Below are 72,089 nucleotides of genomic sequence, written 5' to 3'. Positions count from 1 at the left end.
TCCATCCTGTTGTCAACAGATGCCTCCTTGGTTGACCTCTAAAGATATGCTTAAACCGCCACTCAGTTCCGTGTAGATCGTAGGCTGATAACTCTTGTGTAGGCGTAACTTGAGTCATGTCCTAAACATGAAAACTTAATAAGATTACAACATTAAAAAGATAACATAATTTAATAACAAGATTTACGAGTTACGGATTTACCAAAGCAGGTAAGCACTCGTTCGCGTGTTTTCTGAGCACCGAAAACCCTCCATGAGTGCTCGTATCGGAAGCAGTCAACACTTTACAAAAGGAGTGCACGGTTGGACGGGCGGGCTCGGGTGGGCAGTCATCGGGACTTGTCGGGTCACTTTGCTGCAGGGTTTTACACAACATTAATTAAAAATGAAAACTTTTCATTATTTTATAATTTAATAAAAAAAAATCATCAAGAAATCCTTACATCTGCCTCGGGGAGTAAAGTGATCTGTGCATACACCTCATCTGTGTCTTGTTCAGCCTACAAATCCATAAGAATTAGTCACAAATTTCAAAAATTCAAAACCTTTACAACCGAAATTGATCAAAAAACAATTACATACCATTAGTTGAGTATGAACGACCCGGCAAAGAATCTTTGACTTAAGATTAAAGTGCGGGATCCGTTGATTTAATTCCTGATTCGTAGATGCTTCCAACTAAACAAAGCCAATAAATTTCATAATTAAATAACATCAAAAACCCTAAAAATAAAATAATAATAAAATAAAGAAAAAACTTAAATAACACAGATCTGAAATTTGCAAGCCAAGAATAATAAACTTTTTCACTCACTTGTTCCATATGACCCTGTGGAAAGTAGAAAACCTGTTCTCCGTCTCTCGGAACCTCGACTAGCGGGCCCGCACACGCCTTCCATAACTCCTTGTACAGTGGATCTGCACAAAATTAACATCATTATTAACAAACTTGAACAAGAAGACACTAAAACAGTTAAATCAACAACCAATTGTATTAAAAAGAACAAGTAATTGTACAACTGTTAGGTTAAATTAGCAGATGACAGAAACCCTAGAACAAAAATCAAATTAATTTGGGGAAACAGTAATTATATCATAAATACAAAAATCAACAACCAATTGTATCAAAATAAACTGCTAGTTGTGCCATTATTAAGTTAAATTAACAGATTAACAAAAACCCAGATCAAAAATCAAATTAATTTGGGGAAAAACAGTAAATTTAGCATAAATACTAAAATCAACAACCAATTGTAGCATAAATTAACAAATTAACAAAAACCCAGATCAATAATCAAATTAATTTGGGGAAAACAGTAATTATAGCTTTAACACGTAATTAACCAGCTAATTGAACAATTATTAGGTTAAATTAACAGATAAACAAAAACCCAGATCAATAATCAAATTAATTTGGGGAAAACAGTAATTTTAGCATAAATACAAAATTAACAACGCCATGAACAAATTTAAACATACAGAAACTAAAATCAACATCCAATTGTAGCATAAATCAGTAAATTAACAAAAACCCAAATCAATAATCAAATCAATTTGGGGAAAAAAGTAAATCGAAGCAATTAAGCAAAAACCAACAACTAATTTCACCTTCAAGTGGTGGAAACGATGACCCTCGATTCAACATAGCAGAAACTGTACGAATCTCAAATCGCCGTGAAATTAAACCGCATTATACGGTCAAAGTTGATGAAACCCTAACCCTAGATCGGAGAACTGGAAACACAGTAAGGTGTTTGTTGTTGTTGTAATAATATTAATATTAATGATAATAATAATAATAATATTATTATTATTATTATTAATGTGTGTCTCACTAGAATGAAAATGAAAATGAATATGAATGAAAGAAATGTGGAAATGGAGTTAATATATGCCTTGATGATATCTTCTCTCTCTAGAAAAATATATCTTCTCTCTCTAGAATATTTAATGTGAATATATTTTTTACTTTTTTCTTTTTATTAATTTATTTGACTAATATTCTAAATTGGTTACCGGCTAAATTCATAATTTCGGGATTAGAGGTGCATAAGCCAGTTTAAAATTTAAAATCGGTTTGGTTTGAAACATGTTTGGTCTGGACAACAAAAGTCAAAAGCAGTTTAGGATCGGTTTCGGTTCGGGTTGAAACCGGTTTCTTGACCAGGTTACTATCGGTTACGGTTCGGGTTTTGATCGATTTCGGTTCGGGTTTTGACCGGTTTTGAACGGTTTCGGTTCAGTTAACCGGTTTGGAACCGGGTTTTGGGGAGAAAATTACAAACTGGTTCCAAACTTACAGTTTCAAGAGGTTCCAAACCGGTTTATACATAATCAATTTCAAACCGGTTCAATTTCAATTCAGTTTTCGGGTCGATTCGGTTAACCGGTTAATTTGCCCACCTCCAATCGGGATACATTTATCTTTCGATCCTATTAAAAACCCTCAAAATGTTAACGCCCGTGAACACTCGCCCGAATACACGATTGTGCGGTGAAATAACACATGTTCAGTTTAAGGATCCAACTAGTGAAAGTCACATACCCGCCTAGTCTCTCATCATTAATGTCTCTTATACTAAATATTAATATTAATTAATATAAATAATAATTAATATTAATATCAGTATTAATTAATTATAATAATAATCCTATGTTTGTCTCTTTGTTGGTGGTGTGTAGTGCGTGAAGCTAACTTCACTTAACTAACCATGGTTAGGTTTGTGAATATTTAAGTGTTTTATGTTGGGTGAAGTTGGTTTATTTATTATTATTTAACATAACTTTTTAGGTGGGTGTGATAAGATTTTTGTAATTTTATTGTACGATAAAAGAATTTTTTTTAATAAAAAAAGAGGGGAGAAGGTTGTAACGGATCATAGAGGATTGGTAGGATGAAACGAGAACTTCGGGGGACCCGATTTGAAGAAGGCGGTCATTGATATTAATTTATTGATCATTACGGATTGTGAACTTACGAATTTGGATGGGAACGTCCAATGTATCTTTGGAAATAGTTTTGCTCGCTATAGTTTTTTTGGAAGATAGAGTTCGCTTTTAGGGTTTTTAAATGTTTTATGGTGGGTGAAGTTGCTTTGTTTTGTTTTGTTTTGTTTGTTTGTTTAACAAAAGATAACTTTTTAAGTGGGTGTGATGTAAGAATTTTGATTAATTTTATGTGAAAATATTCCATATATAGTTAATAGGGGGTGTGTTTTTTTACGGTAAACGAGCATTCATTTCATTATAAACCGAGAGAAGCCTCTAACGCATCATGGAGGATAGGTAGGATGAACGTGAACTTCAGCCTCGGTGAAATTGGATTCAGGGCGACATGTTCATGCTCTTGAGATTCAAAGACCTTTTGGGTTTTTAAAGTGGACGATCGTTGAGATTACTTCATTGATCCTTACGGATTGTGAACTTGTCAATTTTGCCAGGAACGTCTTACCCATCTTTGGAAATTGTTTTAATAATCGCAGTTTTCTTGAAAGATAGAGTTTGCGGAACGACCTCAAAACTTTCGAATTAAATCTAACTATCCATTGAATTAACTTAATAATATACACGGGCGGTCAATCTTATTGTCAAGATAAGATACTTGTTTTGTGCCTAATTTTGCTAACCTCAATTTATATAAATAGAAAACGTACATATAACGTGTATAAGGTGGACTTTTGTTACATTTCTAGAAATATCATTATAGTTTACTCGTAAGGAGACGGAGTCGTGGCCATCAAGACAAATGATTTATTGTGACACTTAATTTCTATTATTTTTCAGTTTGGTGCCTCCCCGAGTTTAATTTGATATCATTGCATCGTACTAGGATGGATCATGATCCTAGTCCTAACGTTAATCAATTATTTAACCTTTTTTTTAATGTGTCGGACTTTAGTAGTTCCAACACATAAGATACATAACATGTATCTATGATAATCTAATTTCGTCTCGTAAGTTTTATGTATTGTATTTCGTTATCATTGTAAATTTTAATGTATTGTTGTCCAATAAAATAATAACTTTATAAAATAAATAACATATAGAAAGAAAAAAATTTTCACTTGAATCTTCCGTTAGGACCATTATAACTAAATTGTAATAGATTCTAACACAAGATGTTAGTTAGGGTGTAAGCGAGTCTATTACTCGACCCGAATAAAGCTAGCTTTCACTTATGCTCGACGTTAAACGAGCAAACTCAACTTCACTCAGATAAAATGCTCTTATAGTCTTATATGAATTAAATACAGTTCATTTATAAATCACTTCTAGGTGTTTTAGGGAAATGTAATCATGTAAATGATTAAAATGAATATTAAACTTTAGAAGGAAAAAGGTTTTAGTGACATCATTCTGACGGAAAAAGCAAACTGCTGGAGCCAGCTTTAACTTACGTTATGACGGATTGTTTTTGGTAATCAATATTAAAGATCAAAATAATCATGGGACCACATAAGATTGCTTTGAACAAATTAACTTTTGGGTGTTTTTAAAATGAGGCATTATGATATAATTAATCTACATAAACTTATATGTTCAAATTAATTGATTAACCTACGTACGTAATGTAATGTATAAATCAAAATGTAAAAGTCGTTAGGCGGATCTTAGACAGCTGACTGAAAAGTTGGGTGTACTTGGAAAGTATACGGTACTCGGACCTTGTAAATATAAATTTTATTAATTTTTGGATATTATATATATGTCAAATATTATAATATATAAATTTACTAATATTTATAACAAAATATGTGAATATCAATATAAATAAAAAAAATACATTTTTAAATACTAAATTATTCTAAAATTGTTAATCATGAATTAAGAAAAATATATTCGTTCTTTAAAATTATAAAAATACGAATTATGTTTTGTTTTTTAAGTCAAAATTGATTCAAGTTAACCGACTAGATCTGATTCTAACTAAGGTTAACCACCTTTGATCGATTCTTAGTAATTAGGCAGAGTTAAAGAAGTCGCTTCGCGTCATATCTTGTAGTGATTACTCGTAGAGTACTCAGCCTTCTATGTCTACTTTTACAACAATGGAATAAACCTACATGAGGTGTCTGGACACCAAGACACGGTCCGACAAATAAAGACGTCTCTCTAAAATCTCTTAACATTTATCCTTACAGATGTGCAATTATATCGGATCAGGCTTAACCTTTTGGTCTCATGTTAGTTTGGGTATGTTGTGCTTCTCCTCGCCTTCACTTTCAAGGTTCTGATTAACGATTCTAAACAAGCGAAACTATGACAAGAGTGTGGGGACCGGTATAACTTTCACGGTTGTTTATTCAGTCATCTAATGACCAAAAATCATGGGGACCATTGTAAGGCCCCGTTACCGGTAGCCCTACTTTCGTGTTGGATTTACTCATAAACGTAGTTCTAAATATCAGAGTTAATTAAAACATTCGCGGAATATAAAAGCTTTCATAAAACATTTCATAACAAAACACGTATTGTCTTAAAACATCATTTTGTCTTTCAAAATAAACGAAACATTAAACTTAAACGTCTTGAGTCTTCCGATGCCAGCCTCTTATTCAGTGCCACGTGTCTCCTCAAGCGAGCTGCCTCATCCTACTCACCTGCGTGCATACTAAAAGTCAGCTACGCTGAGTGAGTTCTAGTTAATCATACACTATACAATACACATAAACTTATATTCTTTCATTCATACTTTCATACTTTCTTTTGTATTAACTTACTTTCATATCTTACGTTATAAAGAGCATTACGCCCTACATTCCTCGAGTATTATTAGGGCTCGGTACCCTCCTTCCTCGAGTATTATTAGGGCTCGGTACCCTCCTTCCTCGAGTATTATTAGGACTCGGTACCCTCTTTCCTCGAATATTATTAGGGTTCGGTTCCCTAGTTCTCGAATATTAGTAGGGTTCGATTCCCTCTTCGTTACCATACAACCATACATCATACCTCGAGTATTATTAGGGCCCGGTACCCTCTTCGTAACCATACAACCATCCTTTCCTTCTTTTATTAACTTTATCACATTCATACACATAAGCATACATATCATACTTACCTTATACTTAGCGATACAACCTGACAGTACGTGCAATATCCGAAGATCGTTCACGTACCGTCAAGCCATCATTCATACATATCACATCATTCACATAAGGCATACACTTATCTATTCGGATAAGCGTATTAACAAACATATCGAGTAAGCACACAGCCCCGAAAACATAACACATAAATGGGGCTAGAAACTCACCTGAATCCTGTTACGCTCTCCGTTAATAGTTATCCTTTTCTTCAGTTGTGCACGGCTGACTGTATAACAAGTATACGTATCAATTAACTACTACTACTACTCATGTTGTATTTCTATCTTTATATGACCCACAACGAACGGGGGTCCGGGGGCAGCGCCCCTGGCAGCGGGGTCTAGGGGCGGCAGCCCCTAGCAGGGTCCAAGGGGCAGAGCCCCTGGCTGGGGTCGAGCTGCCAGGTCAGCTTGGAAAAATTTTATTTCATTAACTGTCTTAACACATTTTCCATTAGGTTTTTAATTTATTTTCTAAGCGAACTTAACTTTAGGCGAAGTTATCAGTTAGGCGAACTTGGCCTTAGGCGAAGTTATCAATTAGGCGAACTTGGCCGTAGGCGAAGTTATCAATTAGGCGAACTTGGCCTTAGGCGAAGTTACCAGTTAGACGAACTTGGCCGTAGGCGAAGTTATCACTTAGGCGAACTTGGCCTTAGGCGAAGTTACCAGTTAGGCGAACTTGGCCGTAGGCGAAGTTAAGCTTTGAAGGCGAAGTTAAGCTTTTGCAGGCGAAGTTGCCCAGTTCAGCTACGGGTTTGGTTTTTTTCAAGCATTTTGGCGACTTTAATACCCTTGTTATGGTTCTACATCACCCACTACGTTCCCTAACCGTTTTCGGTCGTATATATATCCCGTATATACTATAAAGCTTGGACCTTTAAGTAAAAACGTTCAATACTACGTAAACTTTAAAGGTCAAGAACATACCTTTAGCGCTCGTTCGATCTTGGTTAGCTTGTTTATGCACTCTAGATCTCGTGTAATAAGATCTAATACCAACTAACGTTTACTCTCTCTCGGGTCTTGCTCGTTTATGGTGTGTGTGTGTGTTTGGAGTGTGTAGAGATTATGATGGAAATGAAATGAGGGTTTAGGGTTTTAGGTTGGTTTAGGGGATATTTATATCCCTTAAAGCCCATGGACCTAAGACCCATTCTCATTTAACCCATCTCAATTAATCTAAGTTCATGATCCGTTCTTTACTCGATATTAATTAATTAATAACGCGAAATCACTAAACGTAACCTTCTTTATTCAAGATTATAAATTTTAGGATGTTACAACCATTCTATAAAGAAAAGAGGACTAAATTACATTTCAACATTTGGCTAATTTTTCAACCTCTCTTAAATTGTTATATGCAAATATTCAAGACACGTATTCAAAAAATGATAATTTTGAAAAGGAAATTAACAAAAATATGAGAGTAATCATGTTTTTTGTTTACTGATTCACAAAAGTTGTAGATATTATATCAACACAATATATTGATATCGTGAGCATTTTCATTTTCTTAATTATCCTCTAGAAAGCCATGTTTATTGATTAACTCAAAGTAATAAAGTCTAGCTACTCGGGGTTCAATGTTAAAAGACAATTCCGCATGGGCGGATCTAATGTGGGTTCACCGGGTTCACGGGAATCCACTGAGTTTCGGATTTTTCGTAGAATGTTTATATAAAAAGCCTAGAGTGAACCCATATATAAAATAAAGAGTGAACCCATAGACAAATTGGACAAATGCTCTAGTGGTTAAGACTATACTTTGTAATTGAAGAAACCCGGGTTCAATTCTCTCTTGTTGCGTGTTTTCTAATAATTGTATTATTCAAAACAGATTTAGGGTTTCTTTCTTTCACTCTTCATCACAACTGTAATTGTGCTAATGCTTTTTTTTAATATTTAGGACAAAATTTATGGTTTAATAATTTATTTATCGATGTATATGCTTCATATATATCTAGATGTATATGCTTCATATATATCTAGAATCTAGATATGGGATGAAAAGATGAAAATGTGACCTAAATAAACAAATAGGATTGTTCTAAGTGTAAAGGTGTATGCAATTGCAGTATTTGTATATATGTTTATGAAACTTTATTTGCTTAAGACTTGTGAAATAAAGAGGAAATTTAAGGGATTTAATTTAATTGTAGAAAAATACAAGGTAATCAGCCCACTCGTAAAGTTACACCAATGACAAAGGCATGTGAAGACGTTTCTTTTAATTACTGTATCGTATTTTTATTATGCGATTAACCTTACTTGACCCAAACTGTCGCATCGACCCGAAAATTTTTATGCCCAATCTTATGAAATCGAGCACCTAAAAACAGTGAACCCATTGAATTAAAGTCCTGGATCCGCCACTGCAATTCCGTACGTCTGGATTCAAACTTAATACATTACGACCTTCATCCTAAATTTTCATTTTCTTTTTAAGATCAGTTTAGATAAAGCTCATTAACATTTATATGATTGTTGATAATTCAATTTGATCGTTGCTAATTTTTATAAGTTACTTATCTAACCATTTCATTTTAGTTATTTTTCCTTTTTAAATAAATAAAACAAGTGTTGTTTATTAATAGAAAACTTGGATGAATTACTAAAAGTGGACGTCATGGGAACATGGGTGGTGGGTAGTGAGTGTTTCGTGAGCAGGTAACAAGCTGGCTAGGCTAAACCCGGCACATTATTGTTACTCCAGTCTTTCCATTTATTATTATTATTATTATTATTATTATTATTATTATTATTATTATTATTATTATTTCATTTTCACCTTCATTGCCACCCATAAACTACATTACTCTGCCACCCCCACACACCATCACATGCCCCCTTACTCTTTTTGTTATTTATTATCATTAGTTTTTTTTATTATTTAATTTGAACGATTTTAGTACAAGTGGTTGTTGGGAAACTACGAAAAACTATCACTTGTATACAACTCATGTTACACGAGTTTAAATCAGATAATAGTGATGTTCTCAACTATAAGTGACATACACTTCTTGTAATTATGAACGGGAAGGTCCAAATGGATTCTTAAAAAAAATATACACATGCGTGGTTCAAACTAATACATTCATTTGGTAAATATGATCTACTTTTATAATAATTAGCCTAACACGTTTATTTGTAATAGTTAATTGTACTCTTATAGATATGATCATATTCATGAACACGCCTCCTCCGTACGGATATCATCATATACAATTTCTTTTAACGGCTAATAAACATCCTATACATATTGATACCGTCATAACACATACTATACTCTTTGGCATATCACCACAATACATGAACAAACATATTAACTGCTAACACGTTTATAGTTTTGTTTCCCAACACCCGCAACGACATTTTAATTAATTTCATAAATAATACTCTTGTAGGAAAACTTATGGACCAACTTCCTTGTGTCCATTCACAATAAACGTTATTGCTCGTTATCTTTCATCAACATGTCCATTGACACTAACTTTTATGAAAGGTCTCTCCACTGCAAACATCCCATTTGCAAGCGACAGTCTAAGGGTGTGAGAGTTATGAAAGCTCTCTCCATTGCTAACATCTCATTTGCAGGCGAAAGTCTAACGGGTGAGAGGTAAGCACCAGTAGGTTTGGTTACTCGTTAAAATTAAACACGTAATCAATTATCGTTTATAGATTTTGATAACAATTCAGTTCAATTATAGACAAATTTGTTAATTCGTTCAATCATTGGTTAACTTTTGGCTTTTAATGTAAATTAAAGCTAATAATTCAATTAAGCTATTCAATCATATCTCTAGTCAAATAAAATTCTATCAAACCTCGTCAGTTGTCACTAAATTACGTTGGAGTTTCACTAAGGCAATAAGGCTATACGTAAATGATTAATATCCTTTAAAGAATATTTTTCGTCACGTCATCATTATTCTTTCTTTTTTTTTTAGCCAAAAGCATGTGTACTGGTTAATGTTTCTTCAATCATGGCCACTTCAAGTCACATATATTTTATTGCAGAAACGCTCATGCCTCCAAATATGTCCCATATTGCCCGGAAGACGGTTTACTAAACTTTTCCTCCCTTGTAAAGACTATAATGTAACTAAAGGGGTGTTTGGGATTCCTTATAAAAACTCTTTATAACTTTTTAATATGTTACAAAATAGTAACTTAATAACATCTCACTTTCACCTCAAAATCAATCGCAAAAGTCTTATTAATTTTCAAAATATTAATAAGTTATAAGCCGGTGAAAATAAAAAATCTCAAACATCGCCACATCGGTAACAACCTCTGTTAAGTTGTATATAAAATTAATAAAATGAAGTAATATGAAATAAATGGAGCCCACATTACACGTGGGAAGTGGTTGGTTGGTAAATACTGAGGAAACCTTTTTACCTATTTCAAGGTCCCCACTTCAGTACATGACCTATCCATTTCATACTCACTTGTTTTGTTTCTTTCATATGGGTCGACATGCACCACACATTTATGCATTCATCTACGATGTCGTTTCATTCAACAAATAAGCATCCAACATGTTACATATGACCACAACCGGGTACATATGACGACGCATGCCACATTGATCATTGTGTCCCGTGCTTTTTCTATCAGGTTTCTATTAATATGTTTAGACACACCCGAACATTTTATGTCATGTTACACCTAATAAGCTTTTAGATGTTTTGTAAAAAATGGGTGTAGTGGGAAAAGACCCCAAAACGGCTCTCTCTCCTCCCCCTCTCTACCTCTCTCTCAAAAAACCCTTGAAATTTGTGCCATATACGCGTTTTGTAGAAAACGCCAATCCAAATAGCCGGGGGGGGGGATGTCACCCCAAAACGCCACAACGGTGGCCGACTACGGATGGTCTAAGAGTGAAACCATATACCAAATGCATAACTTATTTTTCGGCTTGGTATCGATCGGTAAATCCCAAAAATACCAAAAATTAATGGTACTGATATGAAAAACATTAAAAACGAGTATTAGTGCAGATGCTCAATATCAGTATTAGTATTTGGGCTAAAAGAGTTATCCCTAGTCTTTCATTTTCTCTCTTCTCGTTTTCACGAGTCTCGCTATATCTCTCCTCCCCTCATAAACTTGTTCTTTGCAACCCTTGTATAAGAGGGGCTCCAACACATCGTTGCAACGGATTGGTACCTCACTCCATTTAGACCAGCATACTCCAAAAGCATGCGATGGAGATGGTCTAATCATTTAATGCATTAGATATTATAGAAAACTAGTAAAACACTTATATGTGGTATAATCTAACATCATGCTAAATGTTGCATTGTATTATTAACATTGATTAAGGTTTGAATGATTCATAGACGTGTTCAACTTGTCATAAGATGAGGACATGTAAACACGAACCACATATTCAACTTCATGTTAACAGGATACATACCATAGGAAAGGTATGATGTTGGATCAGACAATGTAAGTTGTGGCAAAATGTAGTATAATACAAAAGGAATAGAACACACTCTCATCCGAGACTAAAACATTTGTCATTTGTTGGGCGGCCACAACGTACAATATTTACGTTATTAAAAACGTTCGAAACCTAGTAAGGAAGATTGTTACGGAGTACATTGGTTTCTAATCGAGACACTGAGACATAATATTTTCTGAATCTTTGACGATATAATATACTAGCTTGAGTTGTATTTTTATCTAGAGTTTATTTATTTTCGAGGCTGTGGAATTTATTTTAAATGATAACGAAGTATTTTTTTTTAACTATAGTATATGATTTTTATAGAATGCTAATAACGCTAGTGAAACTCGAATTACTTTTATTTATTTATTTACTAGTTTTACCCCCCGTATTACGGGGATTGTTTTATATTATTTGTTTTTAATATTTAACTATTTTTTGATTTTTTATTTTTTTTATTGTATGAAAGTTAATAATTAACTTATAGTTTGATATTAAATTGTTTCACAAATAAATGAGATGTTATAACCCGGTTTAAAAGCTATATGAGTTTGATGAGATCCAAGACCCGTTTATTTTTTTTACTATAAAATTGGTTTTTTAATTATAAATAGTGTATATCTTTTTTAAATAAATTATATATTTATTTTTAATATATTCCTACTTTATAGGATTTTTGTATCAAATATTTGGTGAGATTATTTTTTAATTTAATGAGATGTTATAACCCGTTTAAGGAATATCTGGGTTTGGTAATACCCATACCCTGAATTCGGGTCAAATGCATGAGAAACCTTCATTTAAAAATCAAGCAAATCTGCTGATTCCAAAAAAAGAGAGAGCGACCATATCGCAACATATAAGATTTTTTTTTTGTCTTCGTTTATATATATTATAGATTTTTTGAACCGAGAACTCAAATACAATAGTAAGATTGTTTCCTCGGAGGAAAATAATAATGATATTATTATATTAAATTAAAAATATTATGATTGAGATTGTTTCCTCGGAAGAATACTCACCTAATACCTTAAATGCCTCAAACTTCGGAATCCACACCAACTATTGATTCACTTTGCAAAAAATTAAATTTAAGTAATATTTTTTATTTCCATAAATAACTTTTTTTAATGACCGATTTTTTTAAAAATAAACTAACAAGACGCTAGAACAGATATATGCCCAACATACAAAAGCAAATAGAAAAACTAGAGTTACATCTGTCACACCATTCTAGATTAACTAGTGTCGCTCCATTCCTCACTCAAAATAACCTAACTCTTTTAATGTCTTCGATAATCTGATTAATAGAAGCTTATTGAGAATTGTAAATTACCTCATTTTTTGCTTTCTATAAACACCAAGTCATAAGAATCACCGATTGAATAACCTATTTCTTAACACTACCATCCCTCAAATTGTCATGAAGTTCCAAGATATCATGAGCCTCAAATGCGAATGCCAAAGGGATACGACACCATGCGCTTATAAATTGCCATACACTGGTAACAAAAGATCAAAATATGTTTCGCCGTCTCCACCGTCATGACAGAACGGTCACATCATAGGGAAATCAGTTATTTTCTCACGGGATAACACGTATTCTTGTCAGGTAGAAATATTCTTGTCTCTTCGATGACATGCCCGATATTGTGGCGATATCAAGGATCAACTGAACATTTGTTCCTATATTGCAATATTGCCCAAGCGATGTAGAGCTTGGTGTAGGTAACCAATGTTTTATACGGTTTCCGAGATGGTTGAGCTGTAAGTACTTCTAGTTTCATATAGGGAAGACAAATATTTTTTATGCTATTTATTTGGTGCTCGTGGAAGACTAGAAAAGTGTTGGTGTTTAGAGTTGTCATGATTCAGTTAGTTAATTTGGTAGAATAAATTAAAGTGCTTTACTTTCTTTGATTTAGATATAGATTGGGGATCAGCACAAATTTCAGTTGTAATAGGGTGGGGGTGGCGTTTTCCTTTTTTGTTTTGGTGGTTGTAAGGGGGTGTGTCTAGCCTATTGCTAAAACGCTTATTAATAAATTTGTTTTGTTGGTCGTTCAAAAAAATAAAATCTGATAATTAACTACCTTTCATTTCTTGATTACCAAATCATTTAAATTGCCACCGACACTACCGCTTTAATTGATTTTTTTTAATTTATTTATTTTGAACCCATTTGTTGTAAACTTGTAATTTAAGGAAAGTTACGTTGTCTTTTATACCGACAAATTTTATTTTATAAATTGTTTAGCATGTGTCATGGGTAAAAATCTAACTTATTTGTTAAATTAAAATGTCCTGGAGTGGAGACTCTTTAGCTTGAAAAACAAACATATATTTAACCGGTTTACGTCAAAATCAACACACTTAATATTATACAAAAAATATTAAAATTGTTTAATTTAAGGCCTCATGACAAAAAGAAAAAGAAAAAAAGTTAAATTCACAAAAAGATGGTGGACAAGAGAAGAGACACAATTAGGTTGTGTGGGGTTTGTCTATTAGTGTAACTAATCACAATTACATTATAAAGTGATGGCTAAAATGATTTTTCTTGTGTTTTAATAAGAAAATATGACTCTATTTATGTTGTTTTTTTACAAATAATATTTATAAAACTAACAAAATTGATTACAAAAAACTAACAAAACAATCAAAACACAAAATTACATAAAAATCAGAGGGTTTTATAAAAGTCTCATATATGTAATAATATTATATAAAATTAGGATGTGAAATTTTACTCAAACAATTTATTTTATTTACTTGATTTTAATATACTTTACCACATAGGCGTTGCCTATATTCTTGATCACCATTCATGAATATATATGGGATTGACTACGAACGTTATCGTTGTCTATAGCTAGTGCATGAAAAGTCCATAACATGAGAAATCAAAACCATTCAATATGATAACACAAATAGATGTTGTGTATCAAAAGTTTAGATTACATAAATTAGTCTTTTACTTTTTAAATCTTAGTTGTATATAGTAACAATAATAGACGTTGGATTGTTTTATAATTAAGGTGATGATATACTCTTGAGTTGTTTTAAGGGACAAGTACCTTTGAGATCCCCTCAATAGCCCCCCCAAGAGACATGCCATATGTTCCCCACCAACCCCCAAAAAAGGGATGCTTTTTTACTCCTTTCTATCATCTCTCTTCAATTATTATACTGTTAATAGTAATTTAAACACACTTTTAAAAATTTACAGAATGGTTGATAAGTAAATTGATATATATATTCAAAGATAAATATAAAAACTGATACATATTTTTTTTATATTTTGATGTTTTAAGTCTCAAAATCAGATTTCTTACATATAAGTCATTATTAATTCTCAAAACTATTTGTATACAAAAAATGTAAAACTTGGAGCAATACCAACTTTAAGGACCCGGATGGGTTCTGCAAAAAGTATAAAGGTGGTGCGAAAAGTTCAGAGACTAAGTTGAATAACTTGGTGTCATAGTTATCTTTTATTTATTATTAAATAAATTAGAAGCTTAGTATGATTAAGTTTCATAATTTGAGTTGGATTAGAATTGTGAGTGCTATATAAACCCATCGTTAGTTTTATTTTGTTAGAGTAGAAAATATTTTCACAAACGTTCTATGCAAAATCGTGTTTGGTGTTCTTGATTCACGTGTCTAAGGTTTAACTAGTTAAATAGATATATCATTAGAAAACATTATAGGTTTGATAATAAACAAATAAACATTCTAGATTGCAATTACATCCAAATAACAAAAACAATAATGCTATTCTACAACCAATACTAACAAAGAGGTGAAGAACTAGACCTAAACAACCACATTGGACTATGTTCTAATTCTAATGTAAGTTAGACTGTGAATAAAGCCGTAAGTAATGATTGTAAATATTTTCAAGCAAAATCGAAACAGAACAAAAACAAAATGTCCTAAAGGTATAATATGAATAATCTTTTGAAACATTAATCGTGTAATATAAATGACAATTATGAATAATCATTTGAAACATTAAGTTGTGTAATATATGAATGACTCGACATGGCTATCAACATTTGTACACACTTTCGGTATAATAAACTATCACACAAGTATCTAACTTTTAGTGACAATAATAGACATGGTTATAAACTATTATATTTCATGCTCATGCAAATTATAAATAGGCGAAAAGCTTAATAATAATAATGATTGAAACTAATAACTATTTTAGAATTCATGCCCCATGGGCCATGTGGAGACCAATTTGTTTGTTGTTCCTTGGCTAGAACCCATAACTCTATTGACACCCAAGAAAGTAGGTTTAAAGCAAAAATGATTAAAGTAAAACAAATGTAATTAAGGTTATGATGTGATTAGGGATATAAAATACAACTTTTTGGAATCCATAATGACAATTAAGGAAATTGTGAATAATGATTTTCCCAATAGTGTAATTAGATTCAGTTTCTTTGATGCTTAGATATCTTTCAAAGCTAATTGTAGGCAATTAGGTTTTATTATATGGCTAAAGAGATACTATATTAATTTAATGTGTACTAAAATGTGTGAAACTAGAAGAGTGGAGATATTTTGGTGGAAAAATGGTATATGATTAGTTGTGTCATAACACATATTGATTAATCATTGAAAATAATTTACTATACATTGTTGATCAAACAATTGCTTCATGTAAGAAATGATGACTACTATGATGTTAATGAAAGTGGCATGTAGAGTTTCACTTTTTAACTTAATTATTTAAATTGACAACACATAACTTAGCAAAACTTAAAAAGTTTCTTCTTAATTTTTCTATAGAACGATGACTTAATTTGTAGATTTACACTACCGTACTTTCTAATTTTAAGAGCTCTGTTGTTTCACTCTGCGCTAACACACGGTGAGACGAAAATCCGGGTGTGCTCGAGATCTCTCCAACACATAGTTAATCCAAACATTTTTTAAAAACTTCTTTTAAAAAAAATCATAAGATAATAAGCCCTTTTAATAAAAAAGTCATTTTTTTCACTTAAATAAGCAATCCCAATTCCCCCACACACCCTAAATTTGTAAGTGTAACAAAAGAAGAAAAAAAAAGTAAAAGAAGGGAGTGGTCCAAATTCAATGGTCCCCAATAAACAGTTGAAGCGACTTTTGACCAAGCCCAAGTCTTTTCTGAATAATAACATAGATAAGATCTTAGCCCATGACTATGGAACATGTATAATGGATAATGAATTCATTCACAATCACCACCCTTTCTTTCTAAGTACATAAAAGGAAAGAAAACAACTTCAATTCAATCATTCTAGGTTTTATCAACTCCAACATCTTCCTTTTTCCCAACTTAGCAAGGACATACCTTAAACACATTTGTATGTGTGGAAACAAAATAAATCTTTTGGGTCGAGTTCTCACATACACATACACAACTAGTGATCTCTCTCCACACACCCACACACACACATATGAACGTGTATTAGACAATTGGTTTTAAGGAAAAAACTGTTAGGATTGCATTATACATGCGTATAGGCGTTCGATGGATATGATGTGAGTTAGAAAAATAATGGGGGTAGGCGGTTAAACAACAACGTTATTTATCGCATTTTTTTGAAAACTATATATATGGTTATTAAAGTTGTTTAATGAACATGTCGGTACATCCACTCATAGTTAAATACTAAATATTTTACAAGTTTTGCTTTTTTCTCATTCTTTTTAGATTTTACTGAGTATGCTTGTTTGATGTTTACTCTTTTTATCTTTATCTTGTCATTTCGAATGAATTCGATGCATTAATCTCACTTTGTGTATCTTAAATGAGTGGTTTAAACCTATTTTTACAAATTTTGGGAAAAATAAATTTTACTTTAACCTTTAGTGCCCCGCAAACATATATATTTTATTTGTTAATTCGTATTTTTTCTAAAAATGTTTTGACAACAATTCTTCGCCTCTTTGGTCTTCCTAAAGTATAATGTACGTTTAGCGATTCTTACAAAGATAATAGTTTGAACCGAAACGTAAAAGACAAATAAAATGATTAAAAATGCAAAAAATTAGCAAAAAGCTAGAATGGGAAATCTAGATTAAGACAAGTCAAAGAGAATATCAATTGAAGAGCACTTGTTATTAATAAAAAAGTCAATGATGCACATTATAAATCTCAATGATTTGCTGACTAAAACCCTATTAGTTATGAGATTAGTGTAGCAGATTAGGTCAATTACGGCATCAATCTAAAGTGCACACCACCTTATTCTTTTTCCCACCATACAATATCTTGAAAAAGTAAGGTGCTTTACAAGTTCATACCAAAAATATGAAAGTGATCGCGTAAAACATTAATACATATAGTACATGAAACCAAGGTTGTAAAAGTCGCTAGGCGGACTCAAGGCGGTCGATTAGGAAGTTAGGTTTAATCGGAGTACTAGGGGAGTACTCGGAAATGATAAATATAATGAAAATTAACTTTTGGATACTATATATATGTCAAATATCATAAGTTTGCTAATATTTATAAGAAAATAAGTGAATATCAATATAAATAAGATAAATGCATTTTTAAATACTAAATTATTCTAAATTTATTTAATCATTAGTTAAAAAGTGATATTCTTTTTTTTAATATTATATAAATATGAATTATGTTTTATTTTTTAAGTCAAAATCGGTCCAAGTTGACCAACTAGCGAGTACTCGGCCTTGTAAACCTACTTTTACAACATTGATAAAACATATAAATATGTACATGTTTTTGGAACACAATACCGGTTAGGTGTTGTGAAAATAGAAAGCATTAGTACATAAAAACACCGGTTAATACATTAATACATAGTACATGAAGTATAATAAGATATAGTAAGAAGATAATGAGAGTACTACAAAAACCATTGTGTGAATAACTTCAAATAAGAGGGAATTGCGTATATCCACTTATAAATTTGCAAATTTATTTTTTCTCAAATTACAAGTTTTTAATGCATATTGGACAAAAGTCACAAAACTCTTCAAGCATTATTTTGATAAGAGTAAACTACGGTTTTTGTCCCTATGTTTTATCCAAATATGCGGTTTTAGTCTAATGGTTTTAAATTTGTGATTTTCGTTCATGCGGTTTCATTTCACTTGCAATTAAACCCAAATTCACTAGCCCCATTAACTTTGGTTGTTAAACCCAATAGCGTGCCCCTCACGTAAGGGGCAGTTTTGTCCATTTTCTCCCCAAATAAACCACAGATCTAATTCACAAGCCCCCTCACGTGAAGGGCTGGGATGTATTTGGGAAAAAAATGACAAAATTGTCCCTCACGTGAAGGACGCGCTGATGTATTTAACGATCAGACTTAATGAGATTAGTGAATTCGGGTTTAGTTGCAAGTGAAATGAAATCGCAAGGACAAAAATCACAAATTCGAAACTATTAGACTAAAACTGCAGATTTGAACAAATCATAAAAACGAAAACCGCAGTTTACTCCTTCAATAAATATACAATTTTGTAAATTTAGAGGGTAATATATGTTGTTGCCCCTTTCAATAAAAAACAATATATTCAGTTGAAAAGAATAAAGCAATTGTTAGTATATCATAGACCTTTAAAGTGACGATATCAAAGGTGGCTTTTAGTCAAGGATGCAAGACTAAGTTTTATATATCATAAATGCGTACATATGAAAAAAAAATCTATTATTATAGTGACATTATCAGACGACTAGAAAGGTCTAAGTCACTAGATGGTACTATATATTGACTAGAAAATTATAATCAATAAAAGTGTTGATACTATTATTATATCAATGTAAAACCTTTGAAAAACTTGATGATTAATTTCGTTAACTAAACGTTTTCATCAACCAGTCAAACAACTAACATGAGAGAGATAAATTACTATTTCAGTACATATAGATGGTGTCAGATTTAATCATGAAATCTCCACATAAACACCTTCGGATTACAATAATCCATTGTAGATGGCCAGACGTTTAGTAGCCGCACACTACATTAAACACATATGTTTATCACTTCCCCAACCCATCAATTTACCTTAGAATTGCATGTTCAAACATAGTTACATATATACATGAATATACATAGGATTCTATATCGTGTTTGATGAATGATGATACATGTATAATTTTATAATCCCGCACACATCAAGAACCATATAAATATTACCCGGTAGGTAGTGTTACAGTCTATTTTCAAGTCGAATCTAAAACATTGTTAAAGTTCCTACCTATTTTTAAGTCGGACCTGGAACATCACATGTATACTTAGCATTATTAACAAATATTTACCATATATCATAGGTGAATAAATTGTTACATAAAATTATTTATAATGTCATTGAGTTTAATGATGGTTTACCTGCCGACATTAAGCACTGCCGGTGGTTGAACAACGTTCTAGTTGTTAATAATAATAACCGTTAACTTAATTAATGGTGGTGGGATTTTTTTAGTTACTCCATATTATTATTACATATTTGACCAACTAATTAAATTAGATTAAACAAATGATTAAAAATTTATATTTAAGATTGATGGCCCCTATTTGATTGGATTGATTAAACCTAACAATAGAAAGTGAACATGTATGAATAATAATTCACAAGAAAGATTTTCTAGTATAATCGATTTGTCTAAAACCGACGGTTTACAAATGGTGGCCGGTGATGGTATGTATACTCTCGTTGGTTCACAAATAAACACACGGCTTCAATCAATTTCTAACTAATTACAACATTTACACTAACTATTTGCTAATAATTACATTTTGCACCCTAACTTTACTGACTGGACACTAACTAAATTTACTAATCATTTACAAAAGCTTTGACGAACTAAATAACGTGATCACAATTCATTCCAACACAAATCTGTTTTAATAAACTAAAAACTGAGACAAATATTAAGTAAGTTACGACGGATTTTTGTAATGGTTTATATATGCAATATATAAAACAGATTTTCGTGGCTAGGACAAAAATGATGAATTAGAAGGAAAAAACAAGGAAGGAGCTAGAAAGTTTTATTAGTGACGAAAGTAAACTCGTGATGACCTTAAAGCTTGATATTACGTTCACTAAAAACATATTGTCTTATGATGAAAACACAACTTTCCTAATCCACTTCCAGCTTGAAATTAAATTAATTTAATGTTAAAATGTTGTATGTGACGATACAAATGACGTATTAAAAGTTTAAAACCATGTCTTTTAGTTTAAGAAAACAAATATTAAGAATAATAACACAGATCTTAAAGTTAATGACAATAATATGACTTTATGGCTAGCACTTATCAGACCAACAACTGGTCACAGTTTCATGTTAAAGTAAGGTCTTTGTTTTAATAAGTTTGGAATCTCAATATGCTTCAAAACACATTTAAAATCTTATATTTTAACAAAAAATAAAAAATTAAAAAAATTAAAAAAATTCTTGTTTTATATCGATCGAAACCAAAAAAAATACAAGTATCGGTTCCGATAATATTGATACTGGTACCGATGTTGTTTAGCTGTGTTAGTTCCGTTCAACATGGTGCCAATATACGATACAGAAAAACGCCTTATTTTTAATAAAGTTTTTACTGGAGTGCGTAGAAGAAAAATTAACCGCAGCCTTGTATATAGCTTATTTTATAAAGTTCATGAACGAATGTCATGAGTGAAATCATATTAACGGAAATTCATATAGGTTGAAGTAGTATATTATATGTAGTATAAGAGGTGAAACTGAAAATAAAAAAAAATATGTTAAAATAGAAAACAAACCTATACATATGTACAAAATATATGAGTTGCAATTGTCCATAAATTGCTTGTTGTTATATATATAATAGTGTTCTTCTCGGCGCGGGTCGATAAAACCCGAGCGACGGTAAAACCCAGACATTAATGCGATAAGTCGACACGAGTTCGGCCGGTTTCGGTAAAACAATGGTGTGACGTCGGTCGGTAAAACACGGTCATTGGTAAAACCCCGACCGTTATTGATCTCGGATGTTGAAGCGATGTCTATACGAATTTGGTCGGTTTTCGTCATGTTTATAACGGTATCGGAACTACAAAAACAACATCAACATTCAGTCGGCTTTCGCTACGATACTAGAACTAAAACAAAACGCGGTGTGTCTAGGCGAATTCAATCGGGTTCCGTCAATGAAAGCTTTGTGGCACCAAACTTGTATAATAATATTATAATATAATAATAATGACCATATAACGCCTGCTTAAAAATGTTAATACGTTTTTGTTTAATCAAGTGGGCCATCATGTTAATTAACCAAATGGGCTTCAATAATGATAGTGGGCTCATTTAACAAACGTGAACTTGGGCTGGACAATGAGAGAGCACTTAGGTTTAAACTTTTTAATTTGTTTTTTAGTTTTAGCCATGAACTTAATTGATTTTGTTTATGTTTTTATAATTATTATGAGTAGCTAAACACCTTGATCATTCGGGTATTCATGATATTCAGCACGCTTGACTGATACGCTTTACTTTCTGGTTTACATCTTGATAATTTTAGTAAAGTTAGTATTACTTGTTGAACGATTGTTGATGCATGCTAAGTTATAATCAATTTTTGATATTGATTGGTGTGATTTAATCGAGTTTTGATTGTCACATAAAAGATAGGTTCGTTTAAAGAAATCAAATTACATCATACTTTATGTTACCGTTGGAGTGTTAGGGGCGGGGCATACAAATTTTTGTTTTAGGTTTAATGCTTATACATTTTTTACGGTCGAATTTGGGTCGCTTGTCACTACATCACGCTAGTTTTATTTAATTTTTGTTGGTTTGCCATGAATTTATATATGAGGACATTTGAAAATTGAAAACTTTGAGAACCATTTTGGACCTCTAAAAAATATTTAAAAAAATCATAAAACAAAAAATAACAAAAATTTTTTAAAAAGTAAAAAAACCAAAATTCTTATATTTCATTCCGGTTTCATAAAAAAAAACAAAAAAAAAACTTCGTATTATACACATGTGTATAATTTCATTTAACCTCTAGTTACGTAATGTACACATATGTACATTATCATATACCTTAAATTGTACATATGTGTATAAAAAACATGTATAAAATTTAAAAATAAGTATTATACATATGTGTATAATTTTGTTAAACCGATATATTTTTTTAAATTTTTCAATTTTGTTATTTTTTTATAAAACCGGGATGAAAAATATTTTTTTTTGTTTTTTTACTTTTTTTATTTTCGAGTTTTTTTTTTGTTTTATAATTTTTTTTATTTCTTTGTTAAAAAAATTGTTTTTTGTGGCCTAAAATGTATGTGTGTGTGTGTGTGTGTTTGGTGTTTTAAATTAATACCGGCCAAATTCACAATGGTTCATCAATGCAACGCGCGAGTTATTTCTTTTTAAATGTTAATTAGAACGACAAGTGTACCTATTTATTCAACTTTGAAATTAGTTGTATCTAATTTAAGGAAACACTTAAACAATGTATATAATATTTATGACAAATAATGTCTCTGAATGTCAAAGCCCATGACATCCTCAATAATGGGATCTATAGTGTCGGTAATAATACAATTGATATAAACTATTTCAAAAACTTAATATAATGATCATGATATCACTTGATTTAATAAAATAATTTCGTTTATAAATAGTTAAATACGAGTATGTGTTTATGACTATACCAAACATGAATAAAACAAGACATAAGGTTATTCAAATGACGTTTTTGTATATCCTAAAATTACTTTATACATTATAAATATATTTCATAAAATTTGTACAGAATGATACTTAAAAGATATTTATAAAGTAAATGCCACGTAATCATGCCACATAAGATATTTTTTGACAGCTGGGCGTGCCACGTAAGCAACAAATTAATGGAGTTAACCATCTGTTAGTCACGGACCGTTGAAAACAATAACACCTTTAGTAGGGACCGTCGTCAGCAAAGTGTGAAGTTGAGACTGTTATTTGTCAATACAGCATAGTTTAGATTATTTAAAATCAATATTTTTAAAAACTTTAAATTATTCAAACTAGCAAATGGTATAAATGTATTTAAGGTTTTATATATTTCAGTTCACTTTTAAGCGAGTTTAGACTGATGAGAATTTAAACAAACACTTAACATCATAAACGTCCCATAATCCCGAAGGGTAATGAATAATTAATTATTTAATAATGTTGAGATTAGAAATCTAAACATGTTTATAACTTTTTAAACATCATAACATGTTACCATTTTTTTAAACCTATGATTATATTAAGTTACTTTCAACATATTTTATTATTTTAGTCTGTATATTATTTTTTTATTAGATTAAAATATAATATCAGTTAGGATCAAAGAGATTGGTTAATACAATTAGCCATCTCAAGAAAGTCATTGCTTATTTAAAAAAAGTGAAATTATTGAAACAAGATCCAAAAGTAAAATAGGAATATTATTTATATTCAAATCTACGTGACTAGTGCACTTTATAATATTAAAAAAATGTAGTTGACATATTTCATAGATCATGACAAACCTTGATCTAAGTTCATTAGTCATTAACAAGCATTAGTTTTCAGAAGAACAAATCAAATCCACAAGATTGTTATTAAACTCATTGCTACACACCATTTTGCATTAACTTGTAATCTTCAGGTACGTATCTGTGTGCGCACACGCGTTTCTTAATTTATGATTTATGAAAGCTTGATAAATGATAATTTGATTCCAGTTCAAGGATATTGAAGTTTTTTTTTTTTGAGTATTTGCTAAAATGGGAATTAATAATGAATTTTGATGTTAATTGTATGTTTTCCAACTTTTGATCATAGGTGTGTATGTATCAATACTTAATCATGACAAATATGACCATAAAAGAATGTTGTTGTTTCTTGAAGAAACTTAGGAACCCGAGTCGAGCTATACTATACGCACGTCTTGCTTCCGAGACATCATGTTAGTAACAAAACCATGTTTTGACATAAATTTCGGATGAAAAAGTGTGATCGTATATATATTTTTTATTTTTTGTTTCACAGTTACTATTAATGAAATAGAGGCGTTATATGATCTTTTCGAGCGATTAAGCTATGCTATTGGTGAAGATGGTCGCATTCACAAGGTACTCGATCTGATTACTTGATTGTTACAACTTTAAATAACGCTATTAATTGTTAGAAAAAAGATTAAGAAAGTCTTTTTTTTTTTTTTTTTTTTTTGATTTGATTAACAGGAAGAGTTTCTGCTTGCACTTTTTAGCAATAGTAGCATGAAGAATTTTTTTGCAGATAGAGTGAGTAAATATAATAAATATTTCTTAGTTAGAAATATTAAATCAATTTTTTTTATTTGCTTGTATTTTGTAGCTGTTTGATACATTTGACATGAAGAAAAATGGAGTCATAGAGTTTGACGAATTTGTTCGTTCTCTAAATGTTTTCCATCCCGACGCACCTGAATCAGACAAGATTGAATGTAAGATACATGTAACTTGTTGATGGTTTTATTAGGCTGGGTGTAGTGGGCGACAAAAAAGGGCGATTTTTTGGTTGAACACCGCCCCCTAGACGATATTGGGGCGAAATGTGTGTGGGGGGGGGGGCGTTGACTATTTGTCACTGTGTGTGTGTGTGTTTATTAATATTACATATATGTGTATGTGATATATATATATATGTATATGTATATGTATATATAGGGCTATAACACCATTACACCTCTAAAACAAAAACCCACCATTTGCTGACGGGGCGCCACATGGCGCAAATCGCCCCATTTTGTAGCCTCTCCACTACACATAGCCTTAAAGTCAAACTAATGGTAACATTTTATGATTTGGTTGCAGTCATGTTCAGATTATATGACTTGAAGCACAACGGTTTCATAGAACGTGACGAGGTAAACCGTAAATGAAAACAAGCATACAAAATTTTTTGACATTTAGTCAAAGGTTGACTTTTTATTGACTCTGATATCGGAAATGTTATATAATTTGAAGCTAAAGGAGATGGTTTTGGCTCTGTTGAGTGAGATGAATGTTGATTTATCAGATGATGCAGTTGAAGGTATCTTGAATAAGGTAATAATCATGGGTTTGACATTTTAGTCATCAATTTTGACTTTTTAGTGTTTGACTCTTTGTTCATTTATATGTTTAGACAATTCAGGATGCAGATTTAAATGGAGATGGAAAGATTGATTTAGAAGAGTGGAAAATATTTGTTTCAAAAAATCCATCCAGTTTAAAAAATATGACACTGCCTCTTTTAAGGCAAGTTCTAGTTTCCATTTATTCATAATTTAACATTTTTATCTTTTTCTATAACATTTTATTTTTATAAAAATCCGATAAGTAAACCATCTAGTGGTTTCCTTCCGTAACCTCTAGCTGTCCAGCACAAGCTGTGATGTACCTGCTTCTCTTAATTAAAGAATAATAATATGTTTTGTAACTTTGTTACAGGGAGATCGCTCAGGCGTTTCCAAACTTCGTGTTGCATACCAAAGTCTGGGATCTAGAAGTAGTGGTATAATATATTTGAGCCTCTACGACGCATATTTCTAAAGTATTAACTTTTGTTTATTCATTTTTCTCTACTACAAGTTGTATTTATTTCGGGTTTGTATTCTATGTTATGTACTTATGTTGCTACCATGTGAAACACAAAAACCAAAGTTCACATATAAAGTATACAACTAATATGTCACTTATTTTAGTTTTTAATTACAAAACAAATTATATATTGTTGCTTGACTTCCAACAGTCCTAACAATTTTCCCAATTGACCTCATGTTTGACCCGCACCTTGTCGCCCGACATTGACTTTTTCGGGGTACACCCTGGGGCGTAGCTTAGTTGGGGTCAGAGGTGTTAAACGTGTCCAACATCAAATCATATTGAAGGCTCCTAGTATCTAGGAGAATATTTAATATAATAATTTGTTTATTATAATAAGATAAGTTAGCCTTATTTTATTTAATCCTATTTGTTTTGAATTCAAATTCTGTATTTGAGTTAGTATAGGATTAGGAACCATGGGTTTATATATACCATTGGTTCAATGTGTTTGTAATTATTAAGTTTTTCTCGTTAGTCGTTTTCTTAATAAAAGAGTCGATCGTGTGTTGATCAAATCTCATGTTCGTGTTCTTGATTCACCCGCTCAAAGTTTAACAAGTGGTATCAGAGCCTAACGATCCAGGCTCGTGTTTCCGATTGACGGCAAGTCTTGATTGCGGTAGCAGTTCCAATCAAAGACATAAGAGGCCAAGAATCCGATCGCAGGAAAGAAAGGGTCAAGATAGTTAAGAGGAGAAACCGGAGGCTACTTGAATATTGATTGAAGGTCATCCGTAGTACGTATCTAGAAACGAGTAAAGATCGGTCAGTGAGGTTTGTTTGTTTAATATAAGTAGCCAAGCTTACGGTTACTCAGAGAACACGTAATAGGAGAAAATAGTTGCCGGCATCCATCAGTTGCTTGATTATTATAATATATTGAATTGTGTGTCTATTCAATTGTGAGGTATACACAGCCGCCACACAATATATATTGGTTTTATATTGCCATCAAAGTCAACAATAATTTATAGAAGTATTTGTTTGCTACTGAAGAAATCATCGAAGAAGACCCGCATAAGACAAAATCGTATTTCTGAGTATTATTATTTTTGCAAACAGGGGCTGTTTTTTATTTAAAGAAACCGATAATTAGCAACTATTGTTTGGGGTGGTTGTTCGACCAAGAAGAAAAGAACCGATTGTAGCAAGATTCGATCCGATATTAGTGAATCGAAATAATGGCAGAATTCCAGGTTATAGGAGGAATCAAGAAATTGAACCAAAGCAACTACAAACAATGGTCGACGTGCATCAAGTCGTATCTTCAAAGTCAAGATCTTTGGCAGGTAACGAACGGTACCGAGACGAGACAACCCGCAAACGATATTAATGGTAGTATCGGGAAGTGGCAGGTGAAGGCGGGTCAGGCGATGTTTATGATCAAGACAACGGTTGATGATGACGTTCTTGATCACATTCAAGATCTTGAATACCCAAAGTAAGCGTGGGATACGCTTGAGACCTTATTTACGAAGAAGAACGATGCTCGATTGCAACTAGTCGAAGGTGAGTTGATGACAATTTCCCAAGGAGATATTCCAATTTCACAATATTTTCGTAAAGTTAAGAATTTGTGTCGCGAGATTGGAGAACTCGATCCACAGTCTCGGGTTAGCGATGCTCGTATGAAGCGGATACTCATTCATGGTTTAAGGCCGGAGTATCGTAGCTTTGTTACCGCTATTCAAGGGTGGGCGACCCAACCGAGTATTATCGAGTTCGAAAATATTCTTGCTGGACAAGAAGCCTTGGCAAAACAGTTAGCCGGTGTGTCGATTAAAACCGAGAGCGAAGCCTTGTATGTCGTTAGGAAGGAAAAGCATCGGTTCTACAAAAATAAAAATCGTTATGGAGAGAAAGGCAAGAGTAAGTATTGGGACAACGAGAAACGTGAACGATCGAAGAAGAAAGAATGGAACAGAAAGAGTCGAGATGACAACTCTGAAGAAGATTCATCGGACGAAGAGAACCGAGACAAGGAATCTAGGTATCAACCAAAGCAGTTTCCTTTTAGGTGCCATAAATGTGGACAAAAAGGGCATATGGCAAAATACTGTCGAGAACCTGAGGAGGAAGGTAATGCAGCTGTAGTTAAAGAAGAAGAACCGTGGGATGTGGAGGCTAATATGGCCGAGGTTCAAGGAAATTACACAGCTGACATCGAATTCAAACCGAACTTGGTAGATGAATGGTTTGAAGAAGGCTCCTGTTGGTGGACAAGTCAGGAAGTAGTGCCAGAGTCGAATCTGTTAAAGGCAACCTTGGAATCATCTAATGTTATTTTGAATCTAGATGATGAGGAAATTGTGGTTGAAGAAGAAAGTACAGTTGATCAAGACGTAACCATGATAGTAACCTAACAAGACGAGAAAGAAACCGTGTTGGATGAAGTGCACGAGGAGGTAGTTTCGTCTCATGTTTCAGGTTGTCATGGTGGAATAGAAAACGCTGAAGATCAACAAACCAACAAAGTTAACGTTGGAGTTTGCATGAGGTTCATGCAAAGTTCGGGTGATTCAAATGAACGAACGAAAGAAGGAGTTAACTTCTAGAGGGAGCATGCATCGAGTGGGAATGGAAGAATTGTTTTGAGTACCATGATAGTTGGTCATGGAGTTGAGAAAGCAAAAGTTGTTTCCTATCTGAAAACGGGTGATGCAGTTCTAAATAATGGTAATCTCGAAACTAGCTCAATTGATAACAGGAAAAAGAAACTTGAATGTAGGGTTATGAAGTCGAATCCAAGAATCAAGCTCAAAGAGGTGAGAGCGTTACAAGGTGTGAAAGATCTTGGAGGAACAATGGAAGTTGGTATTGAGAGGGAGTGTAAAACTTGGAGCAACACCAACTTGAAGGACCCGAATAGTTAATACGAAAAGTATAAGGGTGGTACGGAAGATCTCAATGGGCGGTTCGGTGGAGATCCAAAGTTCAAGGACCAAGTTGAATAACTTGGTGTCATCATTATCTTTTACATATTATTAAATAAATTAGAGGTCTAATTTAATTGTGATTCCTAGTTTGAGTAGGATTAGAATTGTGGGTATTATATAAACCCATAATTAGTTTTCTTTTGGTAGAGTAGAGAAGAGTATAAAGTATTTTGTTCTTGTTTTCTATCAATGAAAAGAGTCGCATAAACGTTTTATGCAAAATCGTGTTTGGTGTTGTTGATTCACTTGTCTAAGGTTTAACAAGTGGTATCAGAGCCTAGAGCTCGTACCGCGAAGCGGTTTTGAAGATTGGGGCAGCCTCCGCCGGCGGGTGCGTCCGTCGGTGGAGGGCACGGTTGAAGAAAGGCTTGGGTCGCAACCAGAATATTAACAAGTGTAGTAGGCGGAGACAGTGAGTTGTTCCGGGTCGATCGTTGTCGTACCGGAGTGCCGTTTGGGACGGCATGGGTGACCAGTAATGAACATGTCAAGAAGTATATCATGAAACAATAGGTCAATAGATCAGGTGTGTCCAATATAAAAGTTTGCAGCCTCGTTTATATTAATCAGAAGCAATTTGTTTTTTTTTAATACTTCTCCTTCACTGTTATTTATAAGAAGATTAATTGGTTTTTTGTTGGTCAAACCAATACAAATTGAGTCCAAGATTTGCAGCAAAAGAATTTGAGGTTTTTTATTCTTTGTTCGCAAAGCTCAGAACAAGCCAAGAAGCAATATTTGGTTTTCTTAGAGACAAGTTTATAATCTTGGTTTGAACGAAGGCGTGTTCGGGGTTCCGATCGTGAACGAGTTGTGACTTGTTTGTCGAGTTAGTGATTGAACTGATCGAAGTCGAAGGAAGTGAGGGCCGACTGTTTTAGTTCGTTTAAAACAGAGAAACCGATCGAAGGAATATGTGTCAAGGTTTCAGTTACGGTAAGTTTCCGATCGAAAAAGGTGTGTCCCGTTCTAGTCGCCATACGATCAAACAAAGGTGTGTCCAGGTTTCGATCGGGGTACGCTTCCGATGGAAGGTGGCTGTGTTCGATGGCAGTACCAATTGGATTGAGTGTTTCCGAGAACCAAGAACGGTAGTGGTCGATGAAGCATGTAACATGTTTTGTTTCTACCAATGATACCAAAGAAGTTTTCTAGAATTATGTGGTTTTAAATTGGATGGGATAAGTATTAACTTATTCCCTTAATATTAGTTTAGTTATTCAAATATATGGGGGGTGGTGACGTTGAATCCAAATTTGACAATGACATGTCGGTGTCTTGTCCATGGTAATAAGGGTTTTAAAGTGGTGAAACCTTTTCAATGACAAGTTGGTAATTGTTGAAGAATTATTTTGTTTGGCAAATAATATCTTCCTTTTAGTTATTCGTGAGTTGAAGTAATCAAAAGGAGACAATGAGTATATGTTTTTATTTTCAAACCAAACTTATGCAAGTGGGATTAGTTCCTTGAAGCCAAAGTTGCACTTTGGTTCTTTCTTGTTCGTACATACAGAAGAGGCATATCAAGTGCAACTCTAGTTCTTGGTTGTTTTGTGATTATCACTTGTGAAAACTCTTATTGGTTTAAGTTTGAAGCTGGTTTTCGAATAACGTATAACTGATTCACAGCGGTTCAGTGGCGAACAGGTGAATGTTTTCTATGGGTGTTAATAGTGGTTACAAGGTGGTTCAGGGACGCCGGTATAACGGAGTGCAACAAGGTTGTGTGTCAACTTTTATTTGGTGTTCATCGAGTTAAAGGTTTCAGTGATGACATTCCGTTACCGTGTGTCGGGATGGTTAGATCCCCGTGTGTCTATCCAATGATGAATGATATGTTGTGATCGTGTGTCGGTATGGTTAAATCTCCGTGTGTCGGGATGATAAAATGTCCGTGTGTCGGGGTAGTTTAGTGGGTTGGATCGATGACCCAACAATCCGAGCGGTAGCGTTGTCGGGCTGTCTAAACGAGACAACAACATCAGATGTTCGGCGTCTGATTTCGGGACCAAATTGTAACGTACATGGCAGCAACGGTTCAGGTTGTTGACAACAACGAGGGATGAGTTACGAAGCTAGAACCGGTGGCTAAAAATGGTCAAATAGTTATGCTTTTGGGGCTGTCAAAATAGAAGACAGCGGACTCAATGGTTTAGGTTTGTACGAACAATGGGTTCGTAGGAGACCACTGAAGATAAGGCATGCAACAAATGTGTTTAGAGGTGAGTTGAATGATGTCCTAGATCTTGTGTAGATTAAGGAGTAACAAACCAAGACGCAACTTCGTGTGAAGACGTGTGGTGAGTCCAAGAATCAAGTCCGGGTGTTGCGGGCCATGAAAGACCTTGGACGAACAAGTATGAATCTAGAGGGAGTGTTGGAATTGAACACTTGAGCCGAAGCCAGAAGACGTGACCTATTGCGTTCAGTCACGAGGTTGTTTCGAGTCGTGGTGTTTCGTGTGTGTCACGGTTAGAAGAAGTTTGGTGTTGAGAGGGAGTGTTAAACGTGTCCAACATCAATTCATATTGAAGGCTCCTAGTATCTAGGAGAATATTTAATATAATAATTTGTTTATTATAATAAGATAAGTTAGCCTTATTTTATTTAATCCTATTTGTTTTGAATTCAAATTCTGTATTTGAGTTAGTATAGGATTAGGAACCATGGGTTTATATATACCATTGGTTCAATGTGTTTGTAATTATTAAGTTTTTCTCGTTAGTCGTTTTCTTAATAAAAGAGTCGATCGTGTGTTGATCAAATCTCGTGTTCGTGTTCTTGATTCACCCGCTCAAAGTTTAACAAGAGGTGGGCCCGGCACCCTCTGTGTTTTCTCTCGGTAGTGTAAAGTTATTCTTTTTCGACCGAAATTTTTTATACATAGTGTAATTTTAACCATTTTCAACTGAATTCTTGAGTCCAGCCCCCTTGGTTTTTTTGCTCACTAGTGTAAATTTATCCTTTTTTGCCCGAAAATTTTTATACATAGTGTAAATTTACATGTTTCCGACCGAAATTTTGAGCCCGGCCTCCTCCGTTTTTTCGCTCAGCAGTGTAGATTTATCCTTTTTCAACCGAAAATTTTTATACATGGTGTAAAGTCACCCATTTCCGACCGAAATTTTGAGCCCGCCCCCATCTAGTCTATGATTTTTTTATAGATATTGAGTCCGCATCCCTCGCGTGTATGTCCAAGCTTCGCCACTGGGTACACCCAAGCTTCCGGGTGCAAATACTGCACTTCCACATTCGGAAATACTTAATCTTGTATTTTGACCTTAATCTAGTCCCCAAAACTATTCAAAAATAACTGCCAATCAACAAGGTGCTCAAAACTATTATTATGTACAAAATAAAATAAAATAAAACTTGCAACCGCGTGTGAGGTCTTTCAATAACCATGCATTGGAGGTAGTCTTTGAAACATCGCCATCATATTATCTTTTTCCGCTTTTGTAAGGTCTTTCAGTAACCATGTATGCTGCAAAGGAATGGTTAACGGGACCGAACAAAGTGTACTGTATGAGGAAACAGGACAAAGGAAGCTGAAAAATTGTCGAACAAAAAAATGTAGAAAAAATTTGGAGATGCGGGGAATCGAACCCCGTGCCTCTCGCATGCGAAGCGAGCGCTCTACCATATGAGCTACATCCCCATTTTGGTATTTATAGCTATAGTGAAATTTAAATAATACACAGCAAAATATGTACAAAGTGATCATAAAAGTGTTGCTCGACTAAAATTAACATACTGGTAGATTAGATTGCAGGGCTGACAAATCATGTCTTATCATGTTTAACAAATTAGAGACGACGCGATTAGCACAAGTAACAAACATGAACACGGCTCGTTTAACACTTGGCTTTGACGGCTTGAGCGTGGCAGTTTGATGTATCCAGAAGGAGAGACAATTAACCATAGCCTCCAGATTTTAATTATTTTTGAAAAAGTTAAATTTTGTGGTGTGTTTTTTTTTTTGCTAAATATGTATTATCGTGTCAAAACAGGTTCTGATTAATGGTTGACTGATCATAATTCATAACTACCAAAAGAGATTTATGGTGACAGATTTTTTTTTCTTTTTAAAGGTTTAGTGATTAAACAAGAAAAATTATTAGTTGTCTTAAACAGCAGTAAATGTCCCAATAGAGTGAAGGTGAAATTCATTGTATTAAGGTTTCTTTTCTTAAAAAATCAGTACAATTCAACAGGCTGGACTTCTGATTCATACTTTACTCACTAGAGTGTTTGCGAACGACCCTTTTCATATGATCAAAAGAGAACGCTAGAACGAAAATTGGAAGAAATCAATCACTGGTATAGTGACATAGGTATGTTTCGACTTCAGGTCAGGTTTTGATTTCTTCATCGAACATACAACAATCGCTAAAAGGGTTCAATAAATTTCTTCAAACATGATATTTTTTCATCCTATGATGAACCAAACAAAACTTAAAATCAAACCCGACCCAAGGCTTTTATTCTGATAAGTTCACGGTTATATGTATTTTAGAAACAAGTTCAATTACAAACATCCACAAGATACAAAAACGTCTTACCTCACCGACCGACCAAAGGGCTTAAGCAAATCTCAACTAAAGGTTACACACGACATTAGTATAATTATCTCTTCTTCTTCCCACCCTTGCCAGATTTTGCAGGCGCACCAGCATTTGAAGCAGACGCAGCAGATTTTGAAGCAGCTTCTTGTTTCTTCAATCTACCCGGGTGTCTCGGAACCAGTTCAGCAATACGAATCATCAACTGTTTTTCTGACACCATCAAAACAAACAGCAATTATTTACAGTAACGACATCATAGCAAAATGTAATGGATTAGAGAATTATGCTTACTGGATGTTATAAGGGGATTAGACGGACTCCCATCTGGTCTTTTCAGCAGAACACGAACCCTCCCAACTTGCATGAAATCCCGTGGATACGCCTTGTCAATCTTTAAAACCGTTATAAAATGTTTACAAATACAAATTACAATTAAGTAAATATGTAAACTTTAGAAGAGAAAAAACCTCGATGGCAAAAGGGATTTTGAGGTGGCCACAACAATCGCCAATTTCTAAAGCAGTAGGGTTTTCACATGCTTTTGATGTGGAGATTCTTCTACCTTCAGCAACAGTCTTCTTTGAGTTGATGTAAACAGGATATATTATATTCCAGGTTTTGAAATTAGGTGTACCTCCATCCATCAAATTCCTGTTTATAAGTTTACATATTTAAATCTGAGAGTCAGAGTGAAAAATAATAGAAACGGTGCTAATATATGAAGACAGTGAGAAAACGCATCTATTTTCCACCTGATGCCAAGTGATTACAGTACTAACTGAGATGACGGTTTGTAATTATTCACCCGCAAAAAGACCAAAGTTAACTGTATCACGAGCAAATAAAAGTGATCAACATTAAAAGTGCAAAAAACGCCATAAATAAACACCAAAAACATATTAAGCAATGCACTTAGTACAGCACAAAAACAAACACAGTCAACTGAGAAAAGTGGTCATAGGTTATAGCAGGGCTAGCAGCAACTAAGGTAGAGCAAAGACAGACCGAGAATTGATGGTTTAATCTGTTTCTCTTTTTATGCAGTTGATTAGCTAAATATATGGTTAACAGGCTTCAATTGATCTGAATACGCAGATCATGCCTGATTTATACTCCACATTCATCCTAAGAATGTGCAAGTGTGCAACGACTTATATACGTTCAGTTATTGTTAGCCCAATTTGAGCATTTTAATATGCCAAACCACATAAAAAAATAAATCAGCATAAACCAAGTGTCAAATACACATGCACAATACATTAAAAATTTTAATAAATCATGTGAAATTGTTACCATAGATGCTATGCAGACAATCATGACAACATACATATAAGTACACAAAGAAACATTCACCTTCACAGACAGCTCATAACTAGCAGATTTATGAAGCAAATTGTAACCAAATCATTGCAGAATAACACTCTCCGCTCCTCAACTTAATAAAATATCAACTCGAAACAAATACGAACAGTTATCCTCTTCAATTATACATCACATATTCACATGTAAAGAACCGGAAGCAAAAATACCATAATTTCTACTCTTTCCTGATTCATTTTTCACTAGTTTCTTCCTCCACTTATAGTTGGTGTTTACATATAACTTACCAACATAATAAAATAATAATACCTTGTGCATAATACACTTCTTGCTAAAAATAGTGTTACATTTCATCATCTTAAACTTAAGTCTATGGTTTATATATATATATATATGATATGATGAATAGCTATCAATCAAACAAGCCTAGCATACTTAGCAATATTAAGATGTTTGCATTCATCATTTCATTGTAGTGGATAAAAATCAGATGAGCATAATAAACATAATAAAACTCATTATAAAATATAACTCATTTGACTAGTACGAATTTATCCATGAAAGCAGTGAGAAAATGATCTATTGTCTAACAAATGTAGCTAGATAACTACATCATTGAAAAAGATTGCATTTCTGTTGATTCATCAGCGTAAACACTGTGTTATGTGTGCATAGAACAAGCAATGTTGATAGGGGTGTGCGTGGTGCGGTTTCGGTTTTTTCGGTTTTCGGTTTTTGGGTTCGGTTCGGTTTTGAATGCGGTTTTTTCGGTTTTGCTAATAGAGCCAAAACATTTGGGCCAAAAAAAACTTGACCTAAGATATTGAAGTTGGTTATGATATCTTTTTTTCTTTAAACTAATGATTAATAAAATATCGAATATTTGGGCTTCAAATATTAAAAACTAAAAAAGATACATTTAAAATCAAAACTAAGAGTACTTGTATTATTAGTTATTAACCATATGTAACAACCAAATATACTTGTTATTAACCATATGTTAAAAATAAACAAATGGTCGTCGGTAGATTTTGTTTTAATTGTTACGGATAAGATATTATGGTTATTTCAATTTTTGGTTATTTCGGTTCGGTTCTTAACAAAATACAAAACCGAACCAAAACCAATATTTCTGTTTTTGCCAAAGTTCAAAACCGAACCGTCGGTTTCTAATTCGGTTTGGTTTTTTCTGTTCGTTTTTTTTTGGTTTTATCGGTATCGGTTCGTTTTTTCGGTTTTGTGTACACCCCTAAATGGTTATCTCCTTTACTATTTTAATCATTAAAACCTTAAGAGCTAACAAGAAATCAAGAAACCAGTAGCAGCAGGAGTGCACAACTTATATAGAAAGTTTGTCAAGCAAACACAACCGACAACGTAGAACTACTTTAAAGCAAGCAAGACTTGAAACCGATAGCAACAAATATCGGTTTAACATCCAATTACTTCCACATATCAGATAATAAAATGATAGAATAACAATTTACAAGTAAACAAGTAAATCAGTTTGTTTAAAATCAACTATCGTTAGCTAGTGGTTCTGCATACATAAATCCAAATGTTACACCTGTTAACAATTTTTTTCAGATAAATAATCATAAACTAGATACCTATATATGTAATTTACGCTATAATTTCGAAATGTATTTACAATTACACTAACATGAACCCTAGATCTTAATGCACAAATCACAAGCAGGCGAATTTAACAACAAAAAGTAATTGTAAAAATGAAATTGAAAAACAAATCGGAAGATAGATCGAGAAATTGAGCAGTGTAATAATAATAATAATAATAATAATAATAATAATAATAATAATAATATACCTGGCGGTAACAGATGGCGGAGATGGTGATCGGAAACAAAGCAGAAGAGTGTTGTACAAGTAAGTATACAGAATGAAACTAAGGCCCATATATTGACTATTGGGCCTAACTAGTAACTAATAATAATCTCAAAACTTACTTTGCTTTTAGAGGTCTACAAAATTGTTTTTTTTTTAATAAATCGAACCAGTTTTGTTTAGAAACCAGTTTAGAAGCATGAAAGGTCGAACTGGTCAAAATCGGGGACCCGAAGATAGAACCGGCGGCCTAAGTCGGTTTGAGACCCAGTTTGGGTGCAACTAGTTTTTTATGTCAAATCGGTTCGGGTCGGTTTGCAGTGAACCGGTTCCAAACTGGTTTTTTTGTACATATCTATTTGGTTTGACACGGTTAACCACAAATAGAAAGGGGGGGTATAGTAGAAATTGCTATTAGGGATGAGTTCGATACCAAAAATACTAACACCAAAGATTACCAAAATTGGGTATCGGTACTGATAACGAAAATTCTCGGTGCAGCATCGGTACCAAAGGCAAAAATTCAGTAAAAAACAGGTACCATATCGATTCCGAAATCCCCAAAAGGTTGGTACCAAATTGGTATCGGCGGTACCTGATTCGATATCGGTGCCACTAGCTCTTCCCTAATCAATATTAATTGTAGGTTAGAGACATGTTACGGATTTTAACAACAATTTAACAGAATACTTGTTAATTCCTTATAATAAGGTAGTATTAATAAGGTGATTTCAATAGGTATTTTTTAAAAGGTGAACTTTATTAAAACACGCGAAAACCACCATATCTCCAAGACGGAGAAAAGAGGCCGCCAAACTACATCACATCATATACATATTACACCAATACTTTACACCTATACTCTCAATCTCTATCTTTGCTTTTGTGTCTATTACTAAACCATAAAAAACTAAGCATCTTCACATCCGCTACAATCTCTACCACCTTGCATCATTTGTCATCAAAAATCCTCTCATTTCTCGCTCTCCAAGATTTCAATAGGTTAATAAGATTAACTTGTTACAAAGATTGGTAACCCTTTTCACTAAAAAGAAAACAATTATGAACAATAACCGGTTACTGACTGTAAACGATTTTCACCATTTGACCAGTAACAAGGTACGGTTAGTAATTGATGTTGTAAAACCAATATTTGCACCTCTAGTTTGACATGCCTATATAAGGCTTATAAGTTGAAACATTTTCCTTCAACTTTTATTAATGGTGATTAGTTTTGAAATTACTGTTTTCTTGATTTGATTTTCAAAAATGAATGTTATGGTTTAGAAACATTCCCTAGCCTATTTGTAACCTTGTATGAACAACCATTTGGTTCACTAATTTTATTTTAATGTAAAATTTCATAAAAGAAATACAATGTAACCGAAGTTGAGTAGTTAAATAACTTAGATTAGTTTAGAAAGAATGATGCATTATTATCTAGTAAACAAGCTTTCTAGTACACTATGAGGCGTAAAGACAAGATCGAAAATTGGGAAGGCAATGGATGAACTAGTAGCGTCAATGGGCAATTTCAAATTCGTATTTGGAACTTCTCTAATAAGATTATGTTCTCTACATCTTAGATGCTAGTCAAGTATGCATAGCGACAGTGGTACATGGTTTGCATATTTGGGGCCAAGACGATAACAACTATGCAACTTCGGAGACACCTTTAATGAGACCAAAGTTATCATTGAAGAACACAATAACGCAAGATTAAGTGTCCTATCCATGTCACTTATATTAAGTGTAGTTGCAAAGACAAAATGTATTCAAGTACTCAATTTTGGCGCGCCAAGTACTCAAGAACAAGCAAGGCTCAATCACGGAATACACCAAAGGATAATCGTATACATCCATCGAGCATTGAGGCAAGTTGTGGACTGGACAAGATAGGGTAATGACGCGAGGAAGGATTGGAAAGGCGTTGTAGTATAGATTAATGAAAATGTAACCGACCTAGTATAAGCTCAAAGGGTTTGTAGCTTAGCGGTATCAAGATGAATATATAAAGGTTGTCATATACACATAGTTAAGTATAACATAGTACGTATAATATAGAATATAACTTTCTTTAGTATGAATACAAGCTTTGAAGTCATACTTAGATTAATAGAATCTCAAAAATAAGTTTGTATAACTTAATTCTTTTGACTTTGTAAAATTATTCAGCAACTTATCTATATTTACCACAACCAAACATTTTTGTAACACTAAGTTAAAAGTCATACTAATGTCAAAAATATTATGACCTACAGTCAAAAATTAATATTTTGGGTTTTCATAAGAGAAAATATTTAACAAAACTTATTATTTCAAGGGTATACCAAAAATCACTTAGTTTTTCGATAGCAATTTGATTAACCAAATTTGAACACCTTAACCCGTAATCTTTTTCACTCTTTTTACCCGCTAATAATTCTTAAACAGTTAATTCAAAGGCTGTTATAAAGTATCAAATACTTGTCAATAAAAAATAATTTTTAAAACTTAAAAGAATGTGTCTTATTGGGTTAACAGTCTTGTTTATAACTAAAACACTTGTAATCACTAATCAGATTTGATTCTGAAACTCACCTGATAAGATACCACTGCTGCAGTGCAAGATTGGTCGAAGACACGGTCAATGCAAGTTGACCGACCACCTGCAAATAACAAGCAACACAACCACACAAGCAAACTATAGAACGAGCGAGAGTTTTATTAATCAAGAAGCAACGATAATAAGCTAGGGCCAGGAATAAAATGGCATTTTAAAGGCACAAATATAAAAAAAATTGTCTCAATGTGTACTTTCAGGAGAATGGTGATGTATCCGATTTAGATTTACTGACCCAAACTCAACTGACTCTGTTGGTGTCACTGCCACGTCAGCAGTAGACACAACACCACCACCACCATTCTTCTCATCGCTTCCCGACTTGTCATCTTCTTCTTCCTCTTGCTTTACAGCCTCATCCTCTTCCTCTTGCTTCAGAACATCGTGATCCACCTCCATTTTCGTTGGTTCCTCAGGTTTGTTCAGTGGTTCATCGTTTTCCTTTGAAGCCTCGTGATCCACCTCGGCAACCACCTCATCTGCTGCCTTGTCATCATCTGAACCACCTTTCTCTTTATCAGTTTCCGTGAGATCAAACTCTTCCTTTTGCTTCTTGTAAAGAAGCATCGCTTTCTAAAACACACAATAACAAAACTATCTCAAAATAAAGTTCATATTTTAATAAAAAACTAGACTACTGTTCATAATTAATGCATTTAAGTTTATAGCAAAAGATACGAACCTGAAAAACGGAATCATTCGTGACAGAAAATAGTGAAGCACTATCAATAACATCAACATCTACACCATCCTGTTAAATATAAAGAGAAAAAACTAAGTATATTTATCTAAGTGGAAAAACAGAGTTACCGAAACATATCTTTACCTCTAAAAACAAAATCTTGCAGTCGAAATCATCAGATAATGATGCTTCTGGATCCAAATCAATCATGTTTGAGCATTCTTCATACAACTCAGGTTGAGTAAGATCTTTAGATACATCAACCTTAGAAAGATACACTGCTGAAATAACAGCACTGTTGATTTCCTTAACAGCCTCAAAAATTTGAGGGCTTTCGATTACTTTTTGAGTTTCAGGCCCGTTTTTATCAAGATTCAAAGTCTCGGGCAGAATATCAGGTGGGTTCTGTTCACCTTCATCAGGCTGGCCTGTCGGTCCAGTCCAGTTTTCATCATGTCTGTGACCCGAATACCAGTCTTTTTGTTGACCCGAATGCACATCCGTGCCACTTTGGTCCCACCCTCGGTTGCTCATTTGGGACCTATGGTCCCAATCGAGCCGACCATATAAGTGAGATTCATCACCAAATACAGCGTTGTTAGACTCCCACCCATGCAACGAAGGTGGTCGGGTATGATCAGGAGCATGGTAAGGTAAACCAGGATTGACATTCATTGGTGGCCTATCAAAAATTTGTGGTGGAAATTGAGGCATAAGAGGATGAAACATTGGTGGTGGAACATGCTGGAACGGGATGTAACCGCCAGTCACCATCGGGGAAGGCCAATTTGGAACGTTGTTGTTCCAATTACCTTGACTTTGACTTTGACCTCTGTTCATGTTCGGGTCAACCATCCTCCGGTGCCTATTGTTTGACTTGCTTCTGTCATCTTCAAACAAAGATGTAGATGGAGATGGAGGTGGTAGGTGAGACTTTGTATTACCAGAATAATGAGAATTTCTCATGTACGGTGACGAAACCGATAAATTATCGTTATCGACTTCGTTAACCAGTTCCCGGCTTCCTTTACCATCTTTAACAGTATCTTTAGATCCACCGGTTCGTGGGCCCGGTTCTTCAAGATCAAGACTTTTTCTAGCATCAGTCTTAATCAAGTTCCTGCGTTCGTTACTCGTTGATGATGGGGATTCGGGCCTTGCTCGTTTTTCCCCTGATAAATCACCACCCACGTAACCGTCATCCTTTAATGTGACTTTCTTGTCTGATTGTCCAGGAGCAGAGTCGTAATCTTTACTTGAGTGAGCATTATGTCGGGATCGATCTTCATAAGAATAATCTCGATACTTGGTTTCTTCTTGCTTTGAAACCCTGATAAATATTACACATTCTTTATTATTCAGACATAGAAAATAATTATAATTATAAAAATGCAACAAAGATTTACCTATGATGATCTCTTGTTGAACTGGGTGAACTCCTACGACGGCTATGATTGGACGCAATTTCCGCGTCAGCATAACGAGAACTGGATCTTCCCCATTCAGAAGCCGATTCAGCTTTAGCACACGATCTCTTTTCTGATTCAGGCCGTTCTTTAATGCTACTACGGGATCTATAATCACTAGATTCATCTTTTTCATAACCTCTTTTTCTATCTTTATCATCTTTATATCTAGCTGCACGATCATCATAAACCGGGCTTCCGTCCCGATTATTTGCTTTCCTATCACTATCATCCCTTGAACGTTTGGAATCACGTGCTCTCTTCTCTTCCTTATGCTTATAATCTCTATCATCATCTTGTCTGCGTTTACGATCCCTACTTCTTTCATCTTTATCACTAGTTTCCATATATTTATCATCTTTATATTTGGTTTCTTTATTTCCATCTTCACTATACTTATCCTCATAATATTTGTCATCCTTGTGTTTGCTGTATCTTCCACTTTCACCTCGGTGTTTAACATCACAACTTTTTCTATCGTGTTCACCGTCTTCATGGTGGTTTTCGTCTTTTTTTCGGGATTCTTTAATGTCTCCATACTCTTCATTTTTATGCCTTGCGTCTTTGGAACGGTCATTTCTTGTAGATAAGTGTCTATCTTCGGTTTCTTTTGTATCATCTTGATATTTATCTTTTACACTAGAAGCTTCTCCTCTTCTTCTCATCCTCTTCTCGAGCTCCTTTTCTAACTCAGGGTTTCTTAACTCTTCTTCTATTGACCATTCTAGTAAAGCATAAAAAAAACAATTAGAAAGCAAATAACTTTAATAACTTTTGAAATCCGAATAAATTAAATGCCATTATATGATTAGCAGATAGAAAAAGTACTCAGAGTTGACTTTAATATAACATTCCCAAAAGGTGTTCTTAAAAAAGTAATTCTTGCTGAATAAAAGTTCATGGAAATTGATTAAGCTTTCAGTATGTAATATATTTGATTCTCTATGCACTCTTAGTCTACATCAAATGCTCTGTCTACCATAACATCGTATAGAATTATTAGCGACCACATGAAGAGTATTAAGAAGCACAAGAATAATATGCATGTGATGCATATGATGGGATGCCATGGACTAGAATGTCACGAGAAAAACATCCTGATATGCATGAAGATAAAATAATTAATAACAGACCAGAAAACATGTTCCTTTTCTAGCCTCAAAGAATTGTTCTTGGTATTTTACTCGTAAATGGCTCACAAAAGATTCATAATACCAGACTACTAGCTAGCTTGCTATAAGCTTTCAGCTAGTGATATCTTGATTTAATGATGAAACTAGGCACTGTGCAAACGTAAAAGCAGAAGCATAATAAGAACCCTTTAACACCTTACAAATAAAAAGCCACAAATTAGGTAAGATTATGCGGACCACATGGGGTGTAATTCTAAAGTTGTTAAAAGTGAAAGCCAAGTATATCCAGACAAGCAGTTAGTAACACCTAAAATGTCAACACACTGAGATATAACTGCTAAGGTTAGCATTGCCTCTTTTCCTCATTTTACTACATGTAATTCCCAGTACTTAATGCTCATGTTTGCAGGTTTGATAATTCAAATCAAAAGTTCAACAAAAAGCACAAATTAGCAATCTTGCAAGTTGCAACCAAACATATCATATGCACATAAGTTACTACTAAGGTTAGCATTGCATCATTTCCTCATTTTACAGCAAACCAAATTCCCAGCAACTAAATTCTCATATTTGCAACTTTCATAATTCAAATCAAACTTCAAGAAAAAGCACAAATTAGCAATCTTGCAAGTTGCAACCAAACATACCATATGCACATAAGCCACGACTAAGGTAAGCATTGCCTCTTTCCTCATTTTACCACCAATCAAACTCCTATTAACTTAATGCTCATGTTTGCACTTTGCAAATTAATTAATGCAAAAGAAAACTTCAACAAAATGCACAAATTAGCAATCTTTCAACAAACATACCATATGCACATAAGTTACTACTAAGGTTAGCGTTCCCTCTTTTCCTCATTTTACTACAAACCAAATTCCCACTAACTTAATGTTCAAGTTTGCAGCTTTCATAACTCAAATCAAAAACTTCGATTAAATTCACAAATTATCAACCTTGCAACCACCAAACATACCATAAGCGCATAAAACCCACTAACTTTCCTACAATGCATCGATCCACAAAACATAACAAAATAACAAGAGACTGTGATATAACTACTAATATTAACATTGCCTCGTTTCCTCATTTTACTACAAACCAACTTCCCAATAACTTAATCCTCAAATTAACAATCTTTAAACTAAACATACCACATTCACATAATAACAATAATAATAATAATAGCAAGTTTCGACATATTATTCATACCAGTGATCTCCTTTCCTTTCTTGCTCGACTGACTCTCCCCCTGCTTCAACAACCCATCCGCCTCGTACTTATCACCGTGCCCTTTCCTTTTCTCCGACCCACGCTCCCTCTCCTTCGACTCCTTATACTCCTTCTCCTTCCTCCCAGACTCCTTCTCTGACTTCCTCTTCTCGCCTCGACTACCATCCTCCGACTTCCTCTTTTCGCCCTTTTCGCCATTTAACCTCTCACTTTCCCCATCATGCTTCCTACTCTTACTCTTCGACTCACCGCCCGATTTCGACTTCACCACCACCACCTCCTTATTACTATTATTATTATTATTATTATTATTATTATTATTATTATCATCCACATTAATAACCAATCCTTTATCATCACTACTCCACCTATCACTACTACCATTACCATACTTATCCTTTGAAACCCTAACTGAAACCCTAGCATCCTCCTTACCGCCATTAATACTTCTATCCTTCGGCTTCACATCTTCATCTGAGCCTGAGTAATACTCCTTCGAACTATGCTTGCTTTGCTTATGCGATTTGCTTCTCGAACTCTTCGGCATAATAATAATAATAATAATAATAACAACAACTTAATATTATTATTATTATTGAAACCCTAACGGAAACGGTAACGGCGTTTGAGTTTGAATACGGTAACGGAAGGTGAAATTGAGAAAGGTGTTGACGGAGTTGACGAGTCAAAACCCTGAGTGATCGGAATATTGGAATATTCCGTCGGCGGCGAGTTTTATTGAATTGAATTGGATGCAGATGGAGGCGTTGTTTTGTGTTTATGTTGAAAGTGAATATGGGTTTGGGTTTGGGGTGTACTTGATAATTTCATTTAGAAGAAAACGGACGAAAATACCCTTTATTTTATTATTATTATTATTATTATTATTATATTTTTGGGTTTTTAATCTTTTATATTTTGAAATTTGAATTATCTCAAATTGTCAACATAGTTGTCAAAAGAAAACAACAAATAATAAAGTTTGTAATTAATGTTTTAAAAACCAGTTTTTATATGGTATTTTTATACTGGGTTGGGTTGGGTTGGGCTAAATAAGCGTACAACCGGTAATATTAGACAGGGTTGATCATGAGTTGAGCCACGGTAGTTTCGAGTTCGAGTTCAAATTAAACGAGGCAGCTTAGCTAGGCTTTAGCTTGATTTTGAAGTTAAACGGGCATAAGATCGAGACAACGAGCCGAGCCATGACCTGAGCCGAGCTTAGGTCGATTTTGGTTCGGTTACAAAAATGATCCAACTCAGCTTAGGTTGTTTTAAATCAAATTTCTTAACGAGTTTTTATCAAGCGAGCCACGAGCATTTTGAACATCTTATTATCGATTGGTTATAAAATAAAACCTTCTAAAAAAATAATCTAAAACTATATAGTGGTGTTTGGGTTTGAGTTAGAGGTGTACATGATAATCATGAGAAAACGGACGAAAATACCCTTTTGTGAATATATGATGTGTGTGATATTTTGATTTTTCATGGATAATTTTTATTGCCTTTTATATTTTGAATTACTCTCAATTTTTTCAACATATTTGCCAAAAGAAATAGAAATCAAAAGATGGCAAAGTTTGCAATAAGATTTTTATACGAAACTAGGTCGGGCTCAGAAAAGATACAGTGGGAAATACTGTATGGTTTAAATCAGTTTTTGAAATACAACTTTACCTCAAAAGTAATCCAAAACTATATAATTTTGTAATCAAAAGTCATTTAAATAAAAGTCTATGATAGGTTTAAAATATTTGAGTGTTGAATGTATCAAGTTTACAATCACTTAAAAATAAGGAATTCATAATCATTATCATTCTCATTACCAGTTAGATATAGCTATATAGTAGATAAGACAAATAAATTGTTCATTAAAGATAAGTATTATATTGTTTTAAATAAAACTTAGTAAAAAAATATATATTAAAAAAAGTCAAAATGGCTAAGGCTAGTGTGGATGATATTAGGCGCAAACATGACTTTTGAATGAAGAAAATTTAAGGTCTAGGGTTGGTTAAGATCTTATTACCTACAATTATGTTTTAAGCTTAGGTGAAAGTAAAGGTGATAAATAACTTAGACCATTGCTTTTGAAAATTAGCTATGTGAAATTAGTTTATCATGTATGGTTTGTTCTCTTCTATTTACATACATTTTAAAAATATTCGGTTTATCAATGAGAGTTGATATGTTTAAGGGTAACACCGTTAAAATAACAAAGTGTATCAAATACAAGCAACATCAACGTAGAGCAACAATAAAGCGGTCTTAAGAAGAAGTTGGCAATCGCTATCAATGGTGATAGCGACATCAAGTGGTCCTATAAAGGGATCACTACCTCAATAGAAGTTGTGCATGTGTATCTTTGTTAACTACATGTACAATCGTATCTACAATGACGTTAGGTATATGAAAAATATTCAACACTATCTCTTGCAAGCCACAGCCTTTCTTTTTGGTTCAAATGTGTTTTTAGAGTTATAGATTACTTAAGGTTTTATTGTGCAATAATATTTCATGCCATCATAAATTCTTTTGTTTAAGTTTGTGAGTCTTGTATACCAAATAATATGTAGACATGTTGAATTGAAGCTCAAAGAGTGACTTGATTTATTTGCTCATACCTTTCGATCTTGATCTTTCACGTCTGATCCACAACTGTATTATCCATATTTGCTCATACAACATTTTTGCATGCACATTGGAGTACCGGATCACTTATGCATGATACAATCATAACATCTGGTATAAGATTCTTTAACTTTTGATTTTTTGACTATCCACATTTAGGCATCGGTCGATATACGGTCCGGTCATGATGCTTTTGTCCGGTATTTATTAACTCGTGTTTGTTTACATCTGAATAGAAACATTCAGATGTAAACATCTAATTCATTCAGACTTCAGACTATTTGGTTCCAAACAGAAAAACATCTGAATGTTAAAATTAGGTCTGAATCATTCAGACTTATTGTTGTTGCTGAATGTGACAGAGGCTCATTCAGATCTGAATGAACCAAACAGCCTATGAGTTGATCCGTTGTTGATCATTTAAACATCATGTCTTATGATTGGAGATCTAGGATATGACCATGTGAATAATTGTATCACAAGTTTATATTTTTATTCTCACCAAAAATAATAAGTGAATTCCACAATGTGTGACTAAATATGCACAAATACATAAAAAAAAAGAAAAAAAAAACTCATGAAGTGATGTGGGCATCTTCGACATATCCATTGGCCAACAATTGAAATGTGACCACATATCAAGATAATATGTATACAACATAGGTATTTGACAAGATATGCATATCTAGTCACATGTGTGCCAAACAAATATCCTTCGGTTTGAAGTTTCATCGTATAATGAAACAAAATCAAACCATACAACGATCCAATATAACGTGAATATTGTCAAATCACGATTATACCGAGAGCAAGAGCACACACTCCATTGGGGATCAATCACACCATGTTCATATTACGAGACTTCAATATCCCAACATTTACAGAGCCGTCTTCGAGAGTCGTCAAATTTTTTTGGGCCGAAGGCGAACTATTTTTTTAGCCTTACGTAAAAGGGTTTTTGGTTGGGTTTAAAAATTTACATTTTTTAACGGGCTTTACTTGGTTATGATTTGGGTTGTGCAAAAAAAAAATTATATAAAAACAGACTTAAATGAGTTGAGTAATTGAGTTTATTATTAAAAATACATATTTTTTCCATAAAATATATTTATTTTTTTTAAACAAATTTGGGCCTACCGGGTGATCGGGCCAGGGATCATCGACCATCCCGCCCTCATTCAAAGCCGACACTGACCATTTATGTGATAGGCGTAAACGATTTACCGTCACCCAAACATGGTTTCCAACACAGTGACGGATCTAGAACTAAATTCCAGGGGTAACCTAAAATTTTTTGTTTTCATCATACATTCATGCAAAAAAAAAAGATAACAAATAAAGTTAACACCCTAATAGATGATCTCTCCTCTTCGGCATTTGATAGCTTGAAATCGAGCCATTACATCGTCTTCTCTTACTTTATCAAATTTTTCTCTTTCGACCGCACAAATTAGAGCATTGTCCAAATAATTGTCACCCATTCGATTGCGTAAATCCGTCTTGATAAGCTTCAATTTAGAAAAACATCTTTCAACGGTTGCGGTTGCAACCGGTAAAACCAACGCTAGCTTCAATATCCGATATACCAAAGGAAAAGAAAGATATTTTCCGGTTTCCACCATTAGACTAGCAAGATCACTTATTCCATCCAGTTTTGCAAATCTTTCATCTTCTTTTACAGAGTGATAGAAGACATTAAGCTCACCCAAAAGACACCCTCTTTCTTTTGTAGTAAAATCTTTCTCGTACATCTCAGAAAATGCAATTATCTTAGACGTGTCAAACATAGAAACCGATCACAAGGATTTAAACCCGACATGTTTTCTAGCAAAGTTGTTGTTACCTCGTTGAATCGGTTTCCAAATTCTAGGATTTGCATATCCAAAACCGTATTAAAAATGTCAACTTCAAAATGATGTCGATTAGTGATGACATTCTTTTGGTTTCTAGCCTTAGCATACGTTTCCGTCATATCTAACATCTTGATATTGTTTTTTACACAAAAAGATGTTACTTTTTCCAACATTGAAGAAAAACCGTTTTATTATATTAATGGTTGAAGAAGGGGCCGGCGGTGGTGGCTGGAGTGATGGTTGATTGGTTGGTCTGGATATGGTGGGAGCAGAGACACGATGGTGATGGTAATTGTTTTATTATATTATTTTTTTGGTTTTATTTTATTTAAGTTGTGTGGGCTTTTATCTAATGTGTAGGCTTATCAAAATCTTTGAGGGGTAACCCATTTTTCGTTTAGGGGTAACCCGATATATAAAATGACGAAAATAAAATTTTTTTTACACTACGGAATGGAAGTTGAGAGGTAACCCGGGTTACCCCTGCCTATACCATATGTCCGCCACTGTTCCAACATGTTCATAAACTCATCTTACATAAAAGAGCCACTGATAAATCTTTTAGGCCTCGTATCTTATCTCTTGATACGAGACTCATAAGCGTGATTGACTTATAGTATGTTTGGCAAAGAGCTTTTAGGAGCTCAAGCTTTAAGTTTTTAAGAAAAAGCTTATATTTAATAAAAAGCTTTGTTTGGTTGAAGTAGCTTAAAGTTTATAGATTGGTAGAAAAAACTCCATATTTGAACGCTAGTATTGGTAGCATTTGAGAAAAAGCTAGCTACAAGCTTTTTCATTTGAATTTAAAAGTTTGGTACTTTAACTTATATCAACTTTTGTTAAATTATATAATAGTTACACAATCAACCCTTATTCATAATTAACTACTCCCACGACTTTTTTAGGAGCCATAACTTTTTCACACGTTAATAATTTTTTAAACAAATTACATCATAAAAACTAGCAATTTATTCTCTTTAATTTGAGTATGATATTGTTATACTTCTTTAACTTTAAAAAAATTAACATGCTACGTGATTATCGGTTAGGATCGGTAACAAGTTTAGTCAGGTGAGCTCAAGTCATGTGTAAGACCAAATTAGGAGTCGATTCAGATGAACTTGAGTCATGTGTAAGACCAAATTATGGTCAGAACGAGTTAATACAAAAAGAGTTAAATTAGTTCGATTCGTATCGATACACTTTTGAGTCGAAAGAGGTCAGGTCAAAACATGTTTTAGATTATAATAGTGCATGTTCAGAAAGAGTTTCATATCAAAATAAGTTAGTTTAAAAAATTATCTATTTGAAATTACTGTATATTTTAGCTTTGTTTCTTGATTTTCGCCATCAATTACACGCTACCAGTTTTCCATGAATTGCACGTCTACATTCAGATTACGTATGCACTGTCATCAGGTGAATTATGTATCGACACTAATTATGCGGTTGATGTTAGGTTGTACGCCCATTCCGCCGCACCACGCGGTCACCCAGCTAGTTTATTAAAAGCTTCTGCTATTCTGCCAAATACCTATATATATTTAAAAAGCTACAGCTAGCTACCAGCTACTAGCTTCCGCTTTCAGCTAACAGCTAGTTTTGCCAAACATACCCTTAGTGGTACTCGAAGTTTATATTAGGGACTTACAACCTTAAGTCTAATTCAAAATCATTATTTCTTTCTCTTTCAACATTATCAAACCACCTAAAATGTAACACATCATCAGAAATCACAAGAACATAAGAGAAGAAGAGAAAATAGACCAATTGATACGGTTTATTCGAGACAACCGTCAATCTCCTAAGAACATAAGAGAAGAAGATAAAATAGACCCAAATAATAATGATTTCTTATTCTTTTTCATAAACAAGATTACATTATATAGAAAAACAAATACATAAAACTAAAGAAAATAAACAATAAGGAAACATAATTGACTATAATAAGGAAACTAAATAATAGATAAACTTAAATAATAATAATAATAATAATAATAATAATATACTTATTAATATAATAGGATCGTATCAGGTAATTTAATTTATTTGTACATGTAGTTAACAATAATAATAAGTTAATTGATTGATAATAAGACTTATATTAACCATAAACTAGTTTTCTATTGGTTAATTTATAATTTAATCAACATATTTTAAATAGATTTATTTAAATATAATTATTGTAAAAGTATTAATCAAAACCGAATCATGTACGTGATGGGCTTTCTTTGAACGACAGTTTTGGTCCAACGACCCTATCGTAAAAGCCAATAGAAGATTAGGCCTATTGGCCAAAATGAATAAATAATAATAAATAAATAAATAAATAAATAAATATTACATTACAACCCATTGACTTGCATCAAGTAGTCTTGTTTGGATGTATGTTTTAAAAATGGGTGCATTTTGAACAACCATAATGAAACAAAATGGGTTAGAGGCATCATTCGATATGGAATCGGGTTGGCTCAAGTTGATCGGTTACACCACCACCAACCCTTCGGGTAAGCAAATTGGGTTGTGAATTCAGGTATGCAAGGCTGAAATGCTGAAGAATACAATTGTTAAACAATCATTAATTTGTGGATCCAGTTACATCACCACCAATGGTTCGGGATCAACTGGCTACAAGTGATGTGGTTTTTTCAGTTTTTTGATTGGCTGTGTTCGATTTGTTTCATACACTCGTTTATGTTTGTTGTTTACATATAAATTTAAACATATTGAAGAGGTTGGTCCCAGCAGAGCCCAGTTGGGGTAGTGTTCGTAATCATTGGCGCCATCCGTGCATAAAAGCTAGAACTAATTTAGTTTTTTCAAATTTTCTGAAGAAATGGTTAACGTTACTCCGGTCCAAAGGCCAGTAACCGACCAAGAAACCCCGGTAACAACCCCAGCAACTGGGGGGAACACCGGCGGTTATACAATCCTTACGAACACTACCCCGACTACCCAAGCCGGGGCAAGTGCAGTAAATATTCCACTGGGGTTCACCGATACCCAGCTGGAAAAACGAACGAGGGTCCCTCGCCAAACACTAGATCAAGTGAAGGCGTGGGCCGAAGCACGTCAGAAAGAGTTCCAAGCTGAATTGGACGAACGCTTGCGTTCAGTTCAACAGGCTGACGAATTCGGCAGTACTCGCCAACACCTCATTATGAACAGCGAGGGCGAGTACTCAGACGACGAGAGGGAGGAGTCCGATACCGACGCAAACCCTCGCCATAAGGCGAAAGGGAAGCGTAAGGAAACGGACTCCCAGCCAAAAAGGAATTTTGGGGAAGCCTTTAAACCAACAAATGCGGAGAGAAACCCGCGTGACTTCTCCAAAACCTTTAGACCAACTGCTACGAATGCAGGAAAGTCAAAATTTGCAAGGGACATTGCGGAAGCAATCGCCCCGAGAAGTGCCAAACAAATGTCCAACATTGGCACTTATGATGGTCTATCCGACCCAGACGACCATTTGAACAGGTTCATTGCGGGGGCTACCGTCAGTAACTGGACGGAACCCACGTGGTGTTACATGTTCCAGATGACTCTGGTCGGAGCAGCCAGGGCATGGTTCGATCGTTTACCGGTCCACCACATATATGACTGGGCGGACTTTCAGAACAAGTTCAGCCAGCACTTCAGCCAGCAGAGGAAGTATACTGAAGAGCAGTGGACGATCCTCAACTGCGTTAGAGAGGAGGATGAATCTTTACTAGACTTCGTCACCCGCTTCAACTCCAAGAAGCTGAGTCTGGGCAACATAAGTGAAGATCTTGTTCGCGCCGCTTTCATCCAGGGCGCCGAGTACCCAGAGCTTATCCGCACATTGACGGGTAAGGACGGCATGCCATCCACATGGGATGCCATCATGACGGCAGCCAAGCGCTTTGCCGAGACGGAGAAGCAGCTGGGAAGAGACCTTCCCCAGAGTACACACCTCTACACGCAGAGGACAAGGGAGAACAACGTTAGGACCGCCCGGCAGAACAAAAAGAGGCGGCTAGGTATTTGGCAGTCAAGGGTAAACTTTGACACCTCATCCAGCTCTCGCCCTCTTGTTGGCGGAAGGGACAACACACACCCTTCAAACCGAAAACACCGGTGGACGCCACTCACCAAGAGCGTCACGGAGATATTTGCCACGGAAAAATTGCCATGGCCAAAAGCCCCATTGATCCGGCAGAAACCTAATGCGGATCAAAGCAAATCCTGTGATTTCCACGGGACAAAGGGTCATGGTACTGAAGAGTGCACATCCTTGAAGGATATTGTTGAGACATTTGTCAAGGATGGAAGACTTGCACATCTCGTGGCATCAATCAGGAAGGGAGGAAGGAATGACAACCGGTACAGAGGTAACGGACGAAAGCCCGTCGACATCAGCATCAACATGGTTCATGGCAAGGTCGGAGGAAGAAAAAGACGAGTGACAGAACCATGCGTGTGGAAGGAAGCAGAGGTGCGCTTCCCGCGAGTGCCAGGAGGCCCCAGCAAAGAAGGCCCCATCGTCATCAAAAGCCAGCTGGGGCATTACATCACTTCCCGCACTCTTGTTGACAACGGCGCTTCGTCGACAGTGATGTACAGGCAGTTCTTTGACAAGCTGGATGATGAAGACAAAGAACGCTTGGAAACGGTCTACGCTTCAATGGAAGGGTTTGACGGCAGCACAGAAACCCCCCTGGGTATCCTATCTTTCCCCGTTACTCTTACCGATGGGAATCATTCACGCACAGAAGACGTGGATTTTGTCGTAATGAGAAAGCCACACCACACGTACGACATCCTATTCGGAAGAGACGGGATGGCAAGATTCAACGCTGTGGTATCTTCAGTCCACGGCATGATGGGATGGCCAACAGCTGAGGGTGTAGCGATGATCACTGGCATTCCGCAGGTATGCATCGCATCTGTCTCATCTAAACCCAAACCAAAAATGGCTAAACCAACCATCACCGAACCGGAAAAATGGGCCTTCAATGGCAAATACCCCCACCAGGCTGTTACCATTGGACCAACAATCGTTGATCCCACCCGCACCTTACTCAAACGCTTACTGCAGAAAAACGCTGACATCTTTGCGTGGGCACCAGCTGACATGACTGGTGTACCCCGAAGTAAGGCGGAGCATAAGCTCAAGTGCGATCCGGCTGTTACGCCAGTCGTACAAAAGCGCAGAGTAATGGGGCCTGAACAAACTAACGCGTGTAGAACCCAAGTCAAGGAACTCCTTGACGCAGGCATCATACGCGTTAGTAGATATCAAACATGGGTTGCAAATCCCGTAATGGTACCGAAGAATGACAAACAATGGCGCATGTGCATAGATTTCAAAGATTTGAACAAAGCATGCCCCAAAGATTGTTATCCGTTACCAGAAATTGATCTTAAGGTGGATTCGTTGGCACCATTTCGCCTTAAATGCTTCTTGGATGCGTATAAGGGGTACCATCAAATCCACATGGCCGTAGATGACCAGGACAAAACCGCATTTCGGACGCCCGATGGTACATTTTGTTATAAAATGATGCCATTCGGACTTAAGAATGCAGGGTCCACGTACCAACGACTGATGGACAAAGAGTTTCATGCCCAAATCGGGAGAAACTTGGAAGTCTATATGGATGATTTGGTCATCAAAAGCCCCGAGCCAGAAGCGATGTTGAAAGACATTGAAGAAACTTTCAACACGCTCAGAAAGACAAACATGAAGCTCAACCCGAGCAAGTGTTCATTTGGGATGGAAGAAGGGAAGTTCTTGGGAGTCATTGTTACTAAAGATGGCTTCAGAGCGAACCCTGAAAAGGTCGAAGCCATTGTTAGAATGGAATCACCTACCACCATCAAACAGGCTCAGACACTGAATGGACGACTAGTCGCACTTAATCGCTTTTTGGCAAACCATGCGGATAAGTCGTTTCCTTTCGTGTCAACGTTGAGAAACTGCTTAAAGAAAACGCACTTCCGCTGGACACCAGAAGCGGAAGCAGCTTTTCAGGAGATTCGGTCACGCCTGATCGAACTCCCAACACTTACAGCACCACAAGCGGGAGAAGAGTTAATCCTATACCTTTCCGCAACAGATAGAGCAACCGGGGCAGTCCTGCTAATAGAACGAAAAGGCATCCAGATGCCAATCTATTATGTTAGCCGTGTACTAACAGACGTAGAAACCCGGTACTCTACCCTCGAAAAATTAGTCTTAGCACTTATACACGCTTCACGCAGGTTAAGACGATATTTCCAGGGCCACCCAATCACCATTCTCACCAACTTCAAACTCTCAAACGTTCTAGGCAAACCCGAATTATCGGGACGTCTAGCCAAATGGGCAATTGAATTGGGAGAATATGCAATTAAGTACAAGCCAAGACCAGCCATAAAAGGCCAGGTCCTGGCCGATTTTATTGCAGAAGTCCCCGCTTCGCGGGAGAAAGAGTGCCAGGAGGAGGCTCAACCCTCCCCAGCACAGGACATCAATGATGTCTGGCGACTCTACACTGATGGAGCAGCCAATAACGAGGGTTCAGGCGCAGGGTTAAAATTAACCAACCCAGCAGGCCAAGAATATACTTACGCTATTCGGTTGGATTTTTCAAGTACGAATAACGAAGCCGAATATGAAGCATTCTTGGCCGGATTGAGAATTGCGCGTAAAATGGGAGTGAAAAACTTGGAAGCCCACGTGGATTCCATGCTGGTGGCCAACCAAATAAATGGGACGTACACGGCTGTGAACGACACAATGGCCCTGTACCTCGCCCAGGCAAAAACCCTTATGCGTGATTTTAATGATTGTAAAGTCATACACGTCAAGCGCAGCGAAAACAAATCTGCGGATGCGTTAAGCAAGCTTGCATCACTAGCCTTCACCCACTTGGGAAAGGACATCCGCATTGAACTCCTCGAAGCACCATCAGTCCCGCACAAGGAAATTTGTGTCATCCAAACCGGTACAGAAACGTGGATGACACCAATAATAAATTACCTTGCAGCAGGAACACTACCAGAGTCAAAAACACAGGCAAGAAAACTACGCTGTAAAGCACTGAATTATCAACTCGTCAATGACATCCTTTACAAACGTAACTTTCTTGGCCCACTCTTAAGATGCGTGGACAACCAAGATGCCGACTACCTCCTAAGGGAAGTACACGAAGGCATCTGTGGAGTACACGCAGGTCCCCGCGCTGTTGTAGCCAAGCTAAACAACGCGGGATACTTTTGGCCGGGGATGCATACGGATGCACTGGCATACATCAGAAAATGCAGGTCTTGCCAGCTTTACGCACCCAACACGCACCGCCCGAAGAATGAACTGGTTCCAGTCACTTCTTCATGGCCATTTCAGAAGTGGGCCATCGATGTGACAGACCCATTTCCTACAGCAGCAGGAAATGTTCAGTTCCTAGTGGTGGCCATCGACTACTTCACCAAGTGGATAGAAGCAAAACCTTTAGCCCAAACAACCGCGAAACATATCAAAAAATTTATTTGGGAATTTATTATTTGTCGTTTTGGACTTCCACAGAATTTGGTGAGCGATAACGGCACCAACTTTGCTGACAAGAAGCTACAACAGTGGCTAAAAGAACTTCAAATCACCCACACCTTTACCTCAGTGGCACACCCGCAAGGTAATGGTGAGGTGGAAAGAGCAAATAAGAGCATTGTCGAAGGCATCAAGAAGAGACTATCGGAATACAGATCCGGCTGGGTGGACGAGCTTCCGCACGTCCTTTGGGCAAACAGAACGCTGAAGAAGGCCAGTACGGGAGAAACCCCGTTCAGCCTCACTTATGGCACTGAAGCCATGGTCCCGGTCGAAATTGGTCTACCCTCACCAAGGGTCTTGAGTCAGCCAGAAGACAATGATGCGGAAAGACGGTTGGATCTTATGCTAACCGAGGAACGCAGAGACTTAGCCGCAGTGCGTGAAGAGAACTACAAACGACAAATGCAAAAGTACTACAACACGCGGGTAAAACTCTGCAACTTCAATATAGGAGACTACATACTGCGTAACAACGAGGCTTCAAACCAAGAGCGCCCGGGAAAGCTGGCCCAGGTCTGGGAAGGGCCATACATTATCAAAGAAGTCCTGGGAAAGGGCGCATACCGGCTCGAAAGGCTCGATGGCACTCCCATCCCAAGAACATGGAATAGAGCTCAATTACGCAAATGTTATATGTAGATCAATTCCAAAACTTGTAAAGAAAAGGCCTAGAGCCACTTCTAATGGAAATGATTCTCCTTTCATAATGTGTTTACCTTTATACTTATGAACTTCCCACTGGTACCGGTATTCACCGCATAAACGGGAAGAAGTAAGTCGTTACGTGTGGAAGGCGGCAAAACCCGCATAAACACAACGTTAAGGGAAACCTACACGCAGGTATGATGTAAGTAAAGTTTAGCCATCCTTGTAAGTGCAAGTGACGGTCTTACCCGCACAATCACGAACAAGGAAGCAAAACTTCAACCTATCATCTACCACGTTCAAAGGTTATCCTAAAAATATATATATATATATATATATATATATATATATATATAAGGAAAACCTACACGCAGGTCAGATATGGGTAAAGTTTAGCCATCCTACTAAGTGCAAGTGACGGTCATACCCGCACAATCACGAAGGAGGAAGCAAAACTTCACACCGATTATCTACCACGTTCAAAGGTTAACTTATCCTCAAAGATGAGGAAAACCTACACGAAGGTTAGATATGGGTAAAGTTTAGCCATCCTACTAAGTGCAAGTGACGGTCATACCCGCACAATCACGAAGGAGGAAGCAAAACTTCACACCGATTATCTACCACGTTCAAAGGTGAGGAAAACCTACACGCAGGTCAGATGGTAAAGTTTAGCCATCCTACTACGTGCAAGTGACGGTCCTACCCGCACAATCACGGAAGAGGAAGCAAAACTTCACACCTATCTACCACGTTCAAAGGTTAACTTATCCTAAACACTTGGAAAATTGCTAATTTAAACTAAAGTATGCAAGTCATATAAAGTTTATAAAGCAAGGAATCCAATGAATCAAGCGGTCTTAGCCGCACAAAGATTTACATTTCATAAATATTCGTTACAAGAATGGCCGGGTGACTACCCGCCTACAAGAAAGTAAATCTATACAAACTAAATCTATCCTAGCAGCGGGAAGGGATCTTCAGGATCAGGCTTCAGGGCCACTTCCACTTGGACCAGCGCCGTCAGTAGAGCGTGGCTGTTCAAGGAAAGCCTTAAGGATAGGCAGCCCATCATCAGCAGCAGCAATTTCATTCACCTTCTCCACCACCGGATGCGGGAAGGCGGCGTATTGATTTACTGCTTGGTCATATATGGCTTCAGTATCTACATTGTACAAAGGGAAGTTGGATGGCGGGACGCCTTTCTCAACAAACCCTAGACCAAGCAGGAAGCCGACCCGTTCCCCATCCTCGTGAGAAGCGTTGAGGGCTGCGCTCATAGCATCGTCGTAGGATGTCTCTGAGAAGACCCGATGCACAACCTACATAAGAAAATATACAAGTGTCAACACCCTATTTACAAAGAAAAGCGTGAAGACATGAAGATAGACTTACCTGAGACAACGCTTCTCGAAGAAGCCATTCCTTGGCAACCAGAGCTTCTTGAAGGGCGGCTTGAGCTTGGGTGCAGGCGCGTTCGGCTTCGCTTTTGTTAAGATTGGCAAGTAGAACTTCCTTTGCGGCAGCCTCTTCGACGCCCTTAAGCTTCCGCTCGGTATGGTCAAGCACGCCCCTCTGGTCCAAGATCTCCTGGAGCTTCTTGGCATCTTCCATCGCCAAGGCATCATGAGCACGTTGGAGAGCCTCTAATTTGGCCTTGAGCTCCTCATTCTCCACACGCAAAGGCTCAGCAACGGCTTCAGCCTTGGTGGCCCTCTCGGTTGCGTTCCTCGCAGTCTCCTTAGCCAGCCGAAGCTGTTCGTTAACAGCTTGGGCAGCCTTGGAGCGGGCCTCGAGTCGTGCTTGAACCTCAACCTCGAGGGCCTTGAAGGCCTTCTCCTTCTCCGCAGCAGCTGCGGACAGCTTTTGGTTCTCCTCCCGAAGAGCCCGCGCTTGAGATACTTCCTTGGCGCGAGCTGCTTTCAACTTGTCGTTTTCACGACAAAGTAGCTCGACGCGCGGCTGCATCCGGGCTTGGAGAACCCGAAGCTCGTTGGTTAGCCTACCCTCCTGGTAGCTAACCATGGCTTCCCCCAACGCACCATGGGGAGCAGCGTGGCGAGCCCAGTCCACGCACTCCACAGGTGTGCGAAGGGTTGTTCCTCGGCGAATGTTCCATCTTGGAACATACACTTCATTGGAATCTGACACTGCAAAAGAAACAAAGCAGTTAGGAAAAGATGATAAAAAATACATAAAAGCCAAAAAAACCCTACGCACCTGTAGGGTCGATCACAGGCCGATAACCACCGAACCCATCACTTGAACCTAAGGGAAATCCATCCAAAAGGTCAGGCAGATGGGAAGGTAACAAAGATTGGCGAGAAGCCCCGCGCGTACCTGAAGGTTCGGCCGTCGAGGCCGATGGCGGAGGCGGCATGGTTTCCGCCGCAGTCGATGGCGGAGGCATGGTGTCCGCCGCGGTCGCCGCCGCGGAGTCAGCAGCAACAGTAACCGCCGGCTCGGTGAAGGATGCTGTAAAAATCGCACTCACCACCCGCGGTGACGTCATCTCGGCTGGAACAGTTGGCTCAAAGGAGTGAGCAACTGGACCAGCGGAAGCAGGCGCAGGCGCCTGGGTCGACGCCTCAGGTAGGCTGACCGAGCCTACCGTCATTGGCGGAGAGGTACTCCCCTGAGCTCCACCCTGGAATGCGTCAACATCCACGCCTGCACAAGAAGATAAGTGTCAATAAATTTATAAAGTGAAATCTACAAAGATAAGGATGTTTGTACTTGCGGGTTTTCTTGAGCTTGAACGTACGGACGGGCGGGGACGAACCCGATGGAGCCGGTCTCTTGATGCCGGTCACCGTCGTCGTCATTGGTTCTCCGGAGGTAACAGTCGTAGCCTCCGGAACAGTGGTCTTCTCACCACCGGGGTTCCCCGCCACCTCTTCACTATCTGACTCAGTGTCAGATAGGAGCACTGGATCGGCTGTGGAGGCCGCCTTCTCCTTCCCTTTCCCGCCAGCAACCCTCTTCTTCCGCACTAACGGAGGACCATCTGCGGATTCCTCAGAAGAAGACAGGATGTCAGGAATTCCAGCAGCGGGTACAGCACTGAGGGGGGGAGGAGAGAATAACGCCTTACCTGGCCGCCGGTGGCTCAGGATCTCGTGGCCCAGCGGATAGACCTCCACAAACCGATCCGCTGTTTGCTCCAGGATGGGCAACTCGTTCTCGTCAAGAGCACGAGTACCCACCCGCACGGGACCGTCAGCTTCCCGCGGGTACAGGAGCGACTCCAAATTGTTCCCCTCTGAAAGAAAAGAAACAGTTAGAAGACAAACTCATATCAGCAAGAAAGACAAGACATACCATAAGGAGTAGAGTTCAAACCGTATTCGAGAAGGATGGGAACCTGAGACGCCTCCTTCCATACCCGGCTCGTCCCCAGCATCACCATCCCGGACTCCGCAAACCGGTAAACCGGAGATTGGACCCGGGATATCTTCGCAAACCATTCCGCCTCCTGGTAGTTGGTGGCGTGGTGGCTCAGAATTGCTTGGCCATTTTTAAACTTCATGGCAATGGGGATGGCGCGGGCAGAAATGTAGAAGAACTCCCGCTTCCACGATCGGATACTGCGCTCGGTCGCGCAAATCTTTAAACCCTTGATCCGGGTTGTCAGGGTGTACCAGCCCTGGATGCACCTCCAAGTATAGAAGGTCATCAGGCGGTCCACATAGGGCTCAATGCCCAGAATCCGGCACACCCACTCGAAGTGCCGAACCTTGGCAATCGCCATCGGATGCACCTCGGTCAGGTGCACTCCGTGCCTCTCAAGGACACGGTAAACAAACTTTGTCAATGGGAACCTAAGATTCCCATAGACAAAGAATGCTGCATAAACCCCGATCTTTCCTCTGGGGGCATCGTACACGGTCTGATGGGGTTCAGGAAACTCAGGCTCGAAAGGATCGAGCATGAACTTCCTAACAACATACCGGTACTGATCGCCGGGCAGAGCACACTGGCACTCACCAGCAGTACTCTTATCATCGGCCGAAGACTCAAGATCACGAGAAGACATTTTGCAGAAAGAAAGCGATTTCGGGAAAATGCTTGCCTGAAAAGGGGAGTATTTGCCGGAAATCGCTAAGAAGAAGAAGAGAAGGGTGAAGGTGTGAATTGCAAAGAGCCCTCTCCCCCTTTATATACTAATCGCAATTAATGCGATGAATTTAATGCGGAGGAGAGAGAAATCGAAGGTGCAATGAAACTATGACACGTGGCAAAAAGCAGGCTGGCAACAGCTGTTGACAGGACGCGTACCATTAATTTCGCGGCCACGCGCCCGAAAAATCGCGCCCACGCGCCTGAAAAAGCGTCTGGAATGACCATGTACTGTCACGTCACCATAACTTCCTGCACGTCCTGACACAGTCAGAAGAAACCGTCGCACGACGTTTCAGATGTTTGGACTGTTCCTATCTTTCCACCAACTCTTCGAATTTCGAAATTCAAAATTCAAAAAAGATTCAAAAGTAAGCGGGAAAATACCCCTTACCTTGGCAACCAAGTAACCGTAAGACGGATGCGGGTACAGTGTTAAGGCAAAACCCTTCACATACCTAGCACCCGCAGGGAATTGAAGCCAAGAATAACTTGGCAACCAAGTAACCATAAGACGGATGCGGGTACAGTGTTAAGGCAAAACCCTTCACATACCTAGCACCCGCAGGGAGTTGAAGCCAAGAATACCCCGGCAACAAAGTAACTATAAGACGGGTGCGGGTACAGTGTTAAGGCAAAACCCTTGACATACCTAGCACCCGCAGGGAATTGACGCCAGGGGTACCTTGAAAGTAAAGTAACCGTAAGACGAGCGCGGGTACAGTGTTAAGGCAAAACCCTTCACATACCTAGCGCTCCGCAGGGAATTGAAACCAAGAAGGATCTTCTGGGCAATGCTTGCGGAAACGGAAATTACATCCCCGCTTAGCGGGAACGTCGAGAACTACATTGTTTGAGGCTCCAGGATGGAATTGGTGGTTTTAACATAATTGATCACTATGTTCAAAACTACCAAAACCTCAGGGAGAATCCACACAAGTGGGACTCAACGCTCCTGACTTACGAGGAGGTTACATACCCACCCGCATCATACCCAAAGATCAAGCAAAAAAATCGGGAATTTTTGCAAGTGACATTAGGAAACCCGCGGGAAGAATCCCCACGGAGAACCTTAAAACTAAAAACCTTTTTCAAAACCCCTTGCTTAAAGTCCAAAAGTTCACCTCACTTTATTAAACATTCATGAGAAGAACATTGGACTGGGGGGACTTGAAGAGGTTGGTCCCAGCAGAGCCCAGTTGGTCCCGCAAGACTCACCTTGAAGAGGGACGTCTGCGCAAAGGCCATCTGCTCCCGCAGGACCCACCATGCTCAGAGAACCTTACGCGCAGTACGCAAGCTGTACACGCAGGGAAAGCCTCCCAATGGTGAAGTACCCCGCCTGTTCCCGCAGTTGCGGATACAAGCCATCAGGGAAGGCTACCCGCAGACAGCAGGGCTACACGCACAAGACAATAGCTACTTCAGTAGTCACATGAAGGAATGAGCAAGGCGGGAACAATCCCGCCAAAATGAGCCAGTCCGTATGATTCTGAAAGATCTTTTGTACTATACCTACCAAGGTATGGATAGGACAGACAATCTGACCAGAACAGCCCATGAGCCAATCACAGGGTGACAGCTCACCGACAACAGTACGAGGAGGAGCACCCTCTAGTACTGTTTGTCACTATTAGCCGCTGCCTACTCACCAACTCTTACTGAGGGACGTGCGCAGCCTACAGTTGGTAGAATAGTGTTACTGTTGGCCGTAACCTATTCACCAACCAGCATGGCCTGCTTATAATCCACAGTAGGTGGGACGTGCATAATCTACAGTTGGTGGAATAGTGCAGCCGACTTTGTTACTGTTGGCCGTAACCTATCCACCAACCAGTATGGCCTGTGCATAGTCCACTGTTGGTAGAACAGGAATACTATTCAGCCGGCTGTACCTTCTAGGAAACCTACCTTCGGCTATAAATACTCCAACATCTTGGAATGGTAAGATCATCTGCTATCCTGTTATCTAGCAATCTCTTAATATACACTTATATTCAGAGCAATCTAGTCTGATTCTCACGCCGGAGGGTGGTCACAAGGAGGAACCCCCCCCCCTTCTCAGTGACGAGCTTACGGTGTTTGTTTTGCAGGTCCCTGAAGAACAACCGTCTCTGTTGGACCTCATTCTCGTGGGAAACATTACTTAACCCCCATATTATCTATAATCTGCACCGGGTCACTTAGTGTTTCTTCACATATATAAATTCATGGGCGGATTTACATTGAAGTTTGGGGTGCACGGGAACCCCCCGATCTTCGAAATTATAGTCTAATGTTATATATAAAATCTGGAGTGCACCCCTTATAAATTTGGAGTGCACCATAGAAACCAAGCTGGAAGATTGGTGGAGTGGTTAAGACCTTGGTTGTTAACACACATGCCCCATGTTCGATTCTGCTGTTTAGACGTTTTGTTAGATTTCTTTTAATTTATTATACTTTTTTAACATGGCCTAAGCTCTGTTTTAATATTTATAGGGTTTCAAACACAGCCGCCCCCTCCTATTTCCACTGTCCACAGTTTGTTCACTTCAATATATACTTGGTTTATAATCTTTATGTGAGGGTATGAATATACTACTTTCAGGAGGATAATATTCAAGAAACAAGTTCAAATCAATGTGTCAAATGCTATTGGTTAGCTTATAATTATGAAGTGATTTGTTATATTCACTTTGAGAATCATACCATCCAGGTTTGAGATAAAACTACAAGGCAATGTAAAAGAAAGTAAATTAAATAATACTTTAAAGTTTTTTCTTTATTTGTTTCAAACACAGCCGCCCCCGACTCGAATCGTCGAACCGGCCCGAATTTTTTTATATATGACTATATAAAATTGGAGCATCTAAAAACAGTGCACCCTGTGAAAAAAATTCCTGGATCCGCCACATATGTAGCAATTATTAATATCTTACTGAACCATGTGATCATATTTAGACTTTAATTTTATCGTTTACTATTAAGACACTAGTTATTGCAGTTATTTCTTATTGAAATAATTTAAACTTACATTTAAATATTACTATATACTTTATCTGATGTCTGTTTATATTCATTTATGTCTGTTTGTGTTTGTCTATGTCCATTTATACTCGTTAAAATACCAGCTAAAGAGTATAAACAAACACAAACACTTTATTCAATAGCCGCGCGTTAAAGGCCAAACAAACAAAGTATAAGGGGCAAAGTGTAATTACCAACAACTCAATATTCTTCATGACGTGGCAAAAGGTACGTCGCATGTATTTGTCAAATTATGCTTCATCTTTGAAGCATCTCATTGCTTCTGGTTAGGTTCTCTATGTGTTCTCTCAAAATATATATATATATATATATATATTAAATTTGTGATTTGGTTATAAGTATGGCTTTAATGGCAGGTTATATCCTATCTATAATAAACCCTATAGTGTTCATCTTTCTTGATTTATTAGACTTCATAATGTGCATTTTTTACAAATATATTGATGAGTTTTTGGAGGGAAAGTCAACCCCCCCATGTTACTGTCAAAGTCAAAGACAAAATCCAACAACAAATAGTTTTGAAGAAATGAATAATGGGGTTTCAAATACTTTGTTTGGTAGGAAAAATGTTTTTAAGGATATTATGGGTTTTGTTGGAAAGACACAAAGGAGATTTGTAAATGTTAATGTTAATGTTAATGTTAAGGATGTTTCGGAGAAAACTAGGTGGTCGGATTGTGGGTGTGAGAGTTGTGTTTCTTGGATGAGTAGTGGTGGTGATCAGAAGAAGCAGCTTCATGTTGTTGTTAAAGATTCATTAAAAGGTACACTTTTATTATTTATTTTTATTTTTTATTTTTTTAATTTTATGTTTTGTTTGATGGTTATAGACTTGTACATTGTGACATGACATTGTGTAGTTAGTTGAATAGAAAGGCAGATTGACTTTTGGATGTAAAACTTAGTGGATTTTGTAAGCTTAGAAAGAAAATTGATATAAATCCAACAGCTTTTATGAAATTTTTATAAATCCAATATATTTATGAAAAGTATATGATATTTTATGAAAAATAATGAACATGTAGTCACAGTAGTTAAATGATCAATCTTTTTTATTTGTGAAATCCAAGATTGCAACTAAAAAACTTAGGGGGTGTTTGTTAGGTACCAGCCGAGCCGAACCAAGCTTGAGCTCCAAGATTGTAACTGTTATAGTGATTGGAAAGAGTATATGTATAGATTAGGTACCAGCCGAGCCGAGCCAAACTTGAGCTCGGTTTGGTTAACTTAGTAGAGGTCGAGCTCGGTTTTTTTCATGCTCTATTTCTAAAGCTCGAGCATGGATTGTGAGTTTATCAAGCTCGAGATTGGCTCGTTTATTATTTATTAATTAGTTTATATACAGTTCTCACTACTTTATATATATATTTTAATTATAGCATTTATGTATAACATAATATTTATTATTTAGTTGCTTTTATCATAATTTTACATATAATAGTGAGTAGCGCATAAATATGTATTTAATATATCAAATAAAAATTATATAAATACCAGGTTCATTTAGGCTTGCAAGCTAGCTCGAGCTCGATAAGTGAAGCTCGGCTCGTTTATTAAACAAGCTTAATTTTAAGCTCGAGTGTGATTCAAGCTTTTAACGAGCCGATCTCGAGTAGCTCACAAGCAGATTGTCCCGTTTGTACCCCTAGATACTATTTAAGTGTAGCTGCAAAAACTAAAAAAACCAATCTTTTTAGTTTCTGTTCACTAAACCACATAGAATCAGTCTTTTTATGAATACGGTAACCCGAAATTAGAGATCTTCATGAATATTTATTCACTTTGAAGATGATTACTATGCACAACAATCATAACCAGACAGATCGTTAGTAATAAACGCGCAGCAAAACCAGTGTTTGGACTTGGTTTTGACATGTTTTGATTTGCAATATTGATTCTTTATATTTATGCAGGAAATCAAGATTTTGGTAACATGCCAACAGAAAACGTGATATTTCTACACGGGTTTATGTCGTCTTCGTTTATTTGGACCGAAACCATATTCCCTGAACTAGTTGATCCTAAATACCGACTTTTCGCTGTTGATCTTTTGGGATTTGGAAGCAGTCCAAAGCCAAGAGACTGTCTTTACACTTTAAATGACCATTTGGAAGCCGTCGAAAAATCAGTTATCCGCGAATTCGACTTGAAATCTTTTCATTTAGTTGCACACTCCATGGGGTGTATTATTGCTATAGCATTAGCAGCAAAATATCCCAACAGTCTCAAATCCATCACTCTAGTTGCTCCTGTAAGTCTCTTTACATGTTCACCATAGTCAAAGTCAACTTTAGTACTTTTCAAATATTCATATTAACTTTTAAGAATAAATATTTTTTTCAGCTCAACATGTGTTGTAACTTGTAAAGTAACATTAACATAGTTATAACTTTCTTTAGGGATGTGCATAAAACCGAAAAAACCGAATTAAAACCGAAAACCTCAAATAAACCGATCCGAATTAGAAACCGGCGGTTCGGTTTTGAACTTTAGCAAAAACCGAAATACTGGTTTTGGTTCGGTTTTGTATATTGTTAAGAACCGAAAGAACCGAGCCGCACCAAAATAACAAAAAAGTCAAAATAACCACAATATCTTAACCACAACCATTAAAACAAAGTCTACCGATGACTATTTGTTTAGTTTTAACATATGGTTAATAACAAATATATTTGGTTTCTACATATGATTAATAACTAATAATACTGGTATTTTTAGTTTTGATTTTGAATTTTGATGTTAAATGTATCTTTTATTAGCTTTTAATATTTGAAGTCCAAATATTAAATATTCTATTTATTATTAGCTTAAGAAAAAAAAATATCATGCCCAATTTCAATATCTTGGGTCAACTTTTTTTTTTTGGCCCAAAAAGTTTTGACTCGAGAGCAAAACCGAACCGAAAATCAAAAACCTAAAACCGAACCGAAAAAAATGAAACTGAACGGTTTAAAAAAATCATAAAACTGAAAGTTTGGTTTTTAGTTCGGTTCTAGTCAAAAACCGCACCGAACCGCACCACGCACACCCCTAACTTTCTTCGTGTAACCGAGTGCTCTTCTGGTTGAAGTTTTATAATGTATCAGTTTGACTTTAAAAGTCAAAATCTTGCAAGTCCCTTTAGATGTTCAAGACATTCAAAGTCAACTTTAGTAATTTCCAAATTCAATTCCATACCAACTTCCATTTTAAAAGTAAAAACTTTAGCTTAAAAATTGTTGAGTAGTGTAACATTAAAATGGTTATAACTTTCTTTCGTGTAACCGAATACTCTTTTCGTTAAATATTCATAACGTATCAGTTTGACTTTGAAAGCCAAAGCTTGTTGTTTTTATTTGATTTGGTTAAAATTTTAACTTGCAGCCGTACTTTTTATCGTCCGAAGAAGAGGATGCTAGTGAAATAGCATTGAAAAGACTTGCAACCAAGAGTGTATGGCCACCATTGTTGTTTGGATCAGCATTCATGACATGGTATGAGCATTTAGGCAGATGTGTGTGTTTTGTTTTGTGTAGGCACCATAGAATATGGGAAAAGATCTTGAAGCTGGTTACGCGAAAAAGGTACAACAAATTCTAGATTTTAATGTTTTGTTTAAAAAATTTTAAATTTATTATTTCTTTCGGAGATTAACGCGATATGAAAGATAATAACCAAGTTTCCTAACTGTTCTACTAATATCACTCAAACTATTTTTGTTCGTCACTCAACTTATATCGGGTGTAATATTGTGAATGTTTTCGTAAAAATGACAATTTTTTTTAAAAAACTAAGTGACCTAAATGGAATATATACTCCTGGTTGCTATTTAGTGATTTTGTAAAATTAACTTGAAGTATGAGGTAACAAATGAAGAAGAAAAAAACACTAAATAATAAACAAGTTTAATAACAGTTCATTTTAAGTCAAATTGGGAAAAATATTCACAAAAGAGTAACCAAGATTCATATATGTTCCATTCAGGTAGGGATGTAAACAAGCCGAGTCGAGCTCGAGCTCAAACTTTATCAAGCTGGCTCGAGCTCGGCACGTTTTCTTTATTGAGCTGAAAAATTGAGCTCGAGCTTGTCGAGCCGGGCTCCTTTTATTTTTTTTATTTATTATTATTTTTAACTATACAAATTTTGATATATAAAAGACAAAAATTGTAATTTTAACATACATATTGTATAAAATTTATAAACTAGAGAATTTATAACTTTATATATTCTATTTTAGTTATTCTTTTATAATGTTTTAGGTATCGAGTGGCATAATATATGTATAACTTTTATTTATTTATTTCTTGGTATGCTATTATTATATATAGATATTAAATTTTAGTGTTTAATCTAAACGAGCCAACGAGCCGAGCTAACGAGTCGAGCCGAGCTGACCCTGGCTCGAGCTCGGCTCGTTTAGTGTTACGGACTGAAACCATTGCAAGGTATGAGACTTGTCCCACATCGGTTGTATGGGCAACTGATGTGGGGTTTATAAGCCAAATGGGTTCTCTCACCTATTAGACTAGTCTTTTGGGTTGAGTTCTTCTGTTTGGCTTGTAACGTTTTGAAATCGAGCGAGCCGAGTCGAGCCAAGCTCATTTAGAATCGAGCTTTTTCGAGCCGAGCTTTTTTCAAGCTATTTCGAGCGAGCTTCAAGCGAGCCGTGGGCTTTTTGAACAGTCCTACGTTCAGGTCACTTAATTTTTAATTTCTTTAACATTAATTAAAAGAAGCATAATATTAGACGAAAAAAACGTTTGAGTGACTTTAGTGAGACACTTAAGAACTTGATTACTATGGTGAAAATTTTCTAATACAAAATGTCACAAAATGAATAAATGGTGGACCGTGATGTGCAGGAAGCTCAATTTCCTAGTGATAGACTTGTTCAGGCACACGCACCATTCGGCTTGGCACACAATGCACAATGTGATATGTGGTGGAGCCAAGATGATGGACCCGTGTCTTGAAATTCTACGACGTGTTCAAGCACGGGTGACCGTGGTCCAGGGGTCTAGGGACCAGGTGGTGCCAGTGGAATGTAGCAACAATGTTAAAGTTAAGGTTCCCGACGCAGAGGTTAAGATCATCAAAGGTGCTAATCATAATACAGTTATAATAGGAAGAGAAAAACAGTTTGCTAAAGATTTGAAAATTATTTGGGATTCTGTTACTAATGCATAGAGTGAGCTTCATTCTTGATTCTATAGACATTAAACATTGTTAAAAAAATATATTTTTTTAGGATACAATGTGTAATTTATAAAGGATGCTCAAAATGCAAAATGCGAATTAAATTATGCTTCAAATAATGATAGTTATGATTGATGAAAATCTCCATTTACATTATTTTCAAATGAAATTGATGCGGGAGCATCTATTCTATTAAGCTGGTTGACCCTATCCTAAAGACGACCCGCGAGGAAGAAACCTTGGAGTGTGGAATAAGAAAGTTTATTTGAATTCAAGATTGAGAAAAGTTTTTATTATTTTTAATTTTAAATTCCTGGCTTATTTCAATTATTAATCTACAAGTAGAGCTATTAGGCTTATTGTTTAGTTAGTTGTTTGTGTTGAATTTAAAAGGATAGTAAGCTTGAAGCTAGCTGACCGATGTTTTTGGTTCGAAAGCCTTTGAATATAATTATGTGTTTTTTGAGCCATTTAAGGGGGTGTTTGGAATTGCTTATTTTCATCAACTTATAACTTATAAACTTTTTGAAAAATAATAAGGTGTTTGGGATTGCTTATATTATGAGAGGAAAAATTTCATAAGTTACAATGTTGTAACTTATTAACTTAAAGAAAAGTTATAAGGAGGTAAAATAAGGAATCCCAAACACCCCCTAAGTATTTCCGTGGATTTAGTACCCGGATTTAAAAGAAATTGCAAAAATCTTTCAAATTAAAGGAATGTTGAAACTAGGCCCAAAACGACTATTGGACTTGGGTTAATGGTTGGGCCTAAACCACAGCCACGGCCCACAGATATCTTATAGATTCATCCATAGGTGCACAAATCGGTTAACCGGTTAATATGCTAACCGGTTTTTTTTTACGGATTAACTGGTTAGACTGTTTTTTTTTAGGTCGGGTAGTTACTAGTTTTGACCAGTTAGACCAGACCGGTTAACCAGAAAAAACCCGATTTTAATAAAATAATAATTAAAAAATTAAAAAATTTGGTTAATCGGTTCGGTTAACCAGGTAATAACCGGTTTTGAAATCACTAATATAAAGTGGTTACTAACCGGCGGTTAGGATAAGTTATTAACCGGTTATGAAATCGAGTACAAACCGGTTAAAATCTAGTTAACCAGTTTCTGGGTTCACCTCTAAATTCATCGTTCGTCCAGTTAAATCAATAAGTTTGATTTACCATTTAACGGAATAATTTTTTCTAGAAAATCACAAAAAGTATTAAATAGTATATGTATGAATTATCATTGTTTATTTTCAAAAATACATGTCTCTATATAATAAATTTTATTATATAAATTGGGCCTTTTAATTTTCAGCAACCTCAAGCACAAGCTTTACTTGCCTTGTACTCAAGCCATCCATGATCTAAAACGATAAATGATTATTTTGCCAAGCAATACCAACTTCCTAGAGTGTTTTCGGGCAGTTTTTGTGGGTTCCATAGCTCATCGTTTTGAATGTATATGAAGAGGTAGGTCCCCGCAAAGTCCAGTTGGACCCGCAAGACACACCTTGAAAAGGTACGTCTGCGCAAAGACCAACTTGATCCGCATGACCCACCATGCACAGAGATGAACACCTTACACGCAGTAAGCCAGCTGTTCCCGCAGGAAAGCCTCCTTTGGTACAGTACCCTGCATGTTCCCGCAGCTGTGGGTACAAGCCAAGAAGGAAGGCTACCCGCACTAACAGTAAGGCTACACGCATAAGGCACTAACTCTTATACTTCAGCAATGTCACCTGAAGGAATGAGCAGGGCGGGAATATTCCCGCCCAAAAGAGCCAGTCCGTACGCTTCCAGAAGATCTTTTGTACTATACCTACCAAGGTATGGACAAATAGACAAGATCTGACAAAAGCAGCCCATGAACCAATCACAGGGTTATAGCTCACCGACAATAGTACGAGGAGGAGCACGCTCCAGTACAAAATGTCACTATCAGCCGCTGCCTACCCACCAACTCCCATCGTGGCACGAACGTAGCCCGTGGTTGGTGGAAAAGGAATATTATATACAGCTGGTCGTACCTGCTTGGAAACCTACCTTCGGCTATAAATACTCCAACACCTTGGAACGGTATCATTATCTTATCTTCTCTCTAGTTATTTCTCTCAATATACACTTATATTCAGAGCAATCTAATCTGATTCTCACGCCGGAGGGTGGTCACAAGGAGGAACCCCCCCTTCTCAGTGATGAGCTTACGGTGTCTGTTTTGCAGGTTGAGAAGAATAACCATCTTTGCCGGACCTAACCCTCGTGGGAAACATCTACTTAACCCCCAGATTATCCTTAATCTGCCGGAGTCATTTAGTGTTTCTTCATTGGCGCCATCCGTGCATTAAGCTAGAACTAATTCTTTTTCTCAGTTTTTTCAAACTTCTGAAAAGATGGTTAAGGTTACTCCGACGCCAAGGCCACCGAGTGACCAAGAAACTCCGGTAACCACAACCCCAGCTACTGGGGGAAACACCGGTGAATACACGATTTTTACGAACACTACCCCGGTTACCCAAGCCGGGGCAAGTGCAGTAAACAATCCTCCCCTGGGATTCATTGATACCCAGTTGGAAAAACAACAGACGAGGCTTCCTCGCCAAACACTAGAACAAGTCAAAGCTTGGGCGGAAGCACGTCAGAAAGAATTCCAAGCCGAGTTGGATGAACGTTTATGTTCACTCCAACAGGCCAATGACGAATTCGGAAGCATTCGACAACAGCTCAACATGAGCAATGATTGCGAGTATGTGGATGATGAAGATTGGGAAGAATCTGACAGTGACGCAAACCCTCGTCATAAGGCGAAAGGGAAGCGTAAAGAAGACTTCCACTCGAAGAGAAATTTCGAGGAAACCTTCAAACCAAAGAACACGGGGGGAAACCCACGTGAATTTTCCAAAACTTTCAGACCAACTGTTACGAATGCGGGAACGTCCAAATTTGCAAGGGACATTGCGGAAGCAATTGCTCCAAAGAGTGCCAAACAGATGTCCAACATAGGCACTTACGATGGCATATCTGACCCGGACGATCACTTGAACAGATTTATAGCGGGGGCAACCGTCAGTAATTGGACGGAACCCACCTGGTGCTACATGTTCCAGATGACGCTCGTCGGGGCAGCCAGAGCGTGG

General features: G+C 36.4%; 6 protein-coding genes and 1 non-coding gene across 7 annotated transcripts in view; 3 read left to right on the top strand and 4 right to left on the bottom strand.

Annotated features, from left to right (window-relative positions):
• The window catches only part of LOC143548742 (auxin response factor 9-like), a 3,770-nt gene extending 1,986 nt beyond the window's left edge, over positions 1-1,784 (bottom strand). The window contains exons 1-6 of the mRNA XM_077039833.1: positions 1,609-1,784; positions 815-918; positions 583-678; positions 444-500; positions 203-355; positions 1-121 (exon numbers count right to left, since the gene is read on the bottom strand). The exon at positions 1-121 is cut by the window's left edge and continues 55 nt beyond it. Coding sequence (XP_076895948.1) covers positions 1-121; positions 203-355; positions 444-500; positions 583-678; positions 815-918; positions 1,609-1,645 — 568 coding nt within the window. The 5' untranslated portion in view covers positions 1,646-1,784. The remainder of the gene's footprint in view (positions 122-202; positions 356-443; positions 501-582; positions 679-814; positions 919-1,608) is intronic.
• Positions 1,785-24,122: 22,338 nt separating this feature from the next.
• LOC143548730 (calcineurin B-like protein 7) lies at positions 24,123-26,206 on the top strand. Its single transcript, XM_077039820.1, has 9 exons — positions 24,123-24,190; positions 24,367-24,490; positions 24,574-24,656; positions 24,768-24,827; positions 24,901-25,009; positions 25,380-25,432; positions 25,533-25,613; positions 25,693-25,809; positions 26,002-26,206. Exons 2-9 carry the CDS (start codon positions 24,373-24,375, stop codon positions 26,065-26,067), a joined length of 687 nt encoding a protein of 228 aa, XP_076895935.1. The 5' UTR covers positions 24,123-24,190; positions 24,367-24,372; the 3' UTR covers positions 26,068-26,206.
• An 876-nt stretch (positions 26,207-27,082) lies between these two features.
• Positions 27,083-29,238, top strand: LOC143548729 (uncharacterized). Its single transcript, XM_077039819.1, has 2 exons — positions 27,083-27,547; positions 27,579-29,238. The coding sequence occupies exon 2, from the start codon at positions 27,671-27,673 to the stop codon at positions 28,514-28,516; it is 846 nt and encodes a 281-aa protein (XP_076895934.1). The 5' UTR covers positions 27,083-27,547; positions 27,579-27,670; the 3' UTR covers positions 28,517-29,238.
• Positions 29,239-32,674: 3,436 nt separating this feature from the next.
• On the bottom strand, positions 32,675-32,747 carry TRNAA-CGC (transfer RNA alanine (anticodon CGC)). Its single transcript has one exon. It is a non-coding gene; the product is annotated as a tRNA-Ala (tRNA).
• A 791-nt stretch (positions 32,748-33,538) lies between these two features.
• LOC143548728 (signal recognition particle 19 kDa protein-like) lies at positions 33,539-34,298 on the bottom strand. The gene is made up of 3 exons (XM_077039818.1): positions 34,122-34,298; positions 33,946-34,045; positions 33,539-33,864 (listed from the first exon to the last, which is right to left on the bottom strand). The coding sequence occupies exons 1-3, from the start codon at positions 34,296-34,298 to the stop codon at positions 33,716-33,718; spliced, it is 426 nt and encodes a 141-aa protein (XP_076895933.1). The 3' UTR covers positions 33,539-33,715.
• Positions 34,299-39,222: 4,924 nt separating this feature from the next.
• LOC143548741 (uncharacterized) lies at positions 39,223-44,511 on the bottom strand. Its single transcript, XM_077039832.1, has 5 exons — positions 43,915-44,511; positions 41,510-42,293; positions 40,248-41,433; positions 40,104-40,172; positions 39,223-39,994 (listed from the first exon to the last, which is right to left on the bottom strand). The coding sequence occupies exons 1-5, from the start codon at positions 44,480-44,482 to the stop codon at positions 39,605-39,607; spliced, it is 2,997 nt and encodes a 998-aa protein (XP_076895947.1). The 5' UTR covers positions 44,483-44,511; the 3' UTR covers positions 39,223-39,604.
• A 19,596-nt stretch (positions 44,512-64,107) lies between these two features.
• On the top strand, positions 64,108-68,950 carry LOC143548727 (putative lysophospholipase BODYGUARD 4). Its single transcript, XM_077039817.1, has 4 exons — positions 64,108-64,532; positions 65,682-66,019; positions 67,132-67,331; positions 68,612-68,950. Exons 1-4 carry the CDS (start codon positions 64,109-64,111, stop codon positions 68,934-68,936), a joined length of 1,287 nt encoding a protein of 428 aa, XP_076895932.1. The 5' UTR covers position 64,108; the 3' UTR covers positions 68,937-68,950.
• The last annotated feature ends 3,139 nt before the right edge of the window (positions 68,951-72,089 follow it).

The sequence above is a fragment of the Bidens hawaiensis genome, unplaced genomic scaffold (genome assembly GCF_021521415.1).
Source record: "Bidens hawaiensis isolate Kalapana, Puna unplaced genomic scaffold, B.hawaiensis_p1.1 tig00015244_1, whole genome shotgun sequence".
In the NCBI taxonomy this organism is placed as follows: domain Eukaryota; kingdom Viridiplantae; phylum Streptophyta; class Magnoliopsida; order Asterales; family Asteraceae; genus Bidens; species Bidens hawaiensis.
The sequence above is the reverse complement of the archived record's forward strand: the minus strand, read 5'-3'. Positions and strand labels throughout refer to the sequence as shown.

Bases quoted from the DNA above. Each gene is read 5' to 3' on its own strand.
- LOC143548730 (XM_077039820.1), top strand. From the start codon at position 24,373: ATGTATCAATACTTAATCATGACAAATATGACCATAAAAGAATGTTGT. The intron at 25,433-25,532 runs GTAAACCGTAAA...TATAATTTGAAG, and splicing joins GTTTCATAGAACGTGACGAG to CTAAAGGAGATGGTTTTGGC. The intron at 25,614-25,692 runs GTAATAATCATG...TTATATGTTTAG, and splicing joins TTGAAGGTATCTTGAATAAG to ACAATTCAGGATGCAGATTT.
- LOC143548729 (XM_077039819.1), top strand. From the start codon at position 27,671: ATGACAATTTCCCAAGGAGATATTCCAATTTCACAATATTTTCGTAAA.
- LOC143548728 (XM_077039818.1), bottom strand. From the start codon at position 34,298: ATGGATGGAGGTACACCTAATTTCAAAACCTGGAATATAATATATCCT. The intron at 34,046-34,121 runs GTTTTTTCTCTT...ACGGTTTTAAAG, and splicing joins AAATCCCTTTTGCCATCGAG to ATTGACAAGGCGTATCCACG. The intron at 33,865-33,945 runs GTAAGCATAATT...TGATGGTGTCAG, and splicing joins TAATCCCCTTATAACATCCA to AAAAACAGTTGATGATTCGT.
- LOC143548741 (XM_077039832.1), bottom strand. From the start codon at position 44,482: ATGCCGAAGAGTTCGAGAAGCAAATCGCATAAGCAAAGCAAGCATAGT. The intron at 42,294-43,914 runs GTATGAATAATA...ATGCTTTACTAG, and splicing joins GAAAGGAAAGGAGATCACTG to AATGGTCAATAGAAGAAGAG. The intron at 41,434-41,509 runs GTAAATCTTTGT...AATATTTATCAG, and splicing joins TCAACAAGAGATCATCATAG to GGTTTCAAAGCAAGAAGAAA.
- LOC143548727 (XM_077039817.1), top strand. From the start codon at position 64,109: ATGGCTTTAATGGCAGGTTATATCCTATCTATAATAAACCCTATAGTG. The intron at 64,533-65,681 runs GTACACTTTTAT...ATATTTATGCAG, and splicing joins TGTTAAAGATTCATTAAAAG to GAAATCAAGATTTTGGTAAC. The intron at 66,020-67,131 runs GTAAGTCTCTTT...TTTAACTTGCAG, and splicing joins CCATCACTCTAGTTGCTCCT to CCGTACTTTTTATCGTCCGA.